We start from the raw sequence: 72,089 nt of genomic DNA on the forward strand, positions 1-72,089 counted from the left end.
TTGTTCTAAGGACGGTTCTAGGCTATACCCTTGAGGTTAGGATTGTAAACAATAGTAAAAAATAATTACAATATCCGCTAAAGTAACTAGTGATTAATTCTAACTCCTCACTGTATTTGGTTGTGCTGTTTCTTGCCTATATTCCACTCTCTCCATATTTTTAAACCCCTTTGATCAAGTAAAAAGTCTAGCCTGGCCTAAAAAACAAAATATTTAAATTGATAATTATCCATTGTACAAACTAAACAGGAACAATCCGTCCGTTGGTTAAGATCTTGTTAACCACTGAATCAATGAGAAGGCAAAATAAGCAAATGTAAACAGTTTAAGAACATATGTATCTAAGGGAAATGGCAAATTACAATGAAAAAATAAGAAAATGACTATAAACATAAAAGGGAAGGTGTAAAGAAAATAGACATATATTTGTTTGTCTATAAACGTGATTAACTTTCAGGTTATCTTCGCTGTCAAAATTTATATAATTTAATTTGGGTGGTTGTAAATAATATATATTTCCATCCTTGTTAAACTGAAGTGTTGTGCCATGCTAATGAACAATGCATAACCCCCTGAACTTTTATGCACTGTACATCTTTCCATAATCTATTATTTACACATTTATCCGTGCACAAACATACACACACACTCTCTGTGTACATACATACATGAACATTGTGCACATAAGTGTTGGTGTATGCATCAATGGTAATTTACAAAACGTTGAAAAATAAAGAAATTTTCATAATCTTGTATTATTAGCCCAATAAAGTGTATTTCGTCCCTTTGTTGCCGGGGAAATACTTATTTCGAAGCTAGCCATAGTTTTTATCATTGTTGATATTTGAGACCCATTAAATAGTAAGGTTAGACGAAATACCTTGTCCCCAAAACAGGTTAAGTACAAATAAAATTTCTAGGCAAAGAAACGGATTTTATTCTCTGCTCATTTTCTTTTCTTACGTTAAAATTTAATAAGATCATTAATTTTTAAACCATTACGAAAAATATCTTAAAATGATTGTTACCATAGTTATATGGTGTCAATGATATTTAATTACAACTTTAAAGTCATTAATGATTAAGCATTACAATTTCTAAAGGGGAACAATTTTGGGTCATATAGTTTAGTAGCGGAGTTACTCATTAACTAATGGTTTGCATGTCTGTATGTTTTGTGTTTTGTGTATTGAGCTAGAGTACAACGCATTCACACATACAGATGCTCTAACCACTGTTTATCCCTTATCTAAGAAGCAGTTGACGTTTTCCTAATTTTTCTTTATAGAATTTTGTTATTCTTTTATCAAACATCATTGAATTCTAATGCTGCTCTGCTTATGAATATCATCCTTGTTTTATTATCAAGAGAAAGTTAATAAATGAGACTTTAGATATGCCATTCAGGGTGTAATTACAACAGTAAAGTGTAACAATGATACAATTTTAATTATATATTATTTGTTATGAACTAGTAAAAACATTTTTCTAATCGACCTATTTTATGAATAAAAAAATATTATTTGTAATGTAGGTTGAATCAAATTCTTTAGTTTGCAGTGAAAGAACAATCTTAAAAGTGCTTTTTTGAAGAAAAATTTTTACGTTTCTTGATGATTAAAAAAATACGGTTCCAGTAAACATAAAGAGGAATCATAATCACAATGAAAAAAAAAATTATTTTTGTGCTTTAAAAAAAATTTAAATGTAGAACAATGTTACATATTTAAGTCTTGGAATGGTTTTAGACTATTTTTCTAGCATTAGCATTAGGATGGTTTTTAGCTATTTTATATCAAATGCCTATCCATTGAAATATAAGCAGCCCTTTAAAGTTAACGAAAAGCATAAGAACATTCAATCACAATTATACTAATTTTATCAAATATTAAAATAAAAAAAAATATATCTTATACAAACTTAGGTTTATTCTTTATTATTTATTTTTTTGCAATCCAAACGTCAAAAATATCATTATACTCAAAGAACCCATTGACATAATGGAAAACAGTCTGCTACACTTGTCTTAACAACGCGGCATTCTCTCGCGCCAATCCATCAATCAAGTTTTAGTGAGTCTGCAAAATAATTTCTCCCGGAAAGAAACTAGAAAGAAAGGAAAGCGACGTTTGCTAGTAGTACCGGCTAAAAATGAGTGATAAAAAAGGGTAAGAATTGATAATTATATATACTTTAACTTTAAATTGTTAAAAATGTCACTTACCACTCATAAAATTAAGTGTTCTTATTAAAAACTACAAAAGAAATAATGATTTCAAAAACTTTAAATTTCTTTGTGTTTTTTTTAGACTATTGAGATGCTTTTTGTATAAGGAATAACTATATTAGACAGAATTTAAAGATATAAATCCTATTAAATACGTCTTTAATTAAAGTATAAAATATGAAATTAAAGATTTTTTAAAGATAAATCTAGAACTATTGATTATAGATCAAAAAGTAAAACTTTTTTTTTCAGTGAAGAGTTAGCTACGGCTATTTTGAATAAGAAGGCGAGACCAAACAGGCTTCTCGTGGAAGATGCCGTTAACGATGATAACAGGTTCATTTTACTACTATTTTTCCTTGTACTGAAGTAATAGGATGTCCGACTGTCTTATGTGTGTACCTAATTTTCGCCAAACGCTGAACGATATGGTTCTCCATTGCAGTGAAGTTTTGACCACTCATATGTCCAGCTATTATCGGGGAAGGATACAACTATACTCCCCAAGAGAAAGAGACTCTACCCTCAAACTCAAGCGACTTTAGGGGCTCAGTCGTTTTATTGTTATAAACTAAAGATTTACATTTGTACATTGTATAGAATTTAGATATTTATTACTATATCCTTTGTTAGATCCATTGCAAGGGAAACAGGGAATGGGGAATACTAGTCAGAGAAATCTTCAACCCACCCCCGCGCCTCCCTCGATCATTGAAGTAATCTATAATTTTATCGTCCATTGGCTTATCCCTCAAAATCCCGGGTATCTAATATTAATATTTTATATGATAAGTCAATATTTTTAGTGTTGTTGCACTGTCTGTCGCCAAGATGGATGAACTACAATTATTTAGAGGAGACACTGTCCTGCTTAAGGTTAATTTTTATATGCATTTAGTAGATTATTTAGTTTATAATTAGTCCGTCCGTCCGTAAAGAACATAACAAAACATCCTAGTTTTGCGATGGATTTTAAACTTGACATACAAAATGTTCCATGAGCTTTTAAGGTAAAGATGAATTAAGTGTTTAGAATATTCTATTCATAACGGTATACCTACACTGAAATTATTTAAATAAGCATAACAAGTTGATCACATTTTTAGGGAAAGAAAAGGAAAGAAACCGTTTGCATTGTTTTATCAGATGAAACTATTTCTGACGAGAAAATCCGCATGAACCGTGTTGTCAGAAATAACCTGCGTGTCAGACTCGGCGACATTGTAGCCATCCAATCCTGCCCAGACGTCAAGTATGGCAAGCGCGTCCAGGTGCTCCCAATCAATGACTCTGTCGAGGGTCTCACCGGCAACTGGTTCGAAATATATCTAAAGCCATATTTCCTTGAAGCATACAGACCAATCCACAAAGATGATACATTTATTGTTCGTGGTGGTATGAGGGCTGTGGAGTTTAAAGTGATTGAGACAGATCCTTCTCCTTATTGTATAGTTGCTCCAGATACTGTTATTCACTGCGAGGGTGAACCTGTCAACAGAGAAGATGAAGAGGATGCATTGAATGCAATTGGGTAAGTTGATCTACCTTTTTTTTATCAAGTGGGGGATATACAATTTGTGCTGTACCGCGCAGGAGGGGACGTCACTCATGTATAGCAGGGCAATTCAAACCTCTTGGACTTTTGTTTTTATAGTAAATGTTTCTTTTATGAGATACTTGCCTAACAATATTAATTTTTATTAGATATGATGATATTGGTGGATGCAGAAAACAGTTGGCTCAAATTAAGGAAATGGTTGAACTTCCATTAAGACATCCCACACTTTTTAAGGTAATTCTTTTTACAAGATTGAATGTTTTATAATTGCCATTACAGACTTTTAAAATTAGTTTAGTAAAAACTCTAGACTGGTTTAATGGCATTATCATCTTTCAGGCTATCGGAGTGAAGCCACCTCGTGGTATTCTTCTATTCGGACCTCCTGGTACCGGTAAAACCTTGATGGCCAGAGCTGTCGCCAACGAAACTGGCGCATTCTTTTTCCTGATTAATGGACCTGAAATTATGTCCAAGCTTGCTGGTGAATCTGAGTCAAATCTTCGCAAAGCCTTCGAAGAGGCCGAGAAGAATTCTCCTGCTATCATTTTCATTGATGAGGTGGATTCTATTGCCCCAAAGAGAGAGAAGACCCAAGGAGAGGTTGAGAGAAGGATTGTTTCTCAGCTTCTCACACTTATGGATGGCCTTAAACAGAGGTAATAGTTCATTTTTGTTAGTAAGAATTATTTTAGATTGTCTTCAATCAATTGGAAACTATTTTGTAAAGTCCACTAACCGACTTTATTTTATCCAGATCTCATGTTATTGTGATGGCTGCCACCAACAGACCCAACTCCATTGACCCTGCCCTGCGTAGATTTGGTAGATTTGACCGCGAGGTCGACATTGGTATCCCCGATGCCGTAGGCAGACTCGAGATCCTTAGAATTCACACAAAGAACATGAAGTTGGCCGAGGATCTGGACTTGAACCAGGTTGCTGCCGAGACCCATGGTCATGTTGGTTCTGATTTAGCCGCCCTCTGCAGCGAGGCTGCTCTACAACAAATCAGAGAGAAGATGGATCTCATTGACCTGGAGGATGAAACTATCGATGCCGAGGTTTTGGACAGCTTGGCTGTTACCATGGAAAATTTCAGGTATGAAAGTTTACATTCTAATGTGTTAGAAAATTTACAACTGACAGTCACAAACCTTGGTATCTTAATTTCTTTGCTTTTAAAATATCATATCCATAAGACCGAAAACATATTTACCTAAATACTTTGCACCTAGGTATGCAATGGGCAAGAGCACCCCAAGCGCCATCAGAGAAACGGTTGTGGAGGTGCCCACAGTCACCTGGCAGGACATCGGAGGTCTCGAGAATGTCAAGAAAGAATTGCAAGAGCTTGTCCAGTATCCTGTCGAGCATCCAGAGAAATTCTTAAAATTTGGCATGATGCCCTCCAAAGGTGTTCTCTTCTATGGTCCCCCTGGTTGTGGTAAAACTCTGTTGGCCAAGGCAATTGCCAACGAGTGCCAGGCCAACTTTATTTCCATCAAAGGTCCAGAATTGTTGACCATGTGGTTTGGTGAATCTGAAGCTAACGTCAGAGATGTTTTCGACAAGGTTAGTGCAATATTACATGTTTTATTGACTATTTTTAAAATGAATAGGGATGCGTCACAGTTAAACGTCCTATCGATTTATGAAAAAGAAATAAATATCTAAAAGTAGCTTGGTATTGCTGACATAATCATTAATAAATAGAAAGATCTAGATTTATTTTAGGACTATTTCATCTTAACTATCTTTCCCATAAATTTCAATTAAATGCCCAAGCCAATCATTCCGTTTTAATGTTACATAAATTATCAAAAAAAGTTTGATTGAAATATCTTGAATGACTTACATAAAACAAAAAAAATCCTTATATAGGCAAGATCAGCTGCCCCTTGTGTATTATTCTTTGACGAGTTGGACAGTATTGCCAAGTCTCGTGGTGGTACCTCTGGTGATGCTGGTGGTGCCAGTGACAGAGTTATTAACCAGATCCTCACAGAGATGGATGGTATGGGCAGCAAGAAGAATGTTTTTATTATCGGAGCAACAAATAGGCCTGATATCATTGACCCTGCCATTCTCAGGTACAATAGTATTACCAAACAAATAGCATATGTGGTAGCAAAGGTTTTCTTTAAATAGAATTAGCAAGTACTTAAATTTAGTAATTCCTTGCAAAATAAAATTACATCTATATTATCTCTATCAACAAAAGATTTTCTACTGATGCAGAGACTTTTGAGACCTCTTTCTCTTTTCCAACAAAAACTTTGTTGCGCTACTCAAGGAAAATCTGTAAATTCTAATTTGTGATGAATTGAGAAGTCCTGTGCTCGTTTTCTTCTAAAAATAGAGGAGAATAAGCAGTGATGACAAACTTTGATCGCTGATATTTATTTGACATAAAAAAGTGGAATTCTATAATTTTCAATCTGCAATTATTTTCCTGTTTTCAGGCCTGGCCGTCTAGATCAGCTCATTTACATTCCTCTGCCTGATGAGGGCTCCAGGATGTCCATCCTGAAGGCCAACCTGAGAAAGTCTCCTGTGGCCAAGACTGTGGACGTACCCTACCTGGCAAAGATGACCCGCGGCTTCTCCGGCGCTGACCTGACGGAGATCTGTCAGAGGGCGTGTAAGCTGGCCATCAGAGAAAGTATTGAGGCGGATATCAAGAGGGAAAAAGAGAAACAAAAGGCGGTAAGAAACTTCACGTAGCGTAGATACTCTATTAAGTATTCCTTGTCCGTATGTCCGTTACATATAATTGAATAAATACTAAGTAATTGAAAGAAAGGAAAATAAAGTGCTGTAATTTGCTTTTACTTTACCTAATTCTTTTCGTATTGATATAACGCTTGTTTGATACACTTAAAGATTTTCTTCATTTAAAAATCTTCTTATATATAATGCAGATCGCTTGTTAATATAAATAATTTTTAAAATACCTATGCATTTTACATTTTTTCCTTCTTATTGTCAAGTAAATCAAAAAGCAATCAACAATATGCACTTTTTTTATATTTCTAAATATTTCATTGTCTGGGGGGAGTATTGACCTATTTATTACACGAGGCAAATTACAGGGATGGGGGTAATATACCTCCTAATTTTACGCAAATATTCTAAACTGTAAAGTTCATCATTATTGAAACGAAACGTATTGTTTTTAATTTTTAAAGTATCCTAACTTGTATAATAAAAATATTTAAAAAGGGGCAAGAAAAAGAGTTATTCTTTTGGTGCCCTGTCCCTGTCAAAATAAAATAAAATGACAAAAGTAAAATACATAGGTAGTTGTTCAAAAATATTTTTCTTTCAGCCAAAAAACAACGTAACAAGACTTTTATTTGTATTTTTATATTAGGCTAAAAAAGCTCCGGCCTCTAAATGGTCTTCGAAGGTGACAACAGTATTCTTGTAAATTTGTGAATTTTTAACTAATAATAAGCATTTATATCTTTGAAACAATGATTAAAAGACCTCATTGTTTTTAGCTAAGCCATTCTATAACTTTAGAACGTCCGTACGTTAAACAGTCCCTTAATTGAACCAAGAGGAACACAGCGCAGGAACGATCAGACTACATTATAACTCCATTTGTTTCAGATATAAAGTTATCTGTAAATAGTTGAATTTCTTTGGAAAAAGTTTTGCTTTGAGAAAAATATCGTCCAAAAATTACGATGGTCGATTTTAAAACTAAATGTAAACAAAAATCTTTGTGGTGTGAATTATTCTGTCTGAGATACCATCTAGAGGAATAATCTATTGCTTTACTTAACAATATCTACGCAGTCTAGACTTGACAGCGTTTTCACTTTTTTCAAGTCTTGTATGTCTTTTTGTTTCTACGCTACTTATGAACAAAATTGTCTTTGTTGTTGATTAAAACCTATAAATTATCCTTAACTTTAAAATCCTGAGAAAAGTGTGATAAGTTTGTTTCATATTACAACATAGAAACTAAACTTATTTGGAATACATTAGACTATACTATAGGGATGGGAATCCGTCGAATTTTAGGGCCGGATTCGGATTCCGGATTCTGAAGGAATCCGTCAAAAAAAGTGACGGATTCTTGCGGATTCCGGATTCTTATTTTTGGCGGATTCCGGATTCGGATTCCGGATTCTAGCAGTATTTTAAAAGGCCGTCCGTCACAGAGGGATAGCTTTTTTCGTTAATTTATCACTATGTTACTTGGTTGAAGCCTTGATTTGTTTAAAGTGTTGACTTCCAGCATAACTAAAACATTTACATCACATTAGTAAAATTATAAATTTAAGTGCTACGTATGTCCTAAAAATGTGCTTGGTATTTTCTAACCTATTTAGATTAAATTTAGCCTACCAATTTAGAATCCGGAATCCGCTATAAAAAACGGATTCCGGATCCGGATTCGGATTCCAAAATTGGCCGAAAATTAGGCGGATTCCGGATTCCGGATTCGGATTCCGGATCCGGATTCCCATCACTACTATACTATATTTAAAGTAAACAAGAATGACAAGATATATTAACTAACAAATCTTAAAGTCAAACAAACTAACATTGCTTTGATTTTCTACAACTGTAGGTATTTTGTTTCCATTTGTCCTTAAATTTTTTTTTCATATTGAGACGGAAAAAAAATTGTATTTCTGGAATATTGTTTGGGGTGTTCAATATCAAAGAATTGACTAATGATATTATTCGGGTTTTTTTGAAGGGGGGGGGAGCTTGGATTATTTATGAATAATTTAAGATATTGATAATCTCTCTATAGAGAGGCTCCCTTACTTAAAATTATCAATTTATTCGTTACTATCTGTAATTTCCCCTAGAGGCCTTTAGGAACACTTGAAAGAGGTATGGAGTAGAACACACCCCCCCCCCCCCCCCCACTTTTAATTTTTGTTTTTTAAAAGAAATTTTTTGGTAAATGTTTTTTCTTGGGGCGATTACATTTTGTAGGGCGGAGGTACCCTCCCCCAAAATAGTCAAAAACCGTGTCAGTGCCTATAAAATGCTTCTTTTTAACGGAGAACCATAGTGGTCCTGCTGTATGCGAGATCTTTCTGTACAAGCAGACAGAAGATATACAGACATCCTGTTAGTTTTATATAACGAAAATTTTGTTAGGGCGCCACAATGGATGTAGATGAAGAGGACCCGGTACCAGAAATTACTAAGAAACATTTTGAAGAATCCATGAAATTTGCCAGGAGGTAAGTAATAGTTTTATTATAGAGTTGCTTCACTTTAACTAAACTAGTATTATTCCCAAGGGGGGGGGGGGGGGGACATTGGTTCTCATTTGTTGGCCTAAAAACATGTGGACTTTCTAGATTAGATGATAGTTACGAAGTAGCAGTTATAAAACATTAACACAAATAATTTTTTATCTACAGTGCAGGGTAATTTTATTTGCCAAATTGAGGATAAAAATAAATTTATCGTCCATTGTCCTATTTCGAAAATTTATAACTGGTTTAATGGAAGTTTCCTTTGATGTTTCTCCATGTTATTGATGCATTAAAACATGTCACAAATATTAGACGTAATTTTTCTTTCTTTAGATCCGTCTCTGACAATGATATTAAGAAGTACGAGATGTTCTCTCAGACCTTGCAGCAGTCCAGAGGATTCGGTACAAACTTCAGGTTCCCTGACCAGGTTGGCGGATCTGGCGGTCAACCAGCCGCTGGCAACTTTGCCAATGATGACGAGGACGACCTTTATAACTAATTTATTTTTGTTATTTTAAAGTATAACTAGCTCCGCCTAGTGGTCATGTTTTTAATTTATATTCAGTAGTTTAGCACATAATGTGATCTTTTAACCACATTTTTGAAAATATGACTGTTTGGATGGGGGAAAAATTATTTTGATAAAACTTTTATGTAAATAACTGCACTTCAGTCTTTTAGTGTGAATTATAAATAAAATAATTATTATTATGAAACGTTTGGATATGTGATTATATTTAAATTTTGGTATTAATCCTTCAATAAATACTTTTAATATTTTATCCTGTAATTAATTTACATAAATTTTTAGCGAAGCTTTCTATAATGGTGGTGTTATGTTACTATGTTAAGAAGACAATGTCTGTTGTAGTTTTAGTAAAAAGTAAGAATTTTTGGCGTCGTCACGTTTTATTTTTTGGTCCTTAAGGAAACTAAACACGTTCCTTTTCCTTTTGCGGACTTTAATACTACGGGCCCTTTTCCCCTTGTCTTAACCTAACCTAAAATTAGAGTAAAAACTTTTTTCTGGTGTCTTCTAGGTACAACAGATGTGAAAAACTACCTACTTTTTAGGTAGATCTGCTGTAAGTGTTATTTTAGTCTGTAACTGAGATCATAAAATTTTATTTATGGGAGGTTAGTTAGACAGTCTATGTACATTTAATAAAAACCCTGCAGGCGTTGTTAGGCCTTATATTGAACGTAACCCTCAAAAAATGAGTTCCTGCAAACAATAAAACTTTAATATTTTAATTTCCGGATTTGTCACTTATGGTGGTGCTTCTTCGAACCAACCAAGTTTTGATTTTTAGTAAAATTAAATTTAAGACTACAAATCCTATTCTATAATTTGAAAATTGTTCCTTTGTCTCAAAAGATCTTATAAACGGCTCGATTTAATGGTTCTACAAAGTTTATTTAATTGTATTGAGTAGGTTTTATGCTATATTTTTTTCAAATTGAAGTCTGAGAATGGTTATATCTATCTTTAACCTTCCGAAAACAGCACCTAGATGCTAGATGCGCATCCGCTAGTATTCTTAATACTATAAGCTCTAAATGATTTTATTTTGCTGATTGTTTAATACCTGTTAAAATACGCGGACACCAAGTATTAAGTTCCTTCTCTTTACTTCATCAAAACGTAGAATTGAAACGTAGCCACGATTAATGATAAGGGAAAGGGGGAATTGTCCCCCTCTCTAAGATTTTTGATAATCATACTTGCCATATCTTACAATATCATCATCAACACCGTCATGTGTGTTCCCCCCCACACGCTCCTAAAATTTGGAAGAGGGGGGAAGGGGTTCTTACATGTCACCTCCCTAAATCTTTAGAGGGAGTGTGGGGTCACGATTTTCATGGATAGTTTTTATGTAAGGTTAGAAATGATGTTGTAATTTTGGTCTTAGTCAAAATTAAGTCTGACTTGGTGCACTGGGTTCCCTCATGATTAAAAAAAAATATTAAAATTAAAAAGTCTGGTAGTGGAGGTAGGAAACACCCAGCATTTCAAATAAAGGCTTTAATAATGGAATATATATTTTTGTTTGAATTAAGTAAGCATTTTTTATTTTTAGCATTTTATTCAAATTACAAAATCCTCCTATACATACAAAGCTAAAATTTACGAGGCAACCATTCAGTCATTAAAGTTGCTACTTAATTTCTTGCCCATTCACATCCAATTATTCTTCTACCAGGCTTGTTATAGGAGAAAATAACATTTCTCACACAAATATTACATAATTCAATTTGATAAATAATATTTTTTTTAGTGGTACCATACTACCTATGTTTTCTAAACTTTTTAACTTTAGCTCTGGTTTTATGAGGTGGTATAGGTTAGGGAAGGGTATATAAATAAGATTTCTTAAGTTTGAATCATTTATCAATATGAATATTGTGTCCCTGGCGGGGCGCACGACAAAGTCACCCCCTCTCCCCCACACATGTTGATTAAGAATTAAATAAAAATCCCCTTCCCCATGTTAAATATTTTTCCTACCCACAGAGCTGCTTATGTACATTAATAGCTTACATTATATCTAGGAGTGTGTGTTGCAATCGGATTTATTATTACTTGGATCTTACACCAGATTTTCATGCCCTCTAACAGAGTAAAACAAGTATCGGACTAAATTAACGAAATCTCCTTTTGCCACATTCCCTCGCCTCCTACCGGATTAACAAACTGACCAATAAATGAGTTAAAAGCTAAATTGAGGACATTTTTTACCCTGTGAAAATATCCATGTATATTCTACATCCATTATGTTCTAGAAAATGACAAAAACACCCATAGAGTTTATTAGAACCCGTGGATTAACACGTAGCGTATTCGCTGGTCGGAAAAGGTGATGGGATTGGGTTCGAATCTCGATTCAACAACTCGTCTTAACTAAAGACATTAAAAATGCTTCCTACTACTGTTATATCAGATGCGTGACAATAATATGCATTGGTTATGAAACATGTGAAACGTATTACCATGCTAAGTCAGGACCTACAGACAAAGGTCGTGCAATCAAAGAGTGTATTGTCTATTTGGTGATACTAAATCTAATACCCTGGGTGTTTGGACAGATAAGTAGAATTTGTCTCCCCTTACTTATCCTTGGTTGTTGAACCTGACATCACAGTGTCTTGGATGGACACCAGCCTCGTCCGTTCCAGGTAACACAAACAAGACATACTAAATAAAAATAGACTAAAAAAAGGAAATATATCCAGGATCCTGTGTGAGTTCGTGCATAGGTTTGTTTGGATGTGCTTATACTTCCGTAAATGCATCACAATAGCAAACCATCAGAACAGCATAATAAAAATAAAAAGTCCTTTCTTTTGAAAAGCAAAGCTTTTCTATAATTAGCGCCCATCCATACATCCGTAACAGTTAGCTCTTTTCGTTAATTTAAACGGGTTAGAATCGTCCTTTTATTTAATTACAAACTTTTTTCGATGATTCCTACACCAGTTAATTACGACTTGGAAAGCGCAGCAACTCTATATTCATTACCAGAAAGTCCGTACGTCCATTTGAAAAATGCATATATTTTGCTTTTTTGACTACCCATTTTTATATGATATAATTAATTTTTTGAATACTGATTCTTATTACAACAAGGTACAATGTTTTAAGCGAAGTATCTCTATAATCAAGTCCTAAAATGTAAGTATGTCCTTGGCTTAAACAGTATCATGTATTTAAGCAGTTTTGCTACGAATTTACTCTCAATTTTGTTTAGAATTATGCATTAACGTTCAGCTTTTTCAATTGTAAATGTTCGTTTGTCCTTCCATTTCAGAGCTTCGCTTTTATGGATGCTGTCATCCTTGTTTTTATTCACCTTCACAATTAAATGTGGATATGAACACTATATGGATTTGATACTATGCGAAAGGTATTGCACACCGTTTGTGTGTGGCATTTACTTTTAAGATATTCATTTATTGTTCTGTTAATGAGATTGTATGTCACCATTTTAATTCTTATAACTCTATCATCATATACGATACAATAAGGGCGTAGGGAGAGGGTGGTTTGGACACTCCCTTGTGTATTCCTAAAAGAGGGGGGGGGGGGGAATTATTTGATTATAGGAATAGGATAATGTAAAATAAATCAATTTTATTCCATAGTATCTTTTATTTAAAGTTTTTAGTTTTTTAACCTTTTTTAAAAGCGAAGCTTTTCTATAATTAGGGTCGGTCCGTCCGTACGTCCGTCCGTAACGGATAGCTTTTTTCGTTAATTTAGACATGTTAGAATTCTCCTATCGATTTCAAATTTTGCATGGTGATTCCTTTAGTAGTTAGGTACGATTTAGAAAGCGTAGCAACTCTATAATCATTACCAAAATGTCCGTACGTCCATTTTAAACATGTTGATTTTTTTACTTTTTAAATAGTTTTTTTTCGTTAATTTAGGCATGTTAGAATTGTCCTATCGATTTCAAATTTTGCATGGTGATTCCTGTAATAGTTAGGTACGAGTTGGAAAGCGTAGCAACTCTATAATCATTACCAGAATGTCCGTACGTCCATTTTAAACATGTTGATTTTTTTTACATTTTTAACAACAAATTTGTATGTGACCTAATTATTTGATTGGTCTGATTTTTGGTATACTGATTCCTGGGACAACAAAGTACAATATTATAAGCGAAGCAACTCTATAATCAAGTACTAAAAATGTAAGTATGTCCATAATCATTATCCTGTATCAAGCAGTTTTTCAACAAATTTACTTACAATTTTGCGTTGACTCTTATACATCGCATTCTGATTATTCAGTTCTGACATTACACAAGTGTTAATGTCCGTTTGTCCTACCGTTTCAGAGCTTCACTTTTATGGATGTTGTCATCCTTGTTTTAATAAAAATACAATATTCTAAGACATGAACAATACCTTAATAATTTCAAGTTTCTTGAATAATTTGAAATTAAAGGTTAGTATCTTCTGTTTTTAAAGTTATACACACCTATTTTAAAGTTAAGATAGGTATACCAACCAAAATACCTAATAAAATGCATAATATATGTATATTCCATACTATATATATTTGTCCATCTTTTAGTTTCGAAGAAACGATGATTTTCTCGGCTGCAAAAGAAGATATACTACCGAAATGTGAAGATTTTCATTATCAAGCAGCATAAATTTTTTTCACATTTCATAATGTTCGCACTTTAAAATATTTTGGATATTCAAATTAAAAAAAATTATAGTTTTCTTTCACTGTGATTATTACTATATAGCTCCGCTACTTATGGATGATGCTATCCTTGTTTCCCTCTTAATATACATATCGTGTTTATTTATGTTAGAAAACCAACATAAAAAAGCAAAACCCTAGGAAACATATAGTTACCTTAAAGATAGAGGATTGGGTAATGAATGGCTTTTGCTCATGGATTGGAAATGTTTTTATATAAAGAACTTAATGGGCAGGTAAAATTCTTATTTCTGATAATTAATAATTCATTATTCCCCTATTTATTTTCAATTTTCAACGAGTTATAGGTTAGCTTTGCTTTAGTCTTTAAAGAGAAAAATTAAGTAAAAGTAAAACTTTGGTGGAAAATTAATTATAATACGATACTAAACCTGATTTTTCAGTGGAAAAAAATCGGAATTGAACCTAATTAGTTAATCATACACAAATCTGTTAGAAATTTAGGAAAGGAGAATGATTTATTTTTTATTTTTAGTTATTTTAAGCCGTGTCTCTGATTTTATAAATATACATACTAGCAGTGTATGCGCTTTTGAGAATTTAAGGAAAGTCAAGTGTATTTCATAGTCTTTTATATTCTTCAACTTTATTTCTGTTAATATATGTATATAGTGGAAACTCTTCTAGAATCCTCTAGGGGTTATTTATAAAAGGGGGGGGGGGAGGGGGTTTAATAGAACACCACATTAAATATTTGTATAAAAATGGAAAATACAAGAATTTTTAAGGAGAAGGTCACTTTTTTTATAGGGACCGTTTACGTACCATCGAAAACAAAAAAAGCATTTGATTTCATCGTTACCTTATATTGCGAATTTAAAAAAAAAACAAGAAAAAGGGAAAAAATGATAGTTTTAAGATATAATATAAATATAAACTTTTTATTGTATACAAACTATTTTTATATTTTTGTAATTATATAAAAAAATATATAAAATAAAATTTTTATAGTAAAACTTCACTTGTATATCTGCAAAAGGCTTTTTTTGTTGAACTAAAAATTATGAAAATGGTCGTTGGCAAAACTTGATTTAGATGTAAATGTAGACCAAGAAGAAAAAAAGTAAAAAAGAACAACTCCTCATTTCTTGGGAACAACGGGCTCTACTCCCTGTTCAATATGGAAGCATCGCATTGACATACAAACTCAATGGTATTTGTCGACTTTATGGCATTGATTAATAGTTGCCATTGCTGACAAATTATTCATACTTTGTTTTAATCAGGGATGAAAGGGAACATTGGAATTTGAATCATATCAGTACTCAAAGTTTACAAATATCCTCTCACTTACTTATTGGCCTAAAACATTGGGTACTTTTGTTAAATCCTGGTTGGTTAGTTCAAAATAAGCAGTGCTCAAAGTTTTCATCGAATAGTTTTAATGTACAGAAGAGATAATTTTGATTTATCTTCCATTGTTGTATTCCCTAAGATTTCTGCGAAGAGATTTTTTATTTAAACCAATAGTTTAACATCACTCTAATTAATATTGTTATAGTCCCATGTCGATATATCATCAGTGCCAATGTTTGACAGTGTATGTTACCCTTCAATTGTAAATTAAAGCCAGTACTGGAGCAATACCCACAATTTGAGCCAATTTTTGACCTAAAAAAGAGTAATGTTTTCTTGGTACCCTACAATTAGCCAAAGTTTTATTATCCTAACTTAGTCTCCAACATTTTTAGTGGCGCAGCTACTCTATATCTACTAGGCATGTCTGTCCGTTAAAGTCTGTCTGTCCACCACTAAAATACAGCCTCTTATTTATAATTGTGCTTAACTGTGTAACTATGTATACTTTTCATTTAAACATTACATTCACGTACGAGTTTCTGTTACTATATTACAGACTAGCGGCAACGCCCCCTAGAAGCCTCTAGGGGCACTTAAGTCGACCTCATTCCATTCTAAATTTGAATTTCGAAAGAGTAAAAAACAATTTTTTTGGGGGGGGGAGGGGGTGAAGACACCCTCCCCAAAAATAGTTTAAAACCTTCCCAGGACCTATAAGAAGCTTCACTGTAAAGGAGAACCATATCGGTTCAGCGGTTAGCGAGATCCTTCGGGACAGACAAAAAACGCTTACTACTTTATATAATAGGATTGTTTATCTAAAATATTGTTATCTTATTGTGGCTGCGCTTCTTAAGCTCATTATTGTCCTTATTCCCAGAAAATGTACGTATATAATTGTACGTACAGGGGTGAGCGACAAATATTTTTAAAATTTCTTTTATTTTGTGTAGTGCTAGTAGCATCCAGGGCTCTGTATTAAAGGGTGTTAAAATAAAAACCAATCGCTTCACTTTTTTCAATATAAACCTTACAGTTTTGGTCCAAAACTAATAAAAAATGATACAATTCATGCCCAAGCAATGACAATGAGAAAACAATATTGAATTTTGAATCTACTCAACCTTCCAGAGCCCTAGAGCTTAAGACCTAGCCCTTGCAGAGAAATTTGCCATACGCCAAAAGTGCATATTTTATTACAAATTTGTCTTTTTAAAAATCAATCGCTCACAATTTGAACCACCATAAGTACTTAAAATCTTGTAGATAGACCCCATAATGTTTGGAGTTTTTGATAGGGCATGTAAAGATCTTTCTTTAGACACCTTAACAAGGTATCTAACACAATCTTAGCCAATTTGGCATCAAAAAGAAAGACCTGGCAATCATCAAGAACTAGGAATAGACAGAGCCGTCATGCCTCAAAGTTGGATGAGAATATCTTTTTTATGTCAAATCAGCATAGATTGAGTTAGAAACCTTGTTAAGGTGTCTAAAGAAAGGTCTTTACATGCCCCATCATAAACTCTAAACATTATGGGGTCTATCTCCAAGATTTGAAGTACTTATGGTGGTTCAAATTGTGAGCGATCGGTTATTTTTTTAACACCCTTTAAAAGGGGTAGGGAGGACTAGAAATTGCCTAAAACCATCCCATGGCTTAACCCGCGACCGTGGCTTTTAAGTTGCACATCATATCGTCACAGGGAATGTGAGCGGTATGCATCTTGGCTCAGCAACGAGTCAAAACTGAAGACGTTAAAAATAGTTCCCACTCCTGCTATGTCAGAGTTATAGTCTATAGTTAAAGTAGTGGGAATGCCTTGTCGAATATTAGTGTAGTATAAAGATTAAAGAAAGATTTTTTTGCTTAAGATCTATACAGTTTATTTCAAAAACTATTTCTTAAAAAAAATAAATACTTAAATTAAATTGCACAAACGATATGCTAATATTTTAAATTTTCTATTCATGATTGTATTTAGCATACTTTTCTCTCCCTTTTTCCCTAATTTTCAGATTCTTAAAGCTACGCAGAGAAACCGTCCTTATATATATATTTTTATCTCATTTCCACATTTTTGTAGAATTTTAGACAAAACAACTTTTGGTGAGTTATCATTAAGGGTCTTGCCACGGGGCAATATTAAAGATTTCAATATTCAAAATGGGTCCTTACCACGGTAGAATCCTTTTAATATTATACCGAATAACGTAGACATCCCCCCTTCTGTTCTTATCTCTTATTAAAAATGTGTTTTTAGCCAGGAGGGGACATCGGAATTTAATTATACTGGTACCTTCAGTTTAACATAAATATTCTTTCATTCGTTGGTTTAAAAACATTGGGAACATAATTGGTTGGTACAAACTAACAGTGTCAAAACTTTTGGACATCACCGAGATAATTATGTTTAACATAATTCGAGGTGTACAAGAATTAATCACCAAGAATATTATTCTTTAAGGATCCTGGTATCTAGAGATCCTGTAGGGCACTCTAACCCAAAGGAGTCCTAACCGTAGCACAAAGCTAGCCATCCTTGGGCATTTCTAAATATAACCGAATACCTAAAAAGATAGTTCACAATACATTTTCGTCTGTTTGTATTTAAAATATTTATTTCAGAAGACATGTAAGAAAATATGCAAATAGAATAAAACAATTAATATAATGTGATTGAAAAGTTTGGCATGATACATATTAAAGAATATAAAAAAATCTAACTAAGAAGGGAGATATGGGAGCTACTGTAGCGATTTGATAGTTAATTCTCTAACTATAACCCCCCCCCCCCTTCCAATTTATATGATTCCTAAATCTTTAGCATATAACACCACCCTTCTGAAACTTCATTCCTTTTCCACAATGCCGCGGGAGTTTTAGATTAAACAATAAAAGCTAAAACAGACGTTTAAAATGCCTTTGCCCATAAGCGATGAAATCTGATTTTACGGGGAAATTTTTTGGCTCCATGAATTGGCAAAGACAAAAAAACTGTAAAACCCTTTTAAGCTTTAGGGTCGTAAAATGACATATTGTTTATGACTACGTTGGATATATATATTCTAGAAAAATTTATCCATAAGTAGCGCAGCGATAACAGGCAACTACAATAAATATGACCAAGGGTTAATTGACTTTTTAAAATACTATTACTTATATGATTGTAAAGGGTAATTTTTCTCCGCTATTGTTACAAAATGAGGGACACCCTGTCAAAATATTGTGTCGTTATTATGTCAACACAAGTATATAGTTTTAATTTATATCAGCCATGGCCACTTCACATAGTCGATATAAATATTGCCAAGATAATTATTTTAAAAATAGTATGTCTATATTATGTGAGTCACAACAACTTTTTATTAAAGCCAAATAGTCGACAAAAGCTGTATATATTATTATTAATAGACTTTTTATATTTTAAATTCTAAGTCTATTACTTTTTAAAACCTGTCAAATTCCCTAGCTTATTGGGTTTTATCGACGGAACGATGAGCGATAATAGAGAAGCTGTGCTGCTTTAATAATACACACAACATTGTTAAAATCTTGAAATTCTTTGTTGAAATGGGATAATTTGGCACAAAGCGACGACAGAAAGGATAAAGATCTTTTTCTATAAATTATGGGAATGTATTTTTAAAATGGACCAAAATTATTTTTTCCCTTTTCTTTCTAATATTCCGTCAGACTGTCTCTGTATGTTTCGTTAAACATGTAAAATAGATTTTTTGGACAAAACCGAAAGCTTTTGTCCAAGTCATAAGCGAAGAAATTAATCTAATTTTATAAAAACCTTTCCAGATTTTAAAAAAACCTTCTAAAAAGTATTTTGTTAACGTGTTTAAATAAGGCTAGCTTTTACAATTTAAACATTCTATATCATAGATTTTGTTATTAAACAGTTTAAACGTTTTTGGGAATTTCGTGTATTATGATGCGATTTTAAGATATTTTCACGCTGATTGAAGCGCTTAAAAACTAGGGGAGAAGCAGAAAAGGCATGCTTATTTTAGAAATATTTTGTTAGAAAAAACAAGTTAGATTTATATTAAATTTTGAATTTTTTTCCTTCAACTAATCTAAATATTCTATTAAAATTGAATCTAACAAATAATTTAGTTACCGTAATTAAGCATGATTACTAAGAATCTGTGTCAGTATACTACCAACTGAAATACCATCAAATAGTGTAGTTTCGCTCTCAAAATTGCATCAAATTGGCACTCTTATTACAAGCTCATTAACAAACTAATTCTTTTTTATACTTTTGCATTTTTTCTTTCTTTGCATTTTTGCAACATTTCATTAATCTTTTGTTAATTTAAATTAGTTATTTATTTTGAATAATTTAAATTAACACATTGAATTTTTTAATGTGATTTTTGGAAACTTCTCCATAACTTGCCTTGTATGTTCGTCCGTCCGTCCGTCCTTGCTATGATTTACTTTGTTGCTTTCTCTGCCAACAATGCTATGGGGAAAATGAGTCTAGTCGGCTAAATGAAATTGTCATCTGAAATTTCTTTTGACTGATGAGAATCTACATACTTCAGAACTTACATTGTCGATTTGACTGTCAATTTTTTGTAAGCATTAATACCAAATGATCACTTCTTAAAATTATTGGACTTTTTCACATTTTATTTTTGCTACCTATGTTTTTCTGTTTATATGCATGTGTAAAGGTGTGTAGTGTCTGTCTATATGATAAGCAGGAATATGGGTAGAGGCAAATGTAAGAAAGGATAGTTAATTCAATGTAGCAAATCCAGCTGGTCGCTATCCCCCCATATTTTACCTTCGACGTGGCTTTTCATTTGTCTTCCGCGATGACATCAACGTTATAACTAAAGACGTAAAAAGTAGTACCTATTGCTACTCTGTCAGATGCGTGACTTTGATAGTTAGAGTTGGGAGAATGCCGGGCGAAACTCATAATCTTACACATTTAGGACTTTCAAACTTAATGTACTTCAATCTAATAATTAGTTGTCTGTTGAGTGTTAATTAACTTAATACCCCGGGTATTTGGACAGAAAATAAGAGATTGGGTGATGGACCTAACTTTACAGTGTCATGGACAGTAGCCTTGCTTGTATCAAATTATATCATTCTGCAATGGATGAAGGCGAAGCTGATTAATTTGCCATCAATTGACGTACCCCTTATCTCTGGTATGATCAACATATTGGCAATCAAATTCATATGGGGGCTAGAGTGGAGGGGTAGTGAGGGTGGAATATGAAATATTGATAAGATTATTGGTTAGCAGTATACAACATGTTATTTATCTTCTGTTTATATTTAGCCAGGGTAGACATGGATACAACAATCAAATATAAAATAATTTCATAATTCTAAAGTTATATTTAACATTTTAAAATCTTAATGATGGATATAAGTGAAGATAATTTATCTCCTATTAACCTCTTCCTACTCTAAGCAACATCTGAAAATCATCAATCTAAAAATTAAGTTAATACAAAGTTTGAAATAAATAGGACAACATTAAAATACCTAAATGAACGATAAGATTATCCATTATGGAAGAATAAACGTTTGTATGGACCCTTAATAAAATCTTGCAAAGCTTGATGGAAATAATCCTATATTATAAAGAAGTAAAGTTTTTTGTCTGAAGCTAATGATATACTGGCTCTAATTCGTTGTTATTTATAGGTAAGCTTTATAAATATCTTGGGGTGGTTTTAGGTTATTTCACCTCACATTCCTTTCCCTAGAGGCTAGGGCAAAGCAACTATTTTTATCACATAAAAACAAAAAAAAAACAAGTTGTTGAAAAATGTAAGTAGGGGTACATAAGTGAGTAATTAAAAATTTTAATTATTCATTAAAATTATCTAAAACAATACATTGTAAACAAAAAGTACATAAAAATTGAAATAATATTCAATAATTTGATGTTGTTCTGATTGACAATAAAAATTTGAAATGTCCCAGTTTTCTAGTTCTCTTCCGTAAAAAATGTGGTGCGCCAGCATTTCAACATAAAAAAATATTTGCAAAGATATAAAAAAATTACATACCATGCTAATTCTATAGAAAGAAATAAAGTGCATTTTTTTCAAAACATTGATGAAGGAGATAATTTTTTTTCTGATTAAAAAAAGTGTGAAATGATTAGTGATGGGAATTTAACAAAAAGATGGATGGAAGGGGGATGTGTGGGGATAGGAATATAGGAGGGGGAAAGGGCAGGGTAAGCTAAGGGAATTGATGTGATGTGTAAGTGGAGGAAAATAGATATTTATAGACAACTTTCCTCGGATACTAAAAGGGAAAATTATAAGATTAAAAACAGTTTTGTTAGGCCCACACTAGATAAACAGACAAAGCAAAGACACACTACAGACAGACAGATCTTAATTATTATAGAGTAATTTTCTTGACCTACAATATTTGATGCTATTTTGAAAGCAGGTTTTTTGCAGCTTTGTTAGCAGACCAAAAAATGATCCCACATAAAATTGTATCTTCTATAAACTTTTGCCTTTGGCTATACAGGCACAGTTGCAATATGTGATATCTTCGTGCAAAATTTTTATTTATGCTCCTTTAGGGGTCTTTTCGATTTATATGATGACCTCTCACATAGCCACACGACTCTTTACATCGCTGCTATACCGCTGAGCATCGGTTCATTGGACATATTCGCTGCTCCGTTGTTCAGAAAATAAGCGGCGAGGAAATTTAGGTAAGCGGTGTTAAATTTGTGTATTACACAAAAAATAAACAATTTTATCGATGACAGTCCTTTTAAGGCCAATACATAAAAAAATGGTTCAGTTGTCTTTAGTGATTGTTGAATTTTTAGTACTTTTTGTGCCATTGTGAAGGGAAGACAATTTGTAAACTGTAGTGAGCATATGTATGTGTATATATATGTATATTGTAGGTATGTAAGCATCTTTTAATGATATAGGCATACACGTATCAATATTACACACATACAGGAAAAATTAATCGGCCTAGAAATTTTGAATATTTTTGTGGACAGTTTATTTCTAAGGGTACTAGGATAACCGCAGGGGTAAAAAAACGTTGGAGTGGACACTTAACCTAACCCAGCCTCTTTTAAACCATCTTATAGGTTTTTTTAAAAGCCTAACCCCTGCGGGGGGCTTATTTGAATATACATATCTTAACCTAACCTAACCTAACCTTTATAGAAACAAGTAAATTGATATGACAAATAGACACACATGCGGTCAAATCCTAGTTACAGAGTAGATTCTGAATACAATTTTAGGCAACTATGTAAAGTGAAACGAATATGACCTTTTTTGGTTATACCTTTGTCTCTGTTCAAAAAAAAACTTTGCTGAGAGAGAGAGAGAGAGAGAGAAAGAGAGAGAGAGAGAGAGAGAGAGAGAGAGAGAGAGAGAGAGAGAGAGAGAGGGGGGGGGGAGATAAAGAAAGAAAGAAAGAAAGAGATAGAAAGAAGAGTGAGAATGAGATTGAGCAAGAGAGATAGAGATATGAAGATTCAAAGTGTTGATACAATAAAACTTTAAGATCTACAAATTTAGACAAATTCAAATTTCCCCCAATTTTTATTAAACCTGTATTTATTGGTCTTACTTTTTCGTTCTTCATTATGTATGTCATCAAATACTTTGATGTCTTATCGTTTCAAAAAGCTTTGCTACTGTTGGCCGAAATCGTCGCATATGTGTTGATTTTTAACACAAACGTCTTAATATACAAAATTATGTGTGTGTGAGTATAGATATGAAACTAGGATTGTGCACAACTTTTCTCCTATAGTAGCGTATTTTTGCGTATCTTTAGACTTACATGGAGAGTTTTAGTCTTTTTATAACTTGTCACAAAGTTAATTAGGATTTCAGTACCTAATGGGTTAGGGCACCCTCTAACAGTTTGTGCGTTTGATTAGCCATAGTTTGGACCTAAGACTCCTGGAGTATGACAAGACACTTTTGTATAGCCACCAGGGCCAGCTCAAAATCCACGTTCAAGAACATTATGACACGCTGTCTCTAAAAGTCATGATCAATTGATGATTTCACCTCATGTCAATGCCTTGATTCCATTCTTTAGGATGTAATAAAATATTTTTTAAGTTTGGTTCTCCCCCTACCTCTCCTCCTTTAATACAGAGTTATTAAGTAAAAAGACAATGATAGAAAAGTTAAAATTTAAAAATTGCGGAATATTTTTTCTATGCAATCTAAACAAGGAAGAGAGACGAGACTTAATCAGTTAGGAAAGAATATGTAAAAAAAGCTTTAAAAATTCAAAATATATCTAAAAATATTTTTTGCTTATTCAAAGGCTTTCTTTACCTTTTTGTCTATATTTTGTCCCCAAAAATAGACGATATTAAAAGAGTCTTTCATATACTATTAAGTTACGGTATTCCAACTTCTAAAGAAGTCTCATGAGAAATACAAACACCCCATGCCTACGCCCTTGACTGTTTATGGAAAAAGAATAATAAATTCATGTCGACTTAATGGCTTTACTAAAAAGTTGTAGTTGCTGACTTAGTATTTTTAAAAATAATTTGTTGGAAATAAACATAAACTAAATAAAAAAGTGGTCATAGCTGACACAAAATATCAACATTTTAAAAACTACATAATTATGTAGAAATAATAACGACACTATTTTGGACAGGGATTTCATTGTCTTGAAAAAGGACTATGAGAGACTATGATTATAAGAAATATTTTTTTTAATTTACTTATCTCCAAGTTCCTTAAGTTTGCAGTGTTTGTGTTGTGAGCATAAATAATTATACTTTATTGGTGTTATTTCTTTTCAATCTAAACATGACAACAATTATTTGGGATGTGTTGTCATTAAATCATCAAATGCGCTTTACTGGTATTAAAAACAAATAGGGGTTATTCTTATAGAAAAGTAACAGGATGTATGTTTGTGAGCTTAAATTCTTGTTAACTGGAGAACCGATATTGTTCTCCTTTACATGCTTTCACATATCCCGGGAAGGTCTATAACCATTTCATGGGAGGATAAAACAACCCTCCCAAGAGAAAAAAAGACTCTTAAAGTGGCAGGTCGACTTCTCCTCTACCCCTTTACTGGTGCCCTTAGAGGTCTCTAGGGACGCATCCGCCAGACCCTTATATAAAGTAGTATAGTTTTTTGTCTGATGCTTAAGATTTCTATTACTACTGAACTAGTTAAGTTCTCTTTTTTTTGTTGAAGATTCACATATGACCCAAGAAGGTTATTTGTTTTTGGATGATTTTAGACTATTTTTCTGTAATATTCTTAATAATTTAAATACAAAGCTCCCATATTCTATGGGCGAAGCAGCTAGTTATTTATACTGGGCTGTAAATAATTTTGCCACCCAAAAGATCATAAATTCGTTCCGCTATTCGTAAGATTAAAAACTTGTAGAGGGTAGGAAATATGCAATCTTGATTGGGCTGTGCAAAGTAGCAGTGTTCAAATTTTTGCACCAACAATTCCAATCTTTGCGAATATTAAGTTTTTTGTTTATTTCTTTAAGAACCTTGTTTTTTCAAACTTAAAACTGTGCCCTAGCCTAGGCTTTCCCCCAAATATCATTGTTATTGCTACGCGTCTTAATGTTAGATATCTATATGTCTCTATCTCTAGATATCTGAATGTCTCTATCTCTAGATATTTGTATGTCTCTATCTCTAGATATCTTTATGTCTCTATCTCTAGATATCTGTATGTCTCTATCTTTAGATATATGTATGTCTCTTTCTCTAGATATCTATATGTCTCTATCTCTAGATATCTGAATGTCTCTATCTCTAGATATCTGTATGTCTCTATCTCTAGATATCTAAATGTCTCTATCTCTAGATATCTATATGTCTCTATCTCTAGATATCTGTAAGTCTAACTCAATATGTTTCTATCTCTATAGATATCTGTTTGTCTCAATCTCTAGATATATGTATGTCTCTTTCTCTAGATATCTGTATGTCTCTATCTCTAGATATCTGAATGTCTAACTCTATATGTCTCTATCTCTAGATATCTAAATGTCTAACTCTATATGTCTCTATCTCTAGATATCTAAATGTCTAACTCTATATGTCTCTATCTCTAGATATCTAAATGTCTAACTCTATATGTCTCTATCTGATGAAGTGGTAAATGAGGAAGTCAAGTTTTATGGATGTTTCAAAATTCTGGAGTAAAATAGAGGCAAATTTGCAGGCATGACCTTGGCCCTTGCACCAATTTTCTGCACGCCATACCCATCTTCAACACACCCCTTCCACCCCTGCACGTCCTTTTATCCACCCTCCTCCCTTTTGCCCAGATAGCCTCAACCCTTTTATTTACCCAAAACCAACTTCACAGTTAAGTTTTTTACATCTTGAAAAAATTTAATACAAGCCTTAAATCTTTAAGTTGTAAAAAATAACGAGGAAAGAGCTGAAGGAATTTTAAATGATTTATTCTAATTTCAATAATACATACAAAAGTTCTTATATTTGTTGTTATAACTTAGAGCTCTTAATTGTTCCTGCTAGTACATATATTGCTACTGCTATCGTCAGCCGCGTGACATTTGTAGTAAAAATTGAGAAAATACATTTTAAACAGTGATATAACATTGAAAGAGCATGTTCTGTCAAGACTTCCAAACAAAGGCCATAAAATTAAAAGTCCAATTGTATCTGTATGTTACAGACTGAATATAGAAATCAAATAAATTTTTACAAATTTCGTGCTCTAAATATTTTATCAATATTATTATTGAATTGCTATTAAGTAAAAAAGCAATTTTAAAAAAAATTCTAAGATTATTTTATAGTAACCCATGTTCTTGTGTTTTCCTTCCCCATTAAAGTGAACATCTGACATTAAATGTTTCCTTTATGTGCAACTTCTTCAATTCTAGGGAAAATTTGAGGCATTTTTGAGTGAGCATGTGGTTTGTGTGTGTGTGTGTGTGTGTGTGGTACAATTTGGCAAAGTTTTTGCTTGCAAAATAATAACTACGAACTTCAAGTTTGTCTTTACTATTATTTATACAATATCAGCTTCGCCACTAACCTTTTCGTTATTTAGACAGCCTGGGATGACAAATAAACAGTAAAAATTTTGTTGTGGGGTAGGGTAGGCGTTTTCTTAGGGCCATATATTTTGAGGGGTTGATCTTTTCCCTGACAAACCTGACAAGACAATTATGAAGATTCTCTTTAAATTATAGAAAAATTGTTTAAGTGGTTTTAGAGATCTAACTGGACACACAAACTTATACAGATTTTCATTTTATGGAGATTTTTTATTTGATATTTGCATAGGTTTTGAAGAAAAATTGTTTGTCTTGTAATTATATCTAAAACTGTTATAGCTCTCCGAAAAAGCATAACCTAAATTGTAATTCATAGATTTAATCATTGCTCATAGCTAAACAATGTTTCAAAAATAACTTTACTAAACAAGAAGGCTTTTTTACAAATCTGTTACCAATGGATCACGATGTGATTTTAAAAATCTTGGATTCGGAAGTGAAATAATTTACTTGATACATTTATCTTGTTGTTTTTGTGTAAGCATTTGTGTGTGTTTGTATGGTTATATTTATGTGTGTGTGTGTGTGTGTGTTTGTCTGTGTAAAAGTACCTTTTTATCAGCAAATGAATTTTTTTGTGTATCTAGTGTTAATGGTTAGCATGCGCTGGTTGGTCTCACTCCGCTCATCAGGGTCAGCTGCCGCATATCTCCAAGACGGCGGGCATGCACATTTAATAATTGAGAAAAAGAGAGTAAAAGCGACTAAGCTTCGGTTAGTTTACATGCCTGCAGATGGAAAAAAAACGGCAGTTGCTGTGTAAAGAATAAACGGCAGATTATTCTAGATAAGTATTGCTCTGAATTTTTGGCTGCGTAAAATTCATAATGCCACATTAGCGGCTGTGTCTTTAGTTTTTCCGCGTCTGCGGATTTTCTTTAAAAGGGTAGGTGTGAGTGGCTGTGGAGCCCTGGCGCTCATAATTAACTAGACTCACAACATCACCTTGTCACGCAAACTGAAAAGTATGTTGTGTGGAGTGAAATAATTATACCCACATACATTCACCCATTTCAATCTTGTATTGTTTGCGGGAAATTAGACTAGAAATACATATTGGAAGGAAAAATGCATAAAATTTTCTTGTGGAAACTGAAATACTTCACTAAAATATATATGTAAAACAGTAAAAGGACTAGGTTCTATCAATGCAGGGTTTAAAAATATATACCATTATATTTCCTTTAAAAAAAAATACTAAATAAGTGGTAAGGTATTTTGTCTGTAGCTTAAGATTTCGATAACTGCTAAACTGATTGATTTCTCCATTTTAGAGAAGCATCACATTGGTCCCGGGAAGGTTTTAGGCTATTCTATTTCTAGATTTAAGTCTTGGAATGGGTTAGGTTATTTTTTTCCTTAAAAAACTGAAGGTATCACAAGAATTCAATAATCTAGAAGAAATTCTGTTTTTGTTTTTGATTTTCGCGAAAATATATAATAACTCTTTAGTAACGAAGCTACTCTATAATTCGAAATGTTCGTCCGCCTGTCCATAAGAAACGGTAAGATGAAGTGTGAATCTCTCGGCTGCTCTTGAAGATAAAAGCTGATTTTTTTTGTGTGGATTCCATTTATCAAAGAGCACCCACTTTATAATTTACTTGTTAAAAACTTTCAACCACGAGCCAACCCTGTGCACGTCCCAGTGCTTGTAAAACAAAACAAAAAATATTTTGTAGTCCTTATTTAAGTTTATTTCTGGGTTATAAATCAGCTGAGGACATGAATGGGTTATTTAGCGACCACAATTATAGCTCAACTCTCCTATTATTATCTATATAATTATAGATATGTGTAATACTTGTATTATCTAAGACTTTTACCTCTATCTTTCTTAGACAATTTTACAAATTACAAAATTATTTTCTTCAAAAATCGTAGAAAACTGGATATAATACAATGCTAGATAAAGTTTATTTCGTATGAATTAGAACCGGTTCTAATTCACCGGATATTAATCATTTTCAAATAAATACGAGAATAGTTATTTCTCGCATCGTATTATAAACAGCTTTCCGCGGATATAGAATGTACAATTATAAGATTAAAACCAGAATTTTAGCCCCGAGGTGCCGAAGGCACGGGCTAAAAAAACTGGTTTTAATCTTATGATTGTACATTTTTATATTCGTAGAAAGCTGGATATAATACGATGCTAGTCATAGTTTTTTTATGGATGAGAACCGGTTCTTATCCACTAGATTCGAATGAATACGAGAAAAGAAGTTATCTATTCTTAATGAAAGTGACTAAACCCAATTAAAGAATTCCCTTGCATCTAAAAAGTTTTTCTAAGAAAATTGAACATTCATGCAGACAGATAAAATACTGTAGCTGGCAAATTGTTTGACATAGAAACATATTTGACTTGCCCGGGGAGAGATTCTCACGACTATTCTCCTGGGGATGCATTCTCAACACTTTCTTCTACATCAAGAGGGGGTGTAATCCAGAAAGGAGTAATTTTTGTGATGCACGTCAATTTTTCGGCCATTGTCTTTAGATACCTGGGTGTAATCTCATCCTTTTTTCACACAGATCCAATTCTTGAAGTGGGAGGATTATCATAGTTTACATAAGGCAAAAGGCAGTAAAAAGGGGGCTTATTTTAGTCACATTTAGACAGTTTCAAAAGTAATGGGGGTTGTATTCTAAGCATTTTTTATGTTTACAGTTCTAACATTTAAAGGGGGTGTATTCTTAATATTTGTAAATTAGCTTGAACAGTAACAGGGTTCAAAGACCTCTTTTGTCTGATTCTAAATTATTTTCTGCTACTTGGCTGTTTTAATATGAGCGATACCATTGGTTGATTTTCAGTGACCCAATAGAAAGGTTGCACAAGGCGGTTGCGATGGGGAGATACAGATATTTAACCCTTTCTTCCTCTAGTGTTTTACTCTAATGTTATAACAGAAACAGGTATCCTGAACATTTAACTATATAACTAGCAGCTGCGCCTCTATCAACTTGGGTTAGGGGACATTTATATAGACCTTTGTGAAGGTGGAAGAATGTTTAACCTACTTTTTCCTTTTGCATGGGCTTATTACCTTCTTTGTACAACTATAGGGTAGCGATGAATAAAAAAAAAAAAAAATATTTCTCAAAAATCTTTTTTCTTCTAATATTGCTCAAATTCAAGATACATTATTCAGTATATGCATGCAGTTTTTATAAGTTTATAATGATTTAAAATAAACATGATTATCCTAAGTCAAACTGTAGTATACCATTATTATTAAATAAATCTTAAACCTAAATGTAGAAAAGGCTTGCTATAAATTAAATAATTAGGAGTAAAACAAATAGTGTAATTTAAAATTGCCTAATTAATATGAAATATAGGATGTAGTGCCACACCAGGCTTGCAATAGATTTAGGTTGCTTTTGGAGAAATCAAGAACCTTGATGTTATACCTTCAAGTGCCTTGTTTAGCACATTAATAACCCCTTTATTATTTTCAATTTATTCTAAAAACAAGGAGGGACGTATTTGTGCTCAACAGGATCTTTGAGGGAAAGCAATAGAAAATTGGATATTCAGGAAATGCGTATTCTGTATATTTTTTTCTATTTGTGATTATGAATAAATATACCTTATAAATAAAAGCGTGTCTTATTAATTACGCGATTTTTGTTGTCATGTTGCTGGATTTTTTTGCTATCCTGTATAATCTATATTTAGAGTGGTTTTTGAAGATAAAAGATGCATAAAAAGTTATTTGGAATAAAAAATCATTGTAATCAAAATAATTTATTTACTAAGTATATTTGCGATTACTTTTATTTAATGAAATCTTCCAATTTTTAACATGTACAAAACGGCCTGCTTAATTGCCTCAAGATCCATGTCAGATCTATACAGGAAATAAATGTCTATAAACGAGCTCAAGTTTTCCAAGGAATATATGATTAAAACTCATAGTGCTCCAATAATCCATAATAAACTCTCATTGCCCAGAACGATAAGACCCATTATTTTACTTTATTAAAAATAAATTCATTTTTTTCATTTCATGTTGCTATTTACCTTATATTGATGTATTTAATTTCTAATCATAAAAAAGAAAATTTAAATTTATAATATGATAAATTTAAGAAAACTATGTTTTAAAAGAATTCGATTGTGGCGACATTTTGTGTGTTCAAATATTAAACTAAAATTTTAATCATCATCATTAACCCTTTGGTGATGGTAATGTAAAGAAAAAAATATAATTTAAATAAATCTTTTAAAAATCATTTAAATTATTAAATATTTACTTTCTTTTAGATAGTAATGCCGGGTGAGGAAAATAGATTTATTGAGAAATAGATATGCATATAGAAAACTAGCCAATAGGGAGATAATTATATCGAGCCAACCCTAGTTTATTTATATGAATATGAGTAACAGTGGCATAATATAAAACACCTCACACTTTATAGCTATTGTAAATAGAACCTATTCGAACTCCCTAGTTTTCTTCAATTATAGGCTAACATAAAACATATTACGGTTTTTATATTTTCCTCTATTGTCCTATCCTTGGTTAAAGCACATTTTCAATATTTGTAACTCTTCAAAAAACAAACAAAAAAAAACAGTGATGATTCACAAAACTACCCTTTCTGTAGATTATAACTGTTGGTGGAATCTTCTGGACACTCAACTTTATTAACCAACAAATAAAAATTTTAAAAAGACCCCCAAACTTTTTGAGGACTTTTGTAATTGATAGCCCAATGTATCCCCCACCACTCCCTAAAAAACCTAAACTTTATTGGGGGCATATGTGGTAAGCATATTGCTGACTAGTGACCATACCACGTAGTTTTTACCTTGTCTAGGATGCCATGGGCACACACAACATTCAACCATAATCACACTAAATTTCTTAGGATACCAACTAATGAGTAATGAATAATCATTATCTGTATACCACAAGGTCAAATTTAACAAAAAGGGGTCTATTCATGAGTGATATAATACGAGTTAGATAATGAGCTTACATGTTATTTGTTTTTATAAACAAATCTACAGATAAAATTCTAGAAAAGGATGTGACAATTTAGATTCAATCAGTCAGCACTCGGCTGTAAATTATATGTGGACCAAAAATCTATGAAGACGTTCACTCATGCGTTGGCTTAAAAACGTTGGGTATTTTTATTGGTTCAAACTATTAATGTCCAAACTTGTCAAACAATAATTTTAATCTATTTGATGATAATTTTGTTTAACATAATTTGTGACCCTGTAAAAAATTGTATGTTTATTATGGCAACATAAATATGTAGTTACAATGTCATTATGTCAGCCAAATAGTTGATATAAGCTCTTTCAAGTGCTTATCGATAAATTGTCAACAGTTATGACAATGGATTTACAATTTTACATTGTCTTATACCTTAAAATTTCTGGTCTACACCCCGTCTTTAAGGTTAGGTTAGGTTGAGTAATAATAGTAAAGATCCCCAAAGACATAAAATTTTTCATATAGTTTATGTAAAAAAAAATATTAAGTACCAATTGACTACACTATCAGGGATCTAAAGAGATAAGACATGGGCCGATAAATTGATGTACATTCCCATTGATCATGCACAAAATTACCCCTTCTATAGAATAAATTTAGTGGTTGAAACGTTTAAACAACTTAATACATCAACCAATCAAAATTAACCAAAGTTTAAGCCAGTTTTGAAACTTTTGGGACTAGTGTAATAAACAACCCCATTTTCCCCTCTCTCTCTTCTATATTATACCACCCAATCATCCTTACGAGCTAGATTACACCAAATTGTAAATATGCTACGCTTTTAGAAATTTAAACATAATAGAAAATGAATTTATATTGATATTATTAATCAATCCTAGCATAACAATAAAAGGATAGTTGTCTGTATGTACCAAAAGATCTCTCTATCCACTGAGCCGATATAGTTATCCTTTACAATGTAGCTCCCATAGAACCTGGAAAGGTTTATAACTATTTTAGAGAAGGTTATCACTACCCACCCAAGAGAAATCACCATAAAAAATGCATCCCCCCACCAAAAAAGTTAAAAAAAAAATTTCTTACTATAACTAAAATTAAAATTGGGATGGTGGAAGGGGGTCAACTTTCAATCTCCCCCTCACCTCAAGTGCCCCTAGAGGCCTCTAGGGCCGTGGCCGTTAGTATAATTTAACATGGTAACCTGCTGTTCAATAATTTCCTAGATAAATCTAATTAGTTTAACATAAACATGGAGTCCTGGATGGGGAATTAAAGATGGGTAATTATCAGGAATAAGACAATGAAAGAATAATTAAGATGAACAAAATTGCCCCTCTGTTAATTAAAATTCAGGATTTTGTAAAGATTTTACGTTGAAAATTTGTAAAACCCAGTAGGACTTTGAAAAAGTTTTTAAGTAAAGCGAATAAGAGATCGTGTATATAAACTTTGATTGGAATTTTTTTTATAGAACAATGTCCTCTCCCTTTCAGGTAATGATAAAGATGGATGGAAACGGTGCTGTAAATTTATAAAACCCTTAATTTGTCCCGACAAAGACCAAACTGCATAACTTTTGCACCACTTTTGACGTCATATTCTCCATCTCGTTTTTAGGGGTTTTCTTTCCCACTTCTCCTCTCATCTTACTCGTTTTATGACGTCACAGGAATCAAAAGTTACACAAAAGTTATGCAGTTTGGTCTTTGTCATTTGTCCCTATCCTCCCTAGAGTTATCAATATTGAATATGAACTGTATTTAATGTAATCTTATTCGTTGGCTTAAAAATATTGGGTATTTCTATCATTTTTAGGACTTTATTATAGAGATATTTCGCTTCAATATTGAACCTTGATGTCACAGGAATCATTTTTCAAAATCTATTGAATAGGATAATAATAACTAGAAGAGCTACGGACGGACGTACGTACAGGCCCCAATTATAGAAAACGTTAAAAAGCAGTATTTGCCCTAGTACTTTTTAAAAACTTTTATATATTGTTGGTCTATTAGATCTCTATAATCATAAATTTATAACAGCTTTAATTACATGCATATAGTTTATCATTAACAGGCACAATTAAAGTCATTACAACAACGAAAAACAATTAGAATTTTTTTTAAAAATAAAAAGTATCTTGAAGATTTGATTTAAGAAATATTGATTTAAGCGAAATCGCACAAGGACGATTTTTTTTTTACAAAAAAACCACATGTAGAATATGAGAAAAAAGGGGAGAGGGCAGGGGTAGAGAAAAAAAACAATACCTCCTCCCCCCTGGGAGCTATATGAATAGAAGAAAATTAACAACTGATATTATGATGATTTGTCTGCAGCCAGGATCAATGGAAATTCAAAATGTTACTAGAATAAGAGGTTTAATATTATATTCTGTTGATCTGTTAGTGCCAGAATTACTACAAAATAAAATCATCTGTTGTTTAATATTCATTATGTTTATACAGGGTGTCATACATAATACATATAGTCGTCATTAAAACGAGTGGGATACCCTGTATTTGAAATGTATGTATGGATGTATGTGTAACCCTTGCACAATACTTGCATATTAAAATGGGGTAAATCAGTAGATTAATGTTTGCTTGAGAGGCTCACACTATTTCTATCAATCAATAATTTTCTGAAGGAGGATTAGAGAAGAAATAAAATAGCCTAAAACTGTCCTAAGACTTTTAATTAAAAACTAGTTAGATTGAATCCGTTCCAGGACATTAAAATCTTTCTTAACTTGGAGAACTTGATTTGTTCAGTGGTAAGCGAAATATTAATAGTCAAACTTAAAAATCTACCAACTTTTAGAATAGGAACAGGATTTCGGACCCTAGCCTCTCAGAGCTTTGTCCAGATAATAGTCTTGGATTGTTTTAGTTAAGATTATGCTTGTGTTTTGGGAAAGGTGGCGGGGCAACTATTTTTAGGGTTATGCCAGTGTTGACAAACCTCATGCACATAGCCTTAAACCTGACCAGGACCAAAACAAACCTTTACTAAAATAATTGTCGAGCAATAGTAATATTTTTTAGCTGAGATCTTAATGGATGTGTTTCTTTTAGTACAGCCAAGGAAGGAGTGGAAATTCGGCTGTAAATTATACTCTTCCCGAAACTTTAATAAACACGCTCTCTAATCGGTTGGCTAATCTAGATTGGTTGGTGCAAACTAATAGTGTCCAAACTAGGTGAATTGTATTCAAAGAAGGTATAAAATACTCAAAAATCATCGCAGGCCCTACTTAAATCTTCCTTATAAATGAAAATTTAGACAGTTTAGTAGTTATTGAAATCTGTAACAACAGACAAAAAAGCCTTACAACTTTATAAAATAGTATAAACATCAATTAATATCCAATGTTTGTAAAAGTAATCTTATTTTCTGGATAATAGCTAAAGTAAATAGAAATGGACTCATTATCCTCACTTTGTATTATGTACCATTATATTTTATATACATACACACATTCTTCTTTTTATCATTTTCATGTTTAAGTATGTGTGTGTTCATTTTTATGCCAGGTTTTAAACATTTTGCATTTCGTAAAGTTCATATTTTCACTTCTTGCCGTTTTTAGGAATGATTATATGCACGAAGTCATCCTTTCTCATATAATAGCCTCACAGCCATATTCTAATTGTTAAGAAAATTGTTGATGCGCGCCTACACCCCTTCCTCTTTCCTTTTGGGTCTTAATTTCCTTTCCCCCGTCTCTATCACGCGTGTCTCCTCTCTCTCTCTATTGTATATACTCTGAACTCAGAGATCAGCAGAGGTCAGGATGGGAATGCAGGAATCACGCAACCTCTCCGCACCCCTGATATGCGCGCCAACCCCTCTTTACCCTCCCCACAACTCCACTCCACTCCTTGTCAAATAACCCATCATAAAACCATATAGTACGGGGGAAGAAATTAAAGGGGTATGGAAATCTCTGGGGGCGGAAGGAACAGTTGCGCTGTCGGAGAAGGCATTTTTTTTTCTCGGGCCCAAAGATGGTTCCTCGGTGAACTCCTTGGGCTAAATGAGAGGTAAACTCTCGCTAACTCAAAAATATTGTACCCGTCATGCGGCCCGTCTCGTAACACTCAGTTTTATTCTGACTTTACCAGAGAGCATATAGCATACATGAGTGTTCCAGATTTATGTATAATTACATCTGTCATGAAGTGACATAATTAATATTTATAGAAATAAAGAAAACAAAACTAGATGGTTATTATTAATTAAAAAAATGAGTGAACTAAAAGTTAAACATTTATTGGTGTCAGCCATCCTGTTATGTTGTACTGTGTTGGATGTGAGCCAATCTGCTTCCAGAATACGTGTTGGCAAGGATGGAGGATATTCTAATATTGTTATAAAGATATCTCAACATATCAAGTCAACACATTGCAGAGATATTATTCAAAATATTCAGGTATGTACAATGTTTTAGAGGCATTTTAATGTGCTTTTTGCGAGGTAAATAAAAAAACTATTTTGCCTTCTACTTTTCTACTTAATTAACCGAATTTATTGGATGATTAAAAATAGGAAAAAACATTTTGTCTCAATGTTTATTATTTTTATTGATGGAAAAGTTGGAGACAATATAGTTTTCCTATGTGGATGAAAAAATCTCCTAATTTTTTATATGATTATGATGTTTTACAAAGTTAATTTCAATTGAAAAAAAAACATTATTATAAAAATTTTATAGTTACTAGTACCATTTTACTTTAAAAAAATTAAAAATCAATAGTATCCGCGTATTTTTACGTATTTTCTTTATATGTTTAACTCTTAACCATTTTTGATAAAATCTTTATCCTATAATATAAAGTTTTTTTTTGGTTATAAGATAAAGATATCAGATATATTAGGCTGTACTTTTTCGGGAAGCATTTATAGATGTTAAGGGGGTGGGGGTTCTCTAATATCCCCAACCTCTTTTTGGAGGCTAGGGACGAAGCAACATGTTACATATAAAGCAACTTATTTCTTTAACTTATTTCATATTACTTTTAATTACAACATACACTATGAAACAATAAGATCTTACTTTATAAATACAAATATCTTACTTTCTAAACAGACAATTGTTTTTAGTCTGTAGTATAGCTACCAGTTTTAACAAAGCTCATAAAATTGATGCATAATGAACCATTTTCTACTCCCATAAAGATTTTATCTATTATCTCATACATCAATAAACACGTTATACCTCAATTAAAATCATATTCTGCCTTTTAAATGTGCTAAAACATGATATAAACTTAAATCAAAAGCAGAAAATGGTCAAATATTTATAAAATTATGCCCTAAGGTTGATTTTTTTATATATTTTTGTTGGTTAGGAAATTCCTTTTGAAATGAATCATGCTAATTTAAAAAACTTAACGTTTTCCCATACGCTTATAAGGCTGAATCATCTTAATAATAGGTATACCTATTTGCTATATTATAGAATGACTTATATGATAGATAGTTATACCATTTGTATAGAACTAAAGTTAAAGTACTAAGATTTAAGTGCTTTCAGCTGTTATATTTTATTCTTAAACCCCAATTCATTTAATTTCAAAGATTTGGTAGCTTTTTTGGTGCAAAAATAATGCATCTTTTTGTATGATAATAGAACTAAAGAATAGATTAAAATTTCCAAGAAGTAATCTTCTTTAGATTTGAGAACAAGATATCCTTATTCATTCATTGTAAGCAAATTTTTTTTATTCTTTTGTATTTTTGGTGTATATTAGGGGGTTTTCAATAGTATAATGATAATACTTACGGAAAAGGGTTACATCTAAAGGTTTTCACAAGGGATATGACAATGGACAATGAATTGATCTTCTTAAGATAGGATATTCAGGGATAATAAACAAAATAACCCCTTTTGTATATTTAAGATTATAAAAGTTGTTATACAACTAATTTTAAATCAACCAATAAAAATTTACCATAATTTCTCAAAGAATAAGATCACATGATTATGAAACTTTAGTTACCAGTGTAATTTACCATCTAATGTCCCCTCCCTCCCTGATGATATTATGATGTTGGGGTAGGTAGCAAGGAGTAAGGGAGGGGACAATGGATCGAATATTCAATTTTTAGGAGTCTCAGACTTTGGGGACTGGCTTAAAGGGAATGTGCAAGAATTTAGCAGTTTCTGACTGAGTTTGGGGACTTGCGCATAGAATGCCGCTACTCGATATGTATGTTTTGAATATTGCAGACGGGGAGAAGGGATAAGGGAAGTGGGGGGAAGGGAAATAAACACTCGTTGTGTTAGTTTGGAATGTAGCAGACGGGGAGAAGGGAGGTGGGGGCAAGGGGCAAGGGAAATAAACAGAATAAAAAGGGGCAGTCATATTCTTGCTAGCAGCTGGCCGGGTCCAATAATATTTTAATATAAAAATCACACCAAAAAACCTCAATATATTTCATCAAAAACAAGTTGTGATTTCACTTTACATGACGCTATGGAAATCTATTATTCAATTAATAATCCCTTTATAATTTCCTACAAATTTATTGGATTAAACTGGATTTCATGCCCTTTTATTTGATAACTCTTATATTGAATTAATTGCCCATTGTCCCCTCCCTTACTCCCTGGGTGGTAGGGTAAAACAATAGAAATGAGAGACAATGTTTATTATTGGTGGGGGGGGGGGGGGGGATGTGGTACTTGATGTCGTTGTAGTTGGTCGTGGGAATTTTGTATTCGTGGTTGTGTCACTATATCCTCAATCCTAAGCATAAATTAGTACATTATTATAACTCAATCTCCTCACATAATAGATAAATTATAGATACATACTCTCTAAGTAAACTAATAGGAAAATAATGGTGGAACAATCCAGCAATATTATTTGTTGGAGAGTACACAGATTTTGTTGCGAAATGGTAGTTGTTTTTTCTTTTCGTCAATGAGTTGCATTTCTTAAGATAAAGCCTTTCTTGTGTAAATTATATTGTGCCAAAATTTCTTTCCTTGTATAATGTGAAGCATATGACAAAACATATACAATTAGTCAGCTAAGAACAGTTGTACTTCCTAGGATAAAGTTAGCTTCTGGGAAATTATATCACCGATCGCATAATTGGAATTTGAAGTTTTACGGATTGTGGGGCCAGTTTGTCCATCTAGATCTACTACATCTATTATCTATGCCAATATCCTTATAAATAGACACCAAACCGATCTCATTAATAGTTTTTAGGTTTCCTAATTAGAATGACATGTTTGGGGGGTATTTATTCAAGTAAAGGGTCATTTAAAAAAGATTTTGATTACCATCTATTATTAAGAACGTGAATACCAGAGAGGAAGGGGACATTTTACACTGATACACAAAGTTGTATAATATTCACTTTATCTTATTTGGTGGGTTCCAAACTTTTCAGCCAATAATTTTAATTTACAGAAGGGATAATTTTGTGTTTCAATATTGGGGATATGAATTATTTATCATCCATTGTCTTATCTCTTTTGACCCCCCGTGAATAATAGACTTATGTCAGCAAAAAACGTTGGACGGCCCATTAAGCATTGAGAAAAGAACTATCCTGTAAGATTTCTAATGTAATATTCGTGCCGAGATGATTGTCTGCGAGCTGGTCAAAATTATTACTCACAATAGTATTAATACTTTTTATTTTCCATATGTTATGCTTTAGCTTAGCTTACATAATAGACGTTTTAGTTTTCAAATGATCAAAAATCTGTAATGTAAACATCATCTTAACTCTCGGAAAAGTTATATTTCATGTTTATATTTTTTTTTACAAATTTTTAAATTTGGAGACTTCAACTCTGGAATAGAAAGGTGTCTGTTTTTTTCGATCACAAAGTTGGGATTGTTAATCAGTTGATCTAGTGTTAATCAGCTGTGATTATCCGATTTTTTTGGCTGCCAAGCTCTAGCGTTTGAACCCCTAGTAACTAGGGGCTCTGTATTTTAAGAGGCAGAAATTACTGCAAACAAAGTTAATTCTAATTTTTACTAGTTTTTATTCTTATTTTATTATTAAGTTAATGTTAAATATTAAATAACTGTTCAAATAAAAGAAATAAATTACTTTTTTGTGTAAAAATGCACTCCATTTAAAGGAATGACACGTGATAAGTTTATAAAGTAAACCACTTTATTTCTTCTCTCGCCAAAAAGGTTTTTTTTCTGCAAACAATTTTGTGTGCAAAGCAACCTTTTTAGGTAACAAGTGTCTTTAGAAGTACGGGCTACAAATTTTGAAAACAAAAAACATAACTCACTTTTTTCATTATTTAAACAAAAATTTTTCAATGTAAATTAATTTTTCTCACTTTCCTGTAAGTGATATTACTTTCAGTGTAAAAAAAATGTAGACAAATAATTGACAAATAAAATTTTTATTGGATTTTAACTAGTGGTGTGCGGTAGAGGGGTGTAGAGGCAAGCATTCCCCCTTTTGATTTCTTTTCACCAACTAATAGTTTAATCAAGGTGCACGCCACTGATTTTAACCAACAATTTTTTTGTGGAACCATTTTCGAGTGTAGGCGCTCTGGTACTTGCAACAAAATGTGTCAATAAATTGTGCGTGGGTTTCAACAGTTACATTTAATAAAACAACATTTTTTTTGCATACATGGATTTCTGCCATACCGCACTGAATACGTAATTAATGCTGAAATTACTCGTGGCGTTTAGTTTTACTATTTACAGTTGGAATTTGTGTAATGGTTAACTTTAAGAGGTAGGGAGAGAACTATGAGGGTTAAATAAATCTTCACCATTAACTTATAGAATAATTATCTTTCTTTTGTCAAAGCAAAAGAAGACTTTTTTGAAAAGTAATACATAAATGAAAATTATGAAAAATATTAAACACTGAAAAATTAATTTTTTATATTTTATACCAATGACAAAAATGCCTAATATATCAATAAGTAGAGTAGAAATCCCAAATTTTTCCATTTATCGTTCATTGTTTAATCCGTTAAAATCACTGACATCAGACGGACGTACGGACAAATTTAATAATAAAAAATCAGTTTGTTTCATTTTGTTTGGGTTAATTGACAAAAATTCTTTAGAAAAGAGGGGGGGGGGGGGGGAGTAATTTTAGGTATTTATCTATACATAGGGTGGGGATGTGTTGTTGATTTTTGGATATTCTGCTTATTTAGGCATATTGTATTTATATAGTTTATGTACCTACATTTGTTCTGGCCATATTAGCTTAACTTTACAGAGGATCCTCCTTTATTCAATGCATACACACACACACACACACACACACACACACACACACACACACACACACACACACACACACACACACACAGATATATATATATATATACAGGCCACAATGAATTCATGTATGCATAATAATTTCCAGTTATTCTTACCCCTGGCTCACGATTACCAATCAATTTCTTCTTAAACTTTGAATTCGTGGGGTTTGTGGGGAGGGGTGGGGGGGGGGGGGTGATAGTTTGTAGAAACACAAGGATAGTAATAATGCTAATATACAATACATTGTTGTAAATTTTAATGGGGCGGTGGGGGGAGGGGGGGGGGAGGCTCTAAGCCGTATAAATTCCATTATTCATTTCTTAAGAAGAGGGGTTCTTAAGTATTACTTTTGTTTTAGTAAAAGACCACAAATTTTTTAAAACAATAGATTTAAATTTTTGGGTAGAGAATCTTGGAACGGAAATTCTAAGGATTTAAAAAATAAGATTAATTGTTTTGTGGTTGATGAATAGGAAATTTTATCAGAATCTATCCTGTTAGCATTTGTGTTTGAATTAAATGATAATTTTAATTCTTTCTAACGTATATTTTAAAGGCTTAATTTCATACTCAAAATTTTAGTAAAAAGTAGTAACTTAAAAAATTTCATTATTGCATTAAATTTTAGAAAATTGCTAATATGTTTGTCAATCATAACTTTTAGTTTAGCAGGGTATATACTATATAGGATAGTTGTCAATAAGGAATGTATATATATTAGATATGCCTATGGGCCCCGAATATCAGGCCTTAACCACATAATATGAGAAATCATCTGTTATGTGCGTATTTCCATTCTTAAATTATGCGTAACATACAAATATACGTGGATATAACTTTTATTTTAAGGGAAAACTTACTGTTTTTAGGTTTGGCTTTTGTCTTTGATTGAAAGAAACTTTTTCCATTTTAATGATTTTTTAAATTGTTATCTTAGTTAAGATTAAATGCTAGAAAGAGAAAATACCAAAAACAAAATGTCTAGTTTTTTAGGTTTTAAACGTTTTAGATTTTTGACAAGAACAGTAGGTATTGAAAATAAAAAATACTAAATATTTATAAAGATGTTGAAAATTGTATCCAATTTATAGAATTGCATAATAATAGGACTTAAATCTAAATAATGGAGAGTGTGCTGCATATTTTGTGTTGCACTCGTGAATTAATTAAATGTGATAAATATGTTTAATTTCAGTGCTCACCACAGCTTAATAATCAATTATTTCACAGCAGTGCCTCAACAATATATACACTATAAGAAATATATTTATATATATCTAAATATTTTCAATTTATATAGCTTTTACCTTCTATATGAAAATTTTGACTACAAAATTAAAATATCAATTCATGATTTTCCTGTATTATTTTATTTACTAAATATAATAGGTAATCTATAGATACAAACTGTAAAATATAACAGCATTTTTTTATAGTGTAAGTACATGTATGTATTATTGAGGATTTGATATCTTATATACCATGTTGTAAGTGTTACAATACTTGTTACCTGCCAACTTTACATTTAAATTCAACATTATTTGGCGATATTTTATACAAGTTGATTGTGAACTTTTCTACTATCTTAGATACATGGGCATACCTATCTGGAATATAAGTACACCTATTTGAAGATATATAATGGATTTTAGATATCTTATTTAGTCTTTATTTATAAGAAATTGCTAATCATCATTTAAAGCTAAAATATTTTTTATTGAAAAAGACTTCTTTGATTTCTTTCTTATAGCATATTTCATGCATTATATTCTCTCAAATTAAATGGCATTTTTTTTATAAAAAGAAATATTCAAAATTATGTATTTTTCTTTTGAAAAGAAACTATTCTGGCAATGCCAACATAAAAACTTATTTTGTGATATATTTTGACTGAAAAAATAGTAAGATGTGAACATATCTTATACATCTCCCTGAAAAGTATGACACATAAATACTTGACATACTTAAACGACATAATATGAATGATTTCCCTTAATTTTAATTCACCCCCCCCCCCCCCCCAATTCCTTAAAATTGCTAATTTGTGTAAAGACAGAGAACTATTACATTATAATAACCTCTAGGACACAGGAAGTATGCATAGACATCAAGTCAAGGATGGGCCTACCTCCTCCCCCCCCTCTATACCCCGCTCCAACTCAATTTCACCCAAGGCCCACCCTACCCCACCTATAGGGCCCACCCTTAAACGCCGCGCCGCCCGCCAATTTTGAGTAAACAATGAAATGCGCGACATTATTAAAATTTCATATCAAGTTGTAAGTTGCGTAGCTACTCTATGAAAGTTATGTTCCGTACATCCGAATTATAAAAAAAAGTCCACATTTAAGTAAAAATGAAAACCTTACTGTAAATTATTTTAATAACAATGCCTTTTGAAACAATCTAAAATAATTTAAAACACTTTTATAATGTAAAAATGTCATACTGATGAAATAGTTTAGCTACTTAATAAACTTAATTGTCCTTGTTGTACATATGTAATAGGCACCCAAAACTTTCTCTGTCCTTAATATATGCGATATTACTGTCAACAATAAGACATGTCGGTCTACATGCTTGTTTGGCTGTTTGCAGTGTTTGTTAAAACTCATTTTCTAAATAATTTTCATATCCTAGGCCCATATCCTTTCCACAATTTTCATAATTCTATCTACACACTCTAAAAAAAAGAGTAATTTTTGAACATTTTTGTTACAGTACAATTATAAACTGTTTTTTTGAATTCTTTAAATTTTCTTTATGTAGAATTTTTTTTATAAAGCATCAACTTTTGCAGTGTTATATTTTTTTGTATTATTTGCTTTCTAAATTTAGAAGTAACTTTCTAAATGTCAAAATTCATAGGATAATTTTTCATGACATATTGACGTTTTTTGATAACCTAAATGTCAATGAAATTTAACTTCCTAGTTATTTTTATCAAATATGTGTTTTTTCTGTTATAGAAAAATTTAAGAAATCAGTATAAAAAAAAAATTTCTCATGAAAGAAAAAATGGCAAGTTTGTATGTTGTGACTTGAATAAATAATATTGGCAAAATAGTTTTACCTAGATGACACGTACTACCCTTTATGAACCCATACTTAGGACATTTTAACAGTCAGGTGAATTTTGGGTTAGACATCGTCAAAAAATAAGAATGAAACATTCGACAAATATTTAAACAACGTTCAATTATTTGCAAATTAAAAGTTAAAACTCATTGATCGCCCAGGGATCTTTAAGGGAAAGCCTCTTCATTTAAGAAGTGGTTTGAGCCGGGATTCGAACCCATCACTTGCTAGATTAATTATTAAATGGAAATGAATCGTGAATAATATTTGAAGCCATTTAAGTGTAGACCTCCCTTCGCGCTTGTGTCATGGGTAATTTTCCCCATAATATTCCCAATACCCCCCCCCCCCGCCCTCAATATATTCCTAAACATGTCAAAACCAAAGCGGGGAACTCTAACCTTGCTGGGCTCTGCTCATCTTTACCTAACTAAGCCTAACTCTATATTATATATCTTCTAATATTACAAAATAAGGCCAGGGGGGGGGGTGTAACTAATAATTGTATGGATGTTGCTTGTCATGGGATTCATGACAAAGTGCACGGCATGCTTCGCGTGATTAGGAACCAAGGTTTTTTTCCTTCCTTCTTTCTCTTCCCATCCAGTAATATATGATAGCCCAATTCATAGAAATGCTAAGAACCTAGGTTATTGGATTCTAGATGCTAAACTAAACTGTAAGATTTTAACCATTGAAAATTTAAATGATCTTATTTGAAGCAATTAAAAATTAAAATTATTTTAAATGATCTTATTTGAAGCAATTAAAAATTAAAATTATTTAATTAAAAGTTTGGGGGTTAAACAGGTTTTGGTGTCACAGAATAAAAACCAAGTTTTTTGTGAGCTGAACTAATATTCTTATAGTTTAAGTCTGTTAAGATTTTCTTCCTCGCATATTAATTTGCTAGAGAAGAATTACACTTCACGCTCCTCGATTTTTTTTCTGCGACCAAATATTTTAAAAGTCTCATTTCTCGAGTATTAATGATTTGTTAGACTTTGATTTAAATTGTTGGGAGGAAAGGGTTATAGATTAATTATTCTTTCCTGTATAAGCAAAAAAAGAAATGTTAAGTGCGATACTGTTTTCAAGCAGTTTGTCAACCCAAGTAAATCAGAAAAAGTGGTCTCTATTATAAAAATTGAATAATTTTTCTACAGATATCCATACTGGCTATGTGGTGTAAAAGATTGGGCATACAGAGAATAATTTGTCATGTAGTAATAGTTACACAAATTATGTATATTCAAAAAACTTTACAACCTTATGACAACTTTTTTCTCTCCAACTTTTTTTGACAGTCTAAATAAATAAAATAAAGAAAATACTTATAATTAAATGCAGATACCACAATATTTGGCCTAAACAATTACTACTTCTATAAAAATATTAAATGTAAAAAGGTCACAACTGTTTTATTGCTATTTCTTGAAAAATATTGTAAAGAAGGTGTATCAACTATTTTTTTTATAGCTAGCCGGTTCTTTTAGTAAGTAGTAGATGTAAAATTTTTCATAGAATTCAGATATGCAATCGGTTTTTTTGTAGACCTCTTATTTTTTAAGTAATTTAAGTTTAAAAAAAAAAAAATTAAGTCGATTTTAAGGTACTAAAATGCAACAAAAAAAAGAAAGAAAATGGTCATTATGAACAAAAATAGTAAGATCTTTAATTTGACACCTTACTTTTTCAATTCTGTCAGGTAATTATTGAAAAAATCGATTTTTTTTAAACCCACGAGAATAAAAACTTTGAACTTAATTTTATTATTTCACAAATAAAAAAATATGGGTTCATATATACCATTAGAATCAGAAAAATATTACGAATCCATTGTAAGCAAAATTGAAAAAAAAAGTTTACATTATAGTATATAAACTACAATAAAAGGAATTATATGAAAATATCATATTATGTTGTACAGGCAACGTCTTAATTCTTCAATTGAGTATAAAAATGGGAAGGGGGTAAAGAGGGGGTAAAGAGGGGGTAAAAAAGGGAAGACAATAGTGTTGTCTGAACAAAAAAAATAATTGGCCATTTCTGTAATTTTTTAATTTTTTAATTTTTTTCAATTTTGCTTACAATGGATTCGTAATATTTTTCTGATTCTAATGGTATATATGAACCCATGTTTTTTATGTCTGTTTGAGAAAATATTTAGGTCTAAAGTTTTTATTATACCGAGGTTAAAAAAATAGATTTTTTCAATAATTACTCAACAGAATTTTAAAAGTAAGGTGTCAAATTAAAGATCTTACTATTTTTGTTCTTACTGACCATTTTCTTCTTTTATTTTGTTGCGTTTTAGTACCTTAAAACCGACTTAATTATTTTTTTTAAAAACTTAAATTACTTAAAAAATAAGAGGTCTACAAAAAAACCGATTGCATATTTGAATTCTATGAAAAATTTTACATCTACTACTTACTAAAAGAACCGGCTAGCTATAAAAAAAAAAGTTGATACAACTTCTTTTCTATTTTTACTAAGTTCATTTTAAAAAGTTTCCATTAGTTTTGGTTAGAATGAAAAATGAAGCACCTAAAATGAATTGTAAATGTTAGCATCGAAATTGACAGAAAAGTTATGTTTGTAGATACATTGCCAAAACCCCCCCCCCCCCCCCTACAATAGTATCCCCCCTCAGAATTTATTACAAAGAAGAAAAGCATAAAATGGAAAATAAATTAAATATTGAATAAATCCAAACTGTAAATTGTTAGAGTGTTAAGTATGTTTGTCTGTCCTTTATGATCTCGGTTATTGCTTCACCCGATTTCTGTCCCTTTCAAAGAGTCTAGAAAAAAACGAGTTTGAAATTTATTTTAAGCGATAAAAATATAAAAGATGAAACCTCAGCCAAATTCTTAGGAAGGCACTAAGGTTTAGGGACGCAGCTGCTAGTAATTTAATAAGGAAGCAAGTTTTGATAAAATGGCACTAAAACCTTATGTTGTAGGTACATGAAAATCAACTTGAAATAATTGTAAAACATCATATCATAAATTACATTACACTTACAAGGTTTTAAAATTAGGTTTAACTTTTGATTGTGCGTGAAATTTTAAGATTAAATACTGTAGTAATACGATCGTTTTTATTTCAGAAACTTTTACTAAAACTTTTTGAAACTATTTTTAAAATCTTTTTATATGTATTATATCCCAAAATAAGTTTTAAAAAACATTTCCTTGTCACTATAAATGATTTAAATGTGTGTGCTGTTTGTGTACTAGTTGTGTGTGTGTGTGTGTGTGTGTGTGTGTGTGTGTGTAGCACATGTATATATCCTGAAGATTCCAGCTGTGCTAGAGTTGATAGTGCATCAGTTTCCAATTATCTAAATCATGTTTTCTATTTCAGGCCGTACTCAGAGAATCCTCTGTACATCTCAACAGCCGCCACAATGGAGCCGTCTACTTTCAATCGTTTGTCCTGGTCGCGCCGGATGCCTGGAATCCGGCAGAATGTGGCTTTTCCTTGACCGACCTGACGCCAGAAATGGCCTACCGCACGGCTGATGTTGTTGTTGATGTAGCGGATCCTATCCACGGCGGAGCACCGTTTGTCGAGCACAGCACTGGCTGCGGTGCCCAGGCGGATTTCATCTACCTGCCGACTAGTTATCTGGCCGCTATGGATAACGCCAGTCTGTATTCTGAACATTTTGTCCAGCTCTGGTCACAGTTTAGGTACGGAACCTTTCCTGAGACAACCTTTCCTGGAGACCCACTGTACCCCAACCTGTTCCATGCCGACAATGTGACAAGTCACGTGATGCCAACCAAGCAGCTGGTTCTTTGTGATGGTAAATCAGCTGCTCAGATCATAAGCAGTCATGCCGACTTTTTCGGCATTAGAACAGACAACGAACCGATGCGAGCAATTGTGCCTGAATTTATGTTTGTCAAAGAGCCGAAAGTGAAGTATGTCCTAGCCATTGAAACTACAGCCAGCATGGAGGAGGGCGAGCACTGGAAGTGGGTGAACAAGGCTGCCCAGAAGTTGATCAGATACGACCTGCCCACCAGCTCAGAGTTGGCCGTCATCTCATTCAACAATGCCACCCGCGTGGAGCATCCTCTTGTCGCCATGACCGATGACGGAATTAGAGCAAAGGTAGCGGATACAATCCCAGGCAAATATCACTTGTCCAGCCACAACAAGAGGTGTGTTGTGTGTGCATTACAGACCATGGTCCTCAGTGTTCTCTCTGGCTCAACACTTGGAACACATTTGATTTTGATCACAAGAGCAGGTTCAGACTCACTCTCTCTGACAGATGAGAAAATAATTGCAGAGTATGTGAAGAATTACGGAATTAGAATATCAACAATTATGATTCCTACAGAAAATCATTTGCCCTTCTACGATGATATTTCTCAAATTTCCGGGGGATACAGCTTTTTAGTGAGGAGGTCTGCCTTCCCCATGGATACTTATGTATCTATCTTAGATTCTATGGAATCTATTTTGAAACAAGATTCAAGTATGGCCACTGTACGGACAACTATCCACTCTAATGATCATTACACAGATGGTGAGAGTAATGTTACAACTGGTGTATTTAATCTTGATCCATCTTTGCGTAATCCTATCCTTGGTGTGTATGTAGAAGATACTGAGGAGCATCTTATCAAATCTGTAACTCTGCAAGATGAAGAGGGCATAGTTTATGGGCCATACTCAAAGCTGTCAACCACGTTTGATATTATCAACTTTAAAACTGTGAACATGGTCGGTGAGTCCCCCCTGTGGAACCCCAATCAGTCTGTGTGGCGCTACACTATCAAATGGTTCCATCTGCCTGGAGACACGAGAAAAAGCATTGTTCGGGTCACGTCCAACGGTGAAACCTCCCAGGCGGACGCATTAATGCTAAAGGGTTGGGTGAGCAGGAGGCAAGCTTTCAAAGGTTACAATCCCATTGAAGTTTTTGCAAAGTTAATGAAAGGAAAAAGCAGCGTGTCCGATGCGCGGGTGTATGCAACCATTGAACTAGAGAACAATGATGGAGCACTAATAACCATATCTAAACTTGACTTGAATGACGATGGATTGGGTGATTCTGACATGCAGAGTGGTGATGGTATCTACAGCGCTGTCTTGCCGGAATACTCTGGCCCCGGCAGATATACTATCACAGTACACGCTGAGGACAACGACGGCAAAGCGTACAGCGTGGTGCCGGAAAGCGGTGTCGGCGACGCTGCTCTGTCACCGATTGATTGTTGCGGAAGTTTTATCGACATACCCAAACATAGAAGAAACAAGTTGAATCCATTTAAAAGAACTGCACTCAGTTCAGTGGTACATTTGTCAACTCTGCCGACAGTGGATATAATTCCTCCTTCCAAAATAGGAGATCTTGTAATTGAACTGTCACCAGACAACAAAACTATTTTAGCAGCTTGGAGCTCTCCTGGAGATGACTTTGCCGGCGAATCTTCCGTCAGTAAATACAGATTTGTTTACAGCACAAATATTTCCCATTTGTTGGACCCTGAGGCCGAGCCCAACGTGCTGCTTGAAATGGACAAGCCTACAGAGTTCAACTCCCAGCTTTCACAATCTCTTGAGTTTCCTCTGTACAACCAAGATTATTTTATCGGTGTGTATGCTTTTGATACTGCGGGCAACCGCGGTCGAATGTCAAATATTGAGCATGTTTTTCTGCCGGCCCCACCGACACCTGCCACCCCTGATCCTATCCCAAGGCTAGGACTGCCGCCTTCAAGCTCTACTGACTGGATGATGATTATAGCAATCTCCAGTGGATTGGGGGCGCTGTTGGTTTTGTGTCTTTTCTCAATAGCTTATTATTTTATGAGCTCAATGCGCGGACGACCAGAGTCTCCGAGCCCTAGCAGTTCTACAACTAAAGACGACATTCCACACTCTGACCACACAGACTCCAGCTCATGTCATTCTGACCGGCCAGCCAGCCGCCAGCTGGACGTCAAGGATCTAGAATGTCAAGTAACAAATTTAAACCAGATATTGGGAGACCACAACCGCGTGACACCTGTCTACTGGAGCGCATCTCAGCTGTTGTCCAAGCTAGAAAGCTATGAGCAACAAAATACATCCAGAGAAAGAATCCAGAGGTATGCCTATCCGCCCAGCAACTCAGTGTCCTGCCTGGAAACACCGCGCAGCCCGCGTTCCTCTGGTCTGGACAACGCCAGCTATGACGTGGAGGTGATGGAGAGGGTTGTTGCTACGCACAGCAACATGAGCCACCACCAACAGCACCCCAGCCACCAAATGCCCTACCTCAAGAAAGAGCTTGCAGAGGATCATCAGCCGCAGCCAGCTGGAGCACCACGGACGCCGCGGCCTGGCGGTGCCGGTCACAGCGACCAGCACAAGCAACCATTCCAAAGAAACAATTTTTACCGCAGCTCCCGCATGTTGCCGCCACGCAACTATGAAGAGGATTCCTACCAGGGCTTTGGCACCCCGCTGCCGCCGGCCCGTCCTGACAGACGCATACCAGACGAGTTTTGTGTGACAGTGAGCAGTGTGAGCAATACTAGTGATACAGACAGTTTATCTGACAGAATTAGATCTAGTAATCCTTTACCCAAGCCTAGAAACATTACAGAAGTATAGAATAGTTATGCAACTATATAGAACAGAGCTTGGTGCTTACACACACACACACACACATCTTATTCACTCATATTTTAGCTTTAAACTATGTTTTTTATTTCCTATCTCTCTAGTCAGAAATAAAAAGGCTGTGATTTTATAATAATTATCATTTTACATTTCTCAAATTAAAATTTGTGGAATGTTAATATGTTTTGTTTTTATTTCAATGTTATTCATTCATTGAATGTATTGTTTTAATGTTTTATCATGAAATAAAAAAAAATATTGGAACCTTGAGTTTTTTTTTAATTTAGCTCAGCTAATCTATAATTTACTTGTTCGCCTGATTGAAATAAGATGGCAAATACGTTTATATGTAAGTAGCGCGGCAAAACAATTTTTCAATAAATGATTAGTCAAATTTATGGATTAAATAGTTCGTTGGCTTTAATGATTTTATATTTCATAATAGTAAAACAATTTGAATATTTTTTATCTTCCAAAAGAAATATTTTACAGGTTTACAGGAAAAATTGGTAATGCATAGCGTTCTTGTGCGATCATGATGAAAGTCATATTAGGGCGGAAGCAAAAAAATTATTTTTTTGAGGTCATCAGACATTAATTTGGGTGGACTTATGTCAGGGATTTAGGAATAATACATCAGACAAGAAATTTATTTGGGTGGACCTATTTCAGGGATTTAGGAATAATACATCAGACATTTATTTGGGTGGACCAGTGTCAGGGATTTAGGAATAATACATCAGACATTTATTTGGGTGGACCTTTTTCAGGGATTTAGGAATATTACATCAGACATTTATTTGGGTGGACCTATTTCAGGGATTTAGGAATAATACATCAGACATTTATTTGGGTGGACCTATTTCAGGGATTTAGGAATAATACATCAGACATTTATTTGGGTGGACCTATTTCAGGGATTTTGGAATAATACATCAGACATTTATTTGGGTGCACCAGTGTCAGGGATTTAGGAATAATACATCAGACATTTATTTGGGTGGACCTATGTCAGGGATTTAGGAATAATACATCAGACATTTATTTGGGTGGACATATGTCAGGGATTTAGGAATAATACATCAGACATTTATTTGGGTGGACCTATGTCAGGGATTTAGGAATAATACATCAGACATTTATTTGGGTGGACCTATGTCAGGGATTTAGGAATAATACATCAGACATTTATTTGGGTGGACCAGTGCAGTGTCAGGGATTTAGGAATAATACATCAGACATTTATTTGGGTGGACCAGTGTCAGGGATTTAGGAATATACCACCAGGAGAAAAATATTTTCCACTAAATTTCTCACCAATTTATAATAAATCAAGGAAAACTTCATCCAAAAGTAACAAAGCTTGAAAAATCAAGCAGTCCTCGAATTTTAAGGCATTGACAAATGACAACAGAAATTTGATTGCGGATTTGATTAGTTTACAAAATCTCCAAATATTCCAATTACAGCTATTTTTTTAAAGCTTTTCTATAATTATTGTCTGTACGTCAGAACGTTAATTCAGGGCCGTTAAAATTGTCATATCGATTTCAAACTTTAATTGATAATTTCTGTAAAATGTAAGTATGTCCCTAAACAAAATTACGTTTTTTCCCCCGCAATTTTATATGAAGTTTATATTCAATGCTGTGCAAAAATTAGATTAATATTCTGCATATTAAGTTTTTATAATTTTTTACACCCTTGTCATTTCATTTATTTGGGCAGATATATAAACTTACAGAAGTTTTGATGAAAGAGTCAAACAAGGATAGAAACAATCATAAAAGCAAATCTAAGCAAATCAGACAAAAGAATAATATAAATAATAGAGTTACAGGGCTTTTAATATTTAATATTATTGAGATGTCTGAACAAAAAAATCTTTATAAAATATCACAAAATTATTTAATTTCAGGAAGCCTAATATGGACATGGTCATTTAATTTTAAGACTTATAAAGATGCGTCTCTTATAACATTATGCTTACTCGTGCTAGGAATCTGTATTAAGTAAGGATAAATTATTGTGACAAGGCAAGTGTATCACTATGTTTGAAACGGACTTTTCTTAATATGATTTAAAAATTTCCTTAGTTTTTTAGATAGTATTAGAAGTAAAGTTTCAGACAGTTAGAATAGGCCTATCCGTGCCTATATTTAAAAAACGTATGATTATTAAAGTAACATTTTAGTGTAATTTAGAGAGCGTAGCAACTCTTTTATCAATTTCAGAAAGTCCGCTTAATATTTCTGTCCATTTTAATAAACATGTTGATTTTCATTTTACCTTCAAACCATGTCATTAAATATTATTTCCGGATATAATTTTACATTAACAAAAATTGCATATGTGTCAATGACATTATACTATCTTACACAGAAAACATGGGCAACAATTTGAATTTAAGAAGTGTAAGACCGACGTGCAAGACGTATAGAGTAGCTTTAATCAAGATTAAGTTTCTGTTTGTGGTAGTATGTGCATAGATTTGTGTTTGTGTGTGTATGTGTGTGTTTGTGTTGGAGAAAAGATATTCTTATTTGATATTCAGTGTTAATAATGATATTCAAGATTTGGTGTATCCGTTTCCGATACACAAAATATCAGTAGCATCCCACAAATCTACAATGGACCAACTAAAACCCCTCTTGTTATGTGCCCCGTCAAACTGAAAATACTTTCAAATGTATATAGAAATTATTTACAGAGATTTGACTTAGAGGTGTAAGTCTCGAAGGGACTAAAAAGGAATACATAAGCCTCCGAAATTTGTGAAAGACACCCAGTAGACCGAGAATGTACGTAAGTTACAACGTACAAGGATAAAATTACTGCTGTTATGTACAAATTATGTACTGTAGAAAAAGGACCCTTATAGTTTGAGGGACATTGATAACTTATAAAATGCTGATATTTACGTCGACACTAACATTAGGCATTACTTTAAATTCACTAGTTTTTTTACCCCTAGCCTTCGGACCTGCAGTTCCTTAGATCTTTAGATTTAAACAAAAAAACTGTATTACTTTATATTATAGGATAGATATATCTCTAAAAGTTTTCTTATGATAATGTATATGGCATAATTCTTATATTGATATCATATAAGCAGAAAAGTTTATTAACGGGAGGAGGGCAATTGGTTCGTTTGTTAAAACTGGGATTTGCCAAAATATAATTTCACCCAAGATTTATGATATTGGGTTTCTAAAAATTCCACAGAGCAAACGGGTAGGACATTCGGAAAAATATAAAACATATTGTACTGCATTTATTTGAGAGTCCTAATTAAGAGGGAGGTGGTGATTTTCGAGCCACGGTAATAATTGAACCACTTTTTGTAATGAGTTGCGCCTGTTTTCGGGCAAAAGTATTGCACCATATATTGATATTAGTGTCACTTGCTAGATACTATAGCAGCAGAAAAAATTAACTTAAAAACATCGTAAGAGGGGGATTCTCCTTATTTTTAAAGTGATTATCTAGAGAATTATGTGCCAAGGATATTCATCTACTCTAACTATTTAAGTCTATCAGCTGACATAGCAGCAGTGGAAACAATTTTTACCGTCTTTAGTTATGACGCGGTGTCTGGCCCAGATTCGAACCTATATGTTAATACCTGACTAATTTATGATATAAAAGAAAAAAATACTACACTTTCGTTCAGTTGCGCGGAGAGAGTTTTGCCACATACCCGAAAAATTTTAGTATCTTTTGGAGGGGAGCTATCAGTGCTCAACAAAGTGCATTATGTGAAAGCTCCATGTTTATCTATCCCAACAACCAAGAGGGATTTAAAAGAAGAAAGTACAAAAAATTTAGAACCTTTGTTAAGAAAATTAGCTAAGATCTTACAAAATAAAAAAAGATTATTGTGACCTTATCAACATTGAGTCTACAGTCTTATGTTGATATAATAACAGCATTAAAGTTAGACAGGACAAACTTTGGGTTTGTACTAAACCATAATTGTTGTCTGATACAATTAAATGATATTCTATTATTCTGCCTACTTCAAGGTGACCTAGCTAATGGATAAGACAATGGACGAAAAATTGATATTCATCTCCAACGATGTTAAACAAGATTACAACTTCTGTAGGGGGGTGTAATCTATTTATGCTAGTCATGGCCGTGTGGTTCCCCAAGAGGAATAATTTCTTGACTTTTGGGTTGTTGTGATTACGGAATCACAGCAATTATAAATTCAATTGATATATAAGATCCAGATGCTCAATCTGGCAACATAATCCGCCAAATTTATAATGGAATTTCCAAGCAAACGAACCCTTTTGTTTATCTATATTTATATGCGATTGATTCTACAAAATTTTTCGACGATATAATTTCCCAAGATCTAACTTTTTAACTTTTCATAGTTGACTTATTATGCTTGATATTATATCATTATTAATTGTTATGCTTATTTTTTCATATAAGAACGAAGACATTTTTACACGATATAACTCATTTTAGTAAATCTTTAATCAATATAAGAAATAAGACTATTCATAGATGAATCTATTTATTAATGAAATATAAAATAATTGACTTTCTTTCAAAATTGGTTCACTTTCTAACCAGTTTTAGGGCCGTATTGTTCATAAATGTTTTCCTATTGACTAATTAAGAGAGTATATATCTAAACTATATCCATTATAAATTGTTATATTTGTGTGTGAGAGTGAACTAGTAACGTATATTCCAATAGATATAATAGTAATTAATTAGATTTTTAAAGCTTATTTCCAGTAAATTATTACCTGCTTTTAGACTAATAAAACTCTTTAGGTATATTTAAAAACCGTCCCTTTCATTGCTTCAAAGTTTAACATATTTAATTTGGAGGTTCCCAATTTTATTATGTACATAAATCTGTTTTGTAACAAGGCATTCCCTCTTTATCGAAAAGTTAATTTCTCGGAAAAACTTGAATGCTTACCAAAAAATATCCCAATTTAATGTTGAAGTCAGATTTTAGATTATATAAAACAAAAGACACCCACTCAAACATCTTACTACTTACTATAGTACTAGAATAAAATGTTTTATATCTATTGTTTTATTACATGTGTAGTATTGGTTTAACTAAGATGGTAATTAGTGGTTGAAGAGAAATCAATAAGACACCACATAATACAGGGACAAGGGATACTCAAGATATTAATAGGACACCACATAATACAGGGACAAGGGATACTCAAGATATTAATAGGACACCAAATAGTACAGGGACAAGGGATACTCAAGATATTAATAGGACACCACATAATACAGGGACCAGGGATACTCAAGATATTAATAGGACATCACATAATACAGGGACAAGGGATACTCAAGATATTAATAAGACACCACATAATACAGGGACAAGGGATACTTAAGATATTAATAAGACACCACATAATACAGGGACAAGGGATACTCAAGATATCAATAAGACACCACATAATACAGGGACAAGGAATACTCAAGATATTATTAAGACACCACATAATACAGGGACAAGGGATACTCAAGATATTAATAGGACACCACATAATACAGGGACAAGGGATACTCAAGATATTAATAAGACACCACATAATACAGGGACAAGGGATACTCAAGATATTAATAAGACATCACAAAATACAGGGACAAGGGATACTCAAGATATTAATAGGACACCACATAATACAGGGACAAGGGATACTCAAGATATTAATAAGACACCACATAATACAGGTACAAGGGATACTCAAGATATTAATAGGACATCACATAATACAGGTACAAGGGATACTTAAGATATTAATAAGACATCACATAATACAGGGACAAGGGATACTCAAGATATTAATAGGACACCACATAATACAGGGACAAGGGATACTCAAGATATTAATTAGACACCACATAATACAGGGACAAGGGATACTCAAGATATTAATAAGACATCACAAAATACAGGGACAAGGGATACTCAAGATATTAATAGGACACCACATAATACAGGGACAAGGGATACTCAAGATATTAATAAGACACCACATAATACAGGTACAAGGGATACTCAAGATATTAATAGGACATCACATAATACAGGGACAAGGGATACTCAAGATATTAATAGGACACCACATAATACAGGGACAAGGGATACTCAAGATATTAATAAGACACCACATAATACAGGTACAAGGGATACTCAAGATATTAATAGGACATCACATAATACAGGTACAAGGGATACTTAAGATATTAATAAGACATCACATAATACAGGGACAAGGGATACTCAAGATATTAATAAGACACCACATAATACAGGGACAAGGGATACTCAAGATATTAATAAGACATCACAAAATACAGGGACAAGGGATACTCAAGATATTAATAGGACACCACATAATACAGGGACAAGGGATACTCAAGATATTAATAAGACACCACATAATACAGGTACAAGGGATACTCAAGATATTAATAGGACATCACATAATACAGGTACAAGGGATACTTAAGATATTAATAAGACATCACATAATACAGGGACAAGGGATACTCAAGATATTAATAGGACACCACATAATACAGGGACAAGGGATAGTCAAGATATTAATAGGACACCACATAATACAGGGACAAGGGATACTCAAGATATTAATAGGACACCACATAATACAGGTACAAGGGATACTTAAGATATTAATAAGACACCACATAATACAGGGACAAGGGATACTCAAGATATTAATAAGACACCACATAATACAGGGACAAGGGATACTCAAGATATTAATAAGACACCACATAATACAGGGACAAGGGATAGTCAAGATATTAATAGGACACCACATAATACAGGGACTAGGGATACTCAAGATATTAATAGGACACCACATAATACAGGGACAAGGGATACTCAAGATATTAATAAGACACCACATAATACAGGGACAAGATATACTCAAGACATTAATAGGACACCACATAATACAGGAACAAGGGATACTCAAGATATTAATAGTACCCCACATAATATAGGGACATGGGATAGTCAAGATATTAATAGGACACCACATAATACAGGGACAAGGAATACTCAAGATATTAATAAGACATCACATAATACAGGGACAAGGGATACTCAAGATATTAATAAGACACCACATAATACAGGGACAAGGGATACTCAAGATATCAATAAGACACCACATAATACAGGGACAAGGGATACTCAAGATATTAATAAGACACCACATAATTCAGAGACAAGGGATACTCAAGATATTAATAAGACACTACATAATACAGGGACAAGGGATAGCTATAGTCAAGATGTTCTTCTGTCAGACAATTTTCAGAGCCAAATGCAGTATTATATTTTTCACAAGATAAAGGTCATTAAGGGGTTAGGTAATGAATATATATAATATATGTGGATATTATGACAGGGGAAAAATATTGTCGACAATTTAGGTTGCTAACATGGAACTTATTTATTGGTCAGTCCGTTCATCCAGAACAGGGGAAAGGATAGGGTAAAGGGGTTGAATGGTGGGTATGGTCATTTTAGCCCACTGCGAGTCTCACTGTATTAGAAAACAATAAAATCTGGTGTAACATCCAAGTAAGAATATTTCCATTGGTTAGGTAAAGGTCAATTTAATGAGTTTTAACAAGATTTCAGGTCAAAATAAAATTAGGATTTAATATTTATTATTTTGTAAATTTCCCTTAATCCTGAATTTAGAGTTGGTGTGTGTGTGTGCGTCTGCGGTTGTTTGTGCCCAATCCTAAATAAAAAGGACATTACTTCATTTCAAAATTTTGTCAGTTTAAGTAAAATGTAAATAAGCATCCGTTAAGATAAAATATTGGTCTTAGGTTTCAAACTTTTCTGCGAGTTAATATTTCTTAGATGAAATGTTAAGATACAAAGTCCCCAATTATTCTAAATCTTAAGAGGTTGTATTTAGAGAAAGAGAGAGGAGACAATGGGCTGTTTTTTACACTAGTCTCCAAAGTTTTATAATAACGCTTTCTTAATCGTTGGCTTTATAATTTAGGGCATTTCAGTGAATTTTGATTGATTGGTTCATTCAGTTGAGTATTCAAACATTTCAACCACTAATTTTAATCTATAAAAGTGGTAATTTTGTGTATCATCATTGGAAGTGTAAATCAATTTATCGACCATTGTTTTATCCCTTTAGTCCTTAATTTGTATTTGTTTTATAAATTTATATTTCATGCAACTAGCTACAGCCTTTTTTTTAGTCACTTTATAAAATTAAGACTTTGAAGGTCTTTTTAATTACGTAAGACATTGGCCTATTTAAGTTATATAAATTTCAAGGGTTCAAGTGTAATTACGCAATAACAAGGAATAAATTGTTTTTAGGTAGGATAGCTCAGACAGTGTATCCAAACCATTAAAATGGTTTTAAAAACCTATTACAAAAATTCTTAAGAACTAAAATTGACGGTTAAAATTAATTGAGCTTATACCACAATCAAGAAATTTTATTTGTGTAAAATTTGATTCTTGCAGTAACTGTTCTATTATGGGTAATAGCCGTTTGTTAACGGAATTGTGGGGAAACGTAACTTTCTCGTCTTCTATTTAAGATAGAAGGCTGAAACCTCTTGTCAAGTATTAAACTTCCATGACGGTATGACTGCTTAAAGAGCTGCTTTATCTTTCACAACTGATCTGGATAAAGCTTTCAGTATAGTTCTTCTAAGTGATTTTGTATGTATAGAGGAAAGAAAAAGTAGCTTTAATTTTTTCAGATTTCCAAATTTCTTAAAAATTTATATATATTATAAAAATAACTCAAGTATTTGCAGAATATTTAACTCTAACCACCACCTCCCATCCTCCCAAAAAAAAAACAACCACAAAAAAACTGTTTCTTCTTTATATTGTCTACTAAATAAATTATAAAATATTGTGGATTATCTGATGAAACACTGCGGCTTTGTGTTGACATTTACATACAAACTATCTGTCCACAGATATCAGGTATATACTCTGTGTTGATATTTACATACAAACTATCTGTCCACGGATATCAGGTATATACTCTGTGTTGATATTTACATACAAACTATCTGTCCACGGATATCAGGTATATACTCTGTGTTGATATTTACATACAAACTATCTGTCCACAGATATCAGGTATATACTCTGTGTTGATATTTACATACAAACTATCTGTCCACGGATATCAGGTATATACTCTGTGTTGATATTTACATACAAACTATCTGTCCACAGATATCAGGGATATACTCTGTGTTGATATTTACATACAAACTATCTGTCCACGGATATCAGGTATATACTCTGTGTTGATATTTACATAAAAACTATCTGTCCACGGATATCAGGGATATACTCTGTGTTGATAGTTACATACAAACTATATGTCCACGGATATCAGGTATATACTCTGTGTTAATATTTACATACAAACTATCTGTCCACGGATATCAGGGATATACTCTGTGTTGATATTTACATACAAACTATCTGTCCACGGATATCAGGTATATACTCTGTGTTGATATTTACATACAAACTATCTGTCCACAGATATCAGGGATATACTCTGTGTTGATATTTACATACAAACTATCTGTCCACGGATATCAGGGATATACTCTGTGTTGATATTTACATACAAACTATCTGTCCACAGATATCAGGTATGTACTCTGTGTTGATATTTACATACAAACTATCTGTCCACGGATATCAGGCATATACTCTGTGTTGATATTTACATACAAACTATCTGTCCACGGATATCAGGGATATACATACAAACTGTCGGTCCACGGTTTAGGTTACAATTAGAGACATTTCTTTTTATATCTAATAGACGTAAAATAATAATAATTAACAGCTACCTCTACATTGCATTGTAATTAATTATAAAAAAAAATACATTAACAATGATCTACAAATTATGAATCCTAATCCCTTACTCCTGGCTTGTATGCTAAATTGTTTGCAAATCTTTAACGTCTTTTGAGGGGTTATGACTTTAACATTCGTTTTACACCTGGGCTTGTACGTCTATCTATCTCAGAAGTAAACAGAACTGTAAATTTGCTGAATATTTAGGAAGATACTAGATACTAAAATAAAGACGATTAAAGGGGGGGGGGGTTAATGCAACCATCTCCTAATCAATGTATAAATGGCACTTAGAATTCGAATTTCGATCTGAAATTTTACATGTGTAATTCTTGTTAGGTTTTTTTTCCCTAAATCGAACAAAAAGTTGAAAAAGTAACGGCTAACGGCTCAGCCGTTAAGCCGTTTTTTTTTGCTATTTTTAGGGCAAATCTGTCATAAATTACATAGAAATTAACTTTTTAAAAACATATTTTTGCTTTAAATCATGTGAAATGATACAAAAACATTTTTTTAGATTTCTAGTACCAGCAACTACCATCCAGAATCGTTTGAAAACGTTTTGGAGCAGCAAAGAGTATTAGGTGGAGATAGGTTTCGTGATGGATTTGCATCAAAATAAACAAAAAATGGCTAAACGGCTGAGCCGCCAGCGGTTAGCTGTTACTATTCCAACTTTTTGTTCGATTTAGGGAAAATAGACCTACCAAGGATTACTCATGCAAAATTTCAGATCGAAATTCGAATTCTAAGTGCCGTTTATACATTGATTACAAGATGGTTGCATTACCCCCCCCCCTTAATTTCTAGTAGCATAACCACTATTCCTCAACCCCAATATTTATAATTTTTGGATTTGGGGAGGTTGTCAGGACAACTTTCCCTGCAGGCAATGACTGACTCCCCCTTCCATAAAAAAGCTTAAAACAATGATATGGCCAGTAGGTGGCTGAAAAGCAGAACCTAATTTATTAAGTGGCTAGCGAGATCGACATACACACAGACAAACATCAGTCGACTTTGTATTATAGGTATACTAGCAACTACACTCCTTGCAACTAGAAGGGGGAAGAAAAAACCTGACAAAAACATCCCATGATCTAAATCTAAAAATGTAATATCACTAAGACCTAAGAGAAGCATCCAAAAATCGATAAATCAATCGGTTGAGGAGTTATCGAAATCTTGAGCTACAGACAAAAAAATCTCACTACTTTATAAATCTTTGAGTATATTTTTTGGCAATATACCTATTACCTTTATCCCTGGTTATGATATATGTTCCTGATCAAAGACTTAGATCTTACGAATATACAACGGCTAAAATTATAACCATAAACCTATAAGCTAAAGGGTTAGGACAATGAAAAAAATATAATATCCCAATTTATATTACTTCTATTTTGTTCAGGTTGGTTGTTTTTTTTTTATTGTGGGGAGGAGAGTTGTTGATAGATCTTAATTCAATTAAACATGAATGATATATTTTTTTTCAAAAAGTTAAAATAAAAAGAACTGTGTATTTAAGTTCTTTCATTGGCATGCACAGGGTTTTGTCAGAGGTATCCGAAAATTTTGACATCCCACATGCAATTTTTGACACCCCTCTTAAACCAAAATTGGAAGGGGGTTAAGGTACTATACATATTTATGAAGCAAAACGTTAAAAAAAGATATAAATTTCAGAACAAAAGTTTAACTTTTCATAATATTCCTTCTTTCAAAAATTTTTGGTGTTTAAGAAATGATTTTGTTCGAAAACTTTGTTGTATCGATAAAAACAAATATAGACGCTAAAAATCTAAGATAAATTGGTTGCGTAAACAGTTTCTGACTTTTCAAATGGCACATTGCACTTTTTAAAGATAAAAATTCAATATTCAGAAACATTTTTATATGGGCTAAAAAATAAAAAAAACTAAGGTAAATTGCTCATCAGTTTAATCAGAATGCTTTTCGACCCACAAATGCAGTTTACCGCTAAACCTGGCAATTCAAGCACCGATCATCCTGGATCATTCTGCCAACTCTAAGTTTTGATTAACATTTGCAAAAATAACTATTTTGTTAGTTTTGTATGGCTGTGTTAAGAGTTGACAAACTTGTCCCTGTTTATTTTAAAAATCATTGAAAGTTCGTTCTTGTATGTAATTTGTCAATTAGTTTTATATTAATGGTTCTAAGGAACAATAAAAACAGTTGAAAATAAATTTAAGTTGATTAAAAACAAAGAAGCAATATCCTTTTCCCAACCAATAACTACGAGAAGTATAAATAGAGTTCTTTATTCAAAGAGTAATATAGGAGTAATGCATTTAATGTTTTTTTTTGGGTGGGGGTTCAAAATCTCAATAAGGATAAAATTGGGGTAAAATGGCGCTCGAAGTGTGCCAAATTCTCTCCCCCCCAAAAAATAATGAAAATTTGTAATACCTTTCTAGATGTGTTTTAAAGGTTTGGGGTTGGGTAATGCCCACCTCAAACTTTAGGGTAACATTTTATTGGGGAAGGAATGTAAAATTTAATACATTTCCAAAACAATTGAGGGGGGAAGGTAACCACTCACTTGAACGTCCCTGATCTTATCTGATTTAAATCTTTTAAAATTTTCAGGAAAAAAATCTAATCGTTCCAGGAATCACCATTATAATTATGAAGATAGTAAGATGATTATATTATTTCAAAATTGTTATAAAAAAGAAAGATGCTTTTCTAATGATTAATTGTTACAGGATTTATCTCGAAATGTGTGAAATTTATAGGGTGATTCTAACTAGCCTAAATGAACTATTTTAACTATCTTTACGGATTGACGGCAGAACCATCCAAATTGTTAGAAGGCTTCGCTTTTTATAAATATAGTAAAATGTTCTCCTCTTGTATATTTTGTTCATGCTTATCGAATTCAGAATAGATCACATTTCCTTTTCTCATAATACATACGTTTTTACATTTGCACAGGAAATTGGAATTATGTTGGAGTGGGGGCACGCAACTCACATTAACTTCAGATACATACCAGTTTCATACATTTATTTTTCAAGGCGAAGATTTTCTACTTTTAGGGTCAGTCCGTCCGTAATGGTTTGATGTTATCATTAATTTAGGCATGTTAGAATTATCTTTTAGATTTGAAACTTTACGAAATGATTTCTGTACAGGATTTAGTCCATGGATGCAGTGGATCCAGAGGGAGTGAAAATTAGATGAAGGCCCTCAATTTTTATTTTAGACGGGGTTGTGACTCTCCGCTAAATTCCCCTTCTCCAACTTCTCATTTTGGAAGATGTCATCCTTGTTTATTATGTTTCTATTTTCATAATTTTGTTTCTTGGCTTTTAAATTACTTTTGAATGTTAGATCTAAGACAAATATTCAAATGTTTTGATAAATATATTAATCTATGTATTTACTCATTTACATTTTTTGGGCTGCTACGCTTTCTAAATTGTATCTAAATGTTATATGAATCATCATAATAACTTGGAAATCAATAAGCCAATTCTACCATGCCTAAATTCAGGATAAGAGATATCCTGTACGGATGACGATGTTATGTACGGACTAACCCTACATGTAGAAAATTCCCACTTTTATAAATTGACATGTTTTAAAATTGGCTTGGCGTACCTACTTTCTGGTAATGTTTGTAGAGCTGCCACGATTTATTAAGAATTCTTGTTGTTACAGCAATTTTCTATCTAGGTTGAAAATTGATAGGATAATTCTAACATGTCTGAAGAGCTTTCCATTAGAGACAGAATAACATAAAATAAAACAAATACCTTAATACTAATATAATCAATGGGCTGATTGGATTACCGAAAAGAAATAAAATTAAAACTAGGAGATATGCTATGATGTTACAAATCTCCCGGTAGAAATGATATTTCTTAAGAAGCAAAACCATTTTATCTTTAGTTTATTATTTATTGAATAAAAGTGGTCTTTACTGAATAATTATTTAAATATTAGTTTTCAACACAATTGTCTTTATTATATCGACTATGAAACAGAAGTAGTCAAATCTGACATATTCAGAAAAAGAGAGGACATTGGGTGGCTTATTACACTAGTCCCCAAAGTTTTATAATAACGTTTTGGGGACTTTATTGTAGTTTGATTGGTTGATTCATTAGGTTGAGTGTCCAAACGTTTCAACCACTAGTTTTAATCTATAGAATGGTTAACTTAAGTATCATCATTCGGAATAGACATCCATTTATCGGCCATTGTTTTATCCCTTTATATTCTTGGACAATGACATATTATTGTAGTAACGCTATTCTTTTATCTTTGGATGAATTATCCCTCCCCTTATATGTTGGGTCTATCTAGCGCACCTTTGCTCCACGATTTGATCACATTTTTCAAAATATATCATGCCAGCTCTCTCTACATCTCTCTGTCCCTCTCTCTCTCTCTCTCTCTTTTTCTTTATCTATCTATCTATCTACATAAATACTTCTTTCTCTCGCTCTCAAATTTTATTTGAATTTCATGGTTTGTGCGAGATTTCTGGAGAAATGGAGATATTTGGAAAATGCGACGCTTAGATACAATTACCACGACCGTGGTTCAACCCTTAGCGCATTCACTCGTCGTCGGGGAGGTGATAGGTTCAAACTTGGCTTAACACCGCGTAATGAATAAAGACGTTAAAAATGGTTCCTTCTGCTACTATGTCAGAGGAATGCCTTGGTCAAAAAAGGATACATTTAGCTCCCATTAGATATCCTAGGTTGTTGGACCTGGCGTCTTAGGTCATGGACAGTATCTCCGTCCGTTTGAGGTAAAGGTAGATACAATTATGATCAGATGGTTGGTATTCGGATAATAAGTTATGAAGACATACATATACGTAAATATCGATAAAAATCTTTTGAAAATAGCATGTCGATATTATGTCAGCCAAAGCCTTTTTTTATAAAAGCCGTAAATTCGGCATAAACCATAAGAAATGACGGGTATAGTCCCTTTCTTGGCAACGCACCTACAGGGGCGATTCTTAATATTTTTCACAGCAGCTTGCCTCCTATTTCTAGCCCCTGCGGGGGGCTCTAACCCTGCGCGGCCTATCGCCCAACCCTGTGGGGCAATCACCTAACCTAACCTAATATAACCTATAAAAAGCTATTTTAAAAATACGACGAATCGTCCCTTAAGGGGCGTTGCCACGAAAGGGACTATTCTCCAAATGACCTATCTACGGAATGACATGGGATTTAAGCACTGCTGTTCAGTAAAAAGCTTTATAACATAGAAAAAGTAATTGTAATGAATTAATTTGACCTAGAATCTAATTTCATTCCTTCTCCTATTTGTGCTTATCAGAAGTTTGAATTGCATATCCATACCCTAAGATTGTATTTCAGCTGCGCTGTCAAATAATTTGTCCTCCTTGTTTTTTGTTTCATATTGCCGGTTTTAGGTATATATATATGGGCTCAATCTCATTTATTTTTAGATTGTGTGCACGCGCACACGTGTGTGTGCGTGTGATTTTGTGCAATACTCACAGTTATGGGATTTCTTGCAATATTTTTGATACAATAAGTGTACTTATGTATGCCATTACTGATATGTGCCTTTTAGCTCAGTCCGTTTGTTAAAACTTTTAATCAATTTTTCGCGTTGCGTTTTGTGAAAAGTTCTTCTAATGGACTAGACGTTTGAGCTCTGTTCTTTAAATGGGCTATAAGATGAACTTTTATTCAGAGGCGTGCACAGCTTTTCACCAGGGGATGGTAAAAGGAGGGGGGGGGGAGGTTTTCTGTCAAGTAAGATCTCCTAAACTTCTGTAACATTAGATCCATTTAAAAAAAAAGTTTAGTATTAATCAATGGCAGATTTCTAGTTATTTGAAAGGGAGGCCGGGAGAAAATGTGTTCCAAAAAAATGATAATAGTTTCTTTTTACAATACTTAAAAATATTGATTAAATTGTATATTTTGAAATACAAAGGTATAAATTTGCACATGTTAAACGCATTCTTTATTCCGAAGTAATGATTTTTTTGCAAAAAAAATCAAAGAACTGAACAGGTCTAATGCTTAGAATAGTTCAAACAGGGTCCAGAATAATTTTCTGAACAAATCCTTCTTTGGTTCTTTTTAGAAAACTATCGACGGCGCTCTTAGCAACTAGGGTAACTTTGTTTAAAGGTGTGGGAGAAAGCAGAAAATAGCCTAAAACCACCCAAGACCTAAAACTAAAAAAATTAAAACCATCTTGGAACTTATGTGAAACTTCTCTCAAATATATAACTCAGTAGGTTCAAAGATATGAAAGTCTTACGCTACAGATAAAAAAACATATTATTTTATGTAATAGAATAGGACATTTAATAATACGAAATTAAATATTTTAGCTTCAGTGGCTTACTGTCTTTCTGTAGCCGCCAGGATATCGATATATTAAAAATTTACTTCTCAGTTGTGTATAATTATTATCTTTTATAGGTAACTAATTCAAACCTTTTATGAATCGCTGTTAAAGCTGAAGGATAGGACCTCGTCCGCTTAGTATCACAATTGAAGATTTGAACTATTTAAGTCCACTTATTTGGCAAGACCCTGTACACCAAAAAAAGAGGTATCCTTTCAAATACAAATATATGACAGCCACTCATATTTCCAACCTGTTTCTTTTTTTTTACAACTTTAATGGCAAGTATTACAAGTGGTAAGCTTATCAGTTACAAAATATCTCAAAGGGTAACTCCAAGTTGCTTTATTTAAACAGTTTTTTGTTTTAATTAACTTGCTGTAAAATATCCGGAGCGTAGACACGATTTGGATAAAGCGAAATCCCCCTTATAAATCTTCTTAAATTCATACAAATTAGGCTTATGTTTATTCATTTAGTCTTTTTTTGCAACTATTCTTTGTCGCTACTAGTAATAACATTGTTTAATGTAAAACAGGGCTCAACCGCCATCCTCAATGATCATTAGTCAGCAGCGGCAGCCATTTATTTTTTGATACTCTTCTTCGAAGCGGCAGTAATCTGCACTCTCATGTGTTCATAAACAAATATTTTAAAATCAAATACTATGAAAACCAAATGATAAATGTTAGTAATCATTATTTACCAAAATAGAAATATTAATAATTAAATGACACTCCCTTTAAATGTAAGTAGAAGACAATGGCCTTGTCCGTCCTTTGCAAGATCATATTGTTCAGAGTGTCAATGAGTGTCATACTACTCCAGGGATGCAGGAATAACAACATTGTCATATAATTCAGAGTGTCAATGAGAGTCATACTACTCCAGGGATGCAGGAATAACAACATTGTCATATAATTCAGAGTGTCAATGAGTGTCATACTACTCCAGGGATGCAGGAATAACAACATTGTCATATAATTCAGAGTGTCAATGAGAGTCATACTACTCCAGGGATGCAGGAATAACAACATTGTCATATAATTCAGAGTGTCAATGAGTGTCATACTACTCCAGGGATGCAGGGATAACAACATTATCATTTAGTTCAGAGTGTCAATGAGTGTCATACTACTCCAGGGATGCAAGGATAACAACATTATTATATAATTCAGAGTGTCAATGAGTGTCATACTGTTCCAGGGATGCAGGGATAACAACATTATCATATTGTTCTGGATGTCAATGAGTGTCATACTACTCCAGGGATGCAGGGATAACAACATTATCATATAGTTTAGAGTGTAAATGAGTGTCATACTACTCCAGGGATGCAGGGATAATAATATTATCATATTGTTCAGGGTGTCAATGAGTGTCATACTACTCCAGGGATGAAGGGGTAACAACATTATCATATTGTTCAGAGTGTCAATGAGTGTCATACTGCTCCAGGGATGCAGATATAACAACAAGCAAAGAAGCCCCCTCGGCCCTCCATTTTATGATTCTTTGATTCTATGCGAAGAATTTAAACAAAACGAAAAAAGTTGAGGGGAAATAAAATTATTTTCTCTAGTCCTATCCCTTCATACTAAACATTGCCAGTATACCTTCAAAGTGTCAATTTTAGCAATTATCCTATTGACATTTATGTATGTATAACCAATATCAAAAGCATAGGTTTTCTACAGAGGAAGTAAGTACATCTGCACAGGATCTAATAACATTTAGACTTTTTCCTAAGTTAAAACATCTAAAGCTTTAATTTTAATTTAAAAACGAAGCCGCGGTTTTTATAATTTTTTTAGAAAGACATACCTATATGAAAGATAGGTGTACTTTGCTGAAATATCTATCTATATTTAATTTCAAACAACCAAAATTAAGGTTTTACAATAAATACTAAAATTATAATTTAAAATCAATTAGAAATACAAAATATGCTGTGTTGATAATATTTGAAATGATTATAGGTGTTGGTTGAATAATACGGTATAAATGAAAAGTTGAAGCTTATGGTCATATCTCTGCAATTATTGTAAATGATAGGTATATCTCCGTATAGGGTAAATGCCTAGCCCAGTGCAATTTTAACCCCCCCCCCCCCTCAACACCACATCCCCCACCCAAGTGGGATGAACGTTGTGTATGGACATTAAATTGACCGTGTCATAGGCTCTTATACATTCTTCTAGATCTAATAACACATGGATAGCGCAGAGATAATAACAAGACAATTCATTTTTATTTTCATACCTATAATTTCTGCCATTAGAACTAAATACAGTAAAAGTGAGGAAATAAAATAGTACTAATAGGCGAATTGGAAGTTCTTTAATGAAACGTTTTGATGCTTTCAGATGTCAATTTTAGTGGTGGCCCTATATTATTTTCAATAGGTGTAAAAAAATTTCCTAATTAAAAAGGTTATTGCTAAATTAATTGTATAGGATGAGCTATTTTATAATTAAAAAAATCTGAATTCACTTAATAAAATATTGAATAATATTTCTCTTCCATTGTTAATAATTCAATTTCATTGTTTTAATGAAAACTAGCTATTCTGTAACTAAGTCTGTCTTTTCCATTCAATGATTGAAAGAATTTTCCTAATATATTTAATTCACTTCAAAACTTTTACAATTTTATCTAGATTCAAATCAAAAACAAAATAATATATAAAAACAATATTAGGCCTACTTTAAGATAATCAATTTTTAAGGCCAATCCAAAGAAAGTTTTTGATAGTGCCTATAAAAGATGACGTCATACTGGCTTGAAATTGGTAATATAGTCTGTGTAATAGCCAATCATTGGTCATTTGTATTGTATAGCGTAATTTTTGTATAGGCACTATAAAGATCTTCCAATCTAAAAAGAAAAAAAATTCTGATTAAATGAAAAAAAAGTTCTTCCTATTCAAGCTTCGCTCTCTGAGGGTGTGTTTATCCTTGTTTGATTGCACTCAGCTGAAAACATGATCTCATATTCAAAATATTTTACAATTTTGGACATACATTTACATCTTCAATTTTAATATTTTTCCTCCGCACGGTAAAAAAAATATTTCACTTGTAGATTCTTTTAAAAAAGATATCCAACCAAATAATAAGCTTTACATTACATACATGGATATAAATAGTTTCTTAAATACAGAGTGAGGGAAGCTAAGCTTAAGGAAACAAGAATGATTACGACTAATAGAAGCGAAGCTGTATAAAGTTGTAAGCAAAATATTCTGTCAAACATTGATAGAGGAAAAGAAAGATTAATGAAAAGGAAGGTAAAAAGAAGGAAAGGAAAAAAAGAAAGTTCGTATTTTGCTCGTAATATCCCGTTTAACACATGTTCGAGTCAATCACCGAGCTAGAATTGAGCCTTGAGTCCACGTTAGGGCTTTTTTATATAAATGTTTATATATGAAATGGTTAGTAATAAAAATCAAGCCACCACTGCATTACAGACAGACATATATGAATATCTATAAAGCAGTTTCACTAAAAAATCCCATGACTTAAAAAAACCAAAATATTTTCCTTGAAAAGAAATTCATTGATTATTATTATGTTAATGAACAGCCTTTTAAAATTCCATTCTATAGAGAAATGTTGTGGAATATTAATTATAAAACTAATTTTCTATGTTTTGCTGTCCTTAAATGTATACTATGAAGATTGATGCTACGTACAAATTTCTATACTCACAAAGGTCGGTATATCCCTTAATTCGAAATTGGAACACCAAGATACCCCCCCCCCTATCCATCGTATAATCTTATTGTTTATGTTTTATTTTTAGGTTAGGTTATGTAAGGTTAGGATAGGGCCCCGCATAGTTATAGCAAGTACCATTTAACATAAAAACAAGTAAAATTGGAACACCCAGATTCCCCCCCCCCCCCATCCATCTTATAATCCTATTGTGTATGTCTTTATTTTTTAGGTTAGGTTATATACGGCAAGGATAGGGCCCCGCATAGTTATAGCAAGTACCATATAGCATAAAAACAAGTAAAAAAAATAAGGTGGGTATTTAAGGGGTCTACTAAAGAAATATGGGATTCTATTCTACTATACACGCTAAACCAAGGATAACAACTTAACACTTAACATGATGAAAAACAAAATTACCCCATTACTGTAGTTAGTTATTGGTTGAAAAGTTTAGACACTGTTAGTTTGAACCAACCAATTAATATATAATAAAAGTACCCAAAGTTATCGTCAACGAATGAGAAAACGTAATTATAAAACTTTGAGTACCAGTATAATTCACACTAATGTCCCCTCTCTCCCTATTCATATCTGAATATTAAAAGCCGATGAGTTGACTTACAGATAAGAAAAGCTTTAGTTTAAAAAACACTCAAGAAAATTTTTAAATGCATATTGTACCCCCTCCTTCTATCTCAAAATATCTTCTTATATTAACGTCTGTTTTGTAAAATAGGCATCTGATTTTTTCCATGAAGATTCTCTCAATAAATAGGCAAAAACATTGGGATTACTATAACTTCTTGACCACTATTATTTTTGTTCTTGTAGAAATACACAGTCTGACTTTTTGCGAAAAAAAATTTACTTTAGCGCAACCTATGGACAAGAATGTCCTTGTATCCCATTTGAGTGAATGAATTCCTGTAAGCCATTGTTTCTAATTTCTCATTATATGATTTTTTTTATAATTCTTTATATTGATGCTAGTTCATTAGGTTGTAGTTAATGTTAATAAATCATTGGATATGACATTTTTGTGCTTCACACAAACTTCCTTTTGAGCACTGAGAACCTTTCCCCTCGATATTTTTAGAATAAACTGAAATGCCTAACTCTGTGGTGCTACTTAGTACTGTATATAACCTAACCTATCATGATCTAAAGAAATAAACAAACAATTGAAATCAATTTATCTTAAAAATGATTGGGGGGAGGTTGTTGGGGGTGTTATAATTGCTCAACAAGGTACTTTGAGTGAAATCGCCTAGTTTTCATTTTCTTCTTAAAGAACTTGTACACATATTTGTGTGCGTGTGTGTGTGTATTTGTGTACACCCTCTATTCAGGGTCAACTAACCAAGTATATTTTGCTTCATTACTCTTGTGTCTAGAAAGATGAGTGATCTGTAG

General features: G+C 32.8%; 2 protein-coding genes across 3 annotated transcripts; both read left to right on the forward strand.

Moving 5' to 3' along the window:
• The first annotated feature begins 1,136 nt into the window (after positions 1 to 1,136).
• On the forward strand, positions 1,137 to 9,807 carry LOC145316756 (transitional endoplasmic reticulum ATPase-like). 2 transcript variants are annotated; one of them, XM_080157480.1, is made up of 13 exons: positions 1,954 to 2,168; positions 2,480 to 2,563; positions 3,034 to 3,103; positions 3,334 to 3,758; positions 3,932 to 4,019; positions 4,125 to 4,444; positions 4,543 to 4,887; positions 5,024 to 5,360; positions 5,670 to 5,878; positions 6,251 to 6,494; positions 7,162 to 7,197; positions 8,919 to 9,004; positions 9,356 to 9,807. In XM_080157480.1, the coding sequence occupies exons 1-13, from the start codon at positions 2,152 to 2,154 to the stop codon at positions 9,522 to 9,524; spliced, it is 2,430 nt and encodes an 809-aa protein (XP_080013606.1). In that variant the 5' UTR covers positions 1,954 to 2,151; the 3' UTR covers positions 9,525 to 9,807. The 2 variants fall into 2 exon arrangements, with proteins under 2 accessions (XP_080013607.1, XP_080013606.1); XM_080157481.1 differs by lacking the exon at positions 7,162 to 7,197 and having other exon boundaries at positions 1,137 to 2,168.
• A 25,945-nt stretch (positions 9,808 to 35,752) lies between these two features.
• LOC145316757 (calcium-activated chloride channel regulator 1-like) lies at positions 35,753 to 50,909 on the forward strand. Its single transcript, XM_080157482.1, has 2 exons — positions 35,753 to 36,082; positions 47,385 to 50,909. The coding sequence occupies exons 1-2, from the start codon at positions 35,897 to 35,899 to the stop codon at positions 50,634 to 50,636; spliced, it is 3,438 nt and encodes a 1,145-aa protein (XP_080013608.1). The 5' UTR covers positions 35,753 to 35,896; the 3' UTR covers positions 50,637 to 50,909.
• Positions 50,910 to 72,089: the final 21,180 nt, after the last annotated feature.

Source organism: Acartia tonsa, chromosome 4 (assembly GCF_053477335.1).
Source record: "Acartia tonsa isolate MP-2025a chromosome 4, ASM5347733v1, whole genome shotgun sequence".
NCBI lineage: Eukaryota > Metazoa > Arthropoda > Copepoda > Calanoida > Acartiidae > Acartia > Acartia tonsa.

What these genes read in the sequence shown, in the direction of transcription:
- LOC145316757 (XM_080157482.1), top strand. Translation starts at nt 35,897, where the DNA reads ATGAGTGAACTAAAAGTTAAACATTTATTGGTGTCAGCCATCCTGTTA. An exon ending in ATATTATTCAAAATATTCAG is followed by an intron (nt 36,083 to 47,384) that starts GTATGTACAATG and finishes TTTCTATTTCAG; the next exon opens with GCCGTACTCAGAGAATCCTC.
- LOC145316756 (XM_080157480.1), top strand. An exon ending in GCCGTTAACGATGATAACAG is followed by an intron (nt 2,564 to 3,033) that starts GTTCATTTTACT and finishes CAATATTTTTAG; the next exon opens with TGTTGTTGCACTGTCTGTCG. An exon ending in TCCATGAAATTTGCCAGGAG is followed by an intron (nt 9,005 to 9,355) that starts GTAAGTAATAGT and finishes TTCTTTCTTTAG; the next exon opens with ATCCGTCTCTGACAATGATA.